Raw genomic sequence first — 72,089 nt, forward strand, 5'->3', positions numbered from 1 at the left:
TGGCCATGATTTTTAGAGTCTCTCTTATGTGCAATCTGGTTGTTTGCACCTAAATTCCCACCCTGCATCAACCTGATTACACTCTCCATGTTACACGGGCTCAGTGTGCACACCGAGCCACATCAACGCTGTAAATCTAATCTTTAAATCAAAACAATTTTCAACAGAGGAGGTAGATGGGTATTTTTTTCTCCCATCTGCACACCTCTGATAACACCATAGCATAATTCTGCATTTTATGTATCCGAATGCACCCCCGCGTGCTCTTAATCGCCCTCATGCTGGCATTAAACATGCTTCCACAAAGCCGATGTTCTTCACCCCTCACCATACTGCGACGACTATAACCTGCAGGGACAGAACACCCCTACACACACACACACACACACACACACGTTAACTCTACTCTTATGACGTTGATCAGTGATTTACCGACATGGTAAGAAAGCTGTGTGGTGCCCACGTTGTCAGAATCAAGCTGTCGTCTGTTTTTGAACACATGGCAGAACCAGAGCTGCAACTGGAAGCAAAATGCTGGAGCTGTTTCTGTAAGCAGGCGATCAATCACACAGATGCAGAGGGATTTTTATGTCAGCACAAAACAAATGGCAGGTTGTTTCCAGAGCAGAGGTTGATATGGGAGTAAATGTTTCAGATGTAGGCTGTGCAACAACATCATCCATAGATTTTTACACAAAATTGAAGTCGATTTATTTGACTTGAAGGCAGAACTTTGTCAACGTCCTGCAGCCCTCCCTGGAATATGAAGCTTGTAAAATCCAGCTTTTCTATTTATATTTGATCAGCTTGCTAAAGCTTTTAAACCCCATTAAATCAGCATATTTTACTTACACAAAACGTCTCAGTCCAACTTTAAATTTGGCCTTTGAAGTCAATAAAAGATAAAATATTTATTTTGAGACATTTTTCATGGTATTTTCTATGTGCTGAGGATAATCACATTACCAACCCATTCTCTTTGTTTTTAACTTCATCCGTCAGAGCGACTGCCAGCATAGAGTATGCCCCCACATACTCTACGCTGTGACGCAGAGTTCATAAATAAATCACGCAGCCAAATCTTTGACGTAACAGAACAAACCTCATCCTTCCAGATAGAACAAGCCTCATCTCCTGTCCTGGCTGTTCACTAAGCACACAGCTTCAGTGGTGACTGTGTTTGTTCAAGTGGCTTTGGGAGGTGATGGGGCACCAACTGCCTCTGAACGGCATCCGCATAAAAGCAAGAAAAAATGTGTTCATTGTAAAAAAAAAAAAAAAGAAAAGACGTGCTGTATCTTACTCATGCATGTACCTTTTTGTATATTTTGACTGAAGAAAGCCATGACTGAGCATGCCTTTCCTTTAAGGGTTGCGGTTAACCGTCAAACAAAGATAACTCTCAGAGACAGCGCCCCTACAGGGTCCAAACCCAGACTGCGTAGTGGTGGGCATGTCACACCAGCTATGTCACAAACAGCAGGAACGGTGCCGAGTCGTCCTTCTCCATCTACTCGCGTTCACCGTGGGCGGATAAGCCAGACCTTTATGTGTCTGCCTCATTTGCTGCTTCTTCTAGCCAAAACATAATTTTTTTTTCCTCAACAGTCAGATTACTTCAGTGGAAAAAAAACAAGTTTGGACTTTACTAGACTGGAACAGCTTGAGATTTAATTGTATTCAAGTTAGTGTTCCTGATTTTGTTTTTATAATCATCTAAATTCTGTGGTGTCTGTTGTCTTACTTAGCCGTCTTTGGTGGAAAGTAAAGAAACAAAACCTCCAGATGATTTAAAAATGTATCAATTTCCGACTGCCATGATTTGGACTGATCTGAACTGAAGCAAGCCCAGAGAGCAACAGCGAGATATGACACATACGATGAAGGTTGTTTTTTCTGCAGGTTGACAGGCAGCCACAGCAGCAGATGGGCTTGGACTTGACATCAGCAGGGACATCCTGACAGCAGAACACTGTCTACTGTCTTCTGGGGCTCTCTCTCCTCTCCTCACCCCAGCTGAATGGCAATCAGTAAAGCAAGGCGCTCTCCTGAACATTCCCACTGACAACGACTATCTGATTTATCTCTTGCTGTCTTATGTGGAGGGAAATACTGTAAATTAGACAAGATTACTGCTCTGCTGTACAATTTACATGGCTGTAAAGAGAGAAATATAATAGAAATACACTGTTACACAGAAAGCATTGCATTGTCCCTTTCTCACAAGCATCTCTATACCACAGCTTAACTCCACTCTACACAGTTTGGGTGGCTTTCCATTACAGTAACAACTGTAGTGGGTGGGGTTGTCATATAATTGGGTGATCCTACAGTCAGCATCTTGAGCTGTTCATACAGACACAAAGCAACAACACAGGACATGGAAGCTATGTTGAACATTCTGCAAAGTCTGTTATTGTTCTTAAAAACTCCTAATACTCTCAGTCACTGTTGTGAGACTTTACAAATGACCCACGTGTGAGTCTGTGTTGTACTTTTGATAACCTGTTTTCAGCGACCTTGTAGCTCAGAAAATGAAGTCTCAACAGCCAGTCCCTTTCTCAAACATGCATTCATATTCCAAATGCGTTAGGAGTATGCGAAGTTGTCACCAAAGGGTAAATCTGAGGAGAGCTGGTGTTTAATGGGAGTGAATCCAAAGCTTCTCTACAATACGAGCGAAAACGCTGTCCTTTGGAATCAACTGCAAGATATGCAAACAACCTCCAGATGAATCCAGGACCCGTCACAGCGACAGACCTTGTGCATGGATGAATCTAATTATGGCCTGTACATTGACACGGACAAGCATTTACTCAGATCACTCCCTTTGTTGTGCATGATGTGTGAATCTTGTATGTAAATGTAACTCTCAGCACTTCCAAATAAAGCTTCCATCTTGTCAGAGTGTCTGTGATGAGGGTGGGGAGGTGATAGAAACAGACAAAAGAAGTCTGGGACTGTGGGGGAATTTGTTCCCTTGCATATGGACAAAAACACAATTTTTAACAGTTTCGTCAGGTTTATAAACTGCATATACACAAATTGCTGGACAAACATTCAAACGTGCCAATAGAGATTTAATTAACGCCGAATGTTAATCGAGCTGCTGGATGAAGGATTTCAGCTGCATTTTACCCGTGTTTCAGTCCCCAACTCTGCTTGACCCCCCGTAGATATTCCGTTTCACAATTTGTCATGCTGCAGCGCGAGGCTGAACGTTGGTGCCTGTGAGCTGAGCCTCTCAGAGGGCTGAGATAAAACCAAGCTGACGTGTGGGTTCAGCTGCGTCACACTGTCCTCTGACTGAAAGAGTCTCAGAAAAAAAGGAGAGCAAATGAAGGGAAGACGTGTTCCTCCAGTTGTGGCCTCCTTTTTGTAGCTCCCTCCTCCCTGCTTCTCCTAGCACACAGATGCTGCCTTTTCGCTTTGAACAGCTGCTTCAAACAAAGCTATTATTGCCGTTGTCGTATCCAATGCAGGTGTATGAAAACACAGCTGAATTCTGGACTGAAAACAGGTTGATTTGGTAAGTAAGTTAAGGAGTTAATCTTCGAACATCTCAACACTGAAGTTGAGTCTTCAGACAAACTGAAAGGCAGTTCCTCACACAAGAACTATAATCTTTTTTAAAGACCCAGAAGACTCACAGGTTCGTCTCCCTGAGAATGCTGCTCCATCACTGGAGGAGAGAGATGAATCCATCTTCAGGCTTTCCTTACCATGATGCCCATCCCCCTCTAGCTCCCTCTCAACTGAGGATCTCCTTGGTAAATAATTGAGGTACATCCCCCCTCTGCTTTAGTGGAGCTTCTCAACTTGATGATTTTTCTGCTCGTGCAGCCAAAATTTGGTTCTATTTTGTTGAGACTTTGAATAAATTTAAAGGGACATTATTAATTTTAAGGTTACACACTGATTGGGTTTTATGTAAAGACAGTGCAGTGTGGTTGCAGACTTCTGCACAAATTTGTGGTTGTTGTTTTTGAGATCTCTCATTTCTGCAACCGAGAACCGACCAAATAATATAATCAGCACTATATGCCTTAATTATAATCTTCAGCTTTCAAATGTACAAATTTTATATCCAAACACTTGATTTAACAGATTCCTTTATTCCGCAGAACTAATCTATATCTGAACATCATATTCAAAGTGCTACTCCATTCATGACATAAAAACGCAAGTCTTGATATGTCATCATTTTTCAAGCTGCAGTGAAGGAAAATGGCATTAATCAGGAGGCGTTTGCTGACCCCTGCTGTCGAGAAGCATAATCTCACTCTTAAGCCTCTGTTCAAAACCTGAATTGTGAAAATTATAACTAAAATTTCAAGGGAAATTTAAAAAAAATCAGATCATTGCATGGATCATTAGTTCTGATGTTTCCTAGCTGGAAAAAAAAAATAACCTTCTGTACAATAATGCAACCACTTCCATTTTTTAAATAATTATTTTTTAATATAAATAAAGCTTGAAACATAATTTGACATAAAAACCTCCAGAAAAACAGGAGCAGCATCCCACGTTTCACTCATTTACACCAATCAAAACTTTGATGTAAGCACTTGAAGGCAGAAAGTATCAAACAGTAAATGCCCGAGAATAAAAAAAAATAATTTTCAAACTTGATCCTCCCTAATGAAAAAATAAAACCCGCATTCCACAATGCCAAAAATAAAAATCCCAGCCTTCTTCTTATGTATACAAGTCAGCTTTTTTGCACCAACTCAACTAAGGCTTCATTTAGTGAAATCTTAAAACAAAGTTAAGTACATTCACGATGCTTTACCGTCTCTGTAATTCTTAACAGTCGATACAATCTTTTTCTCTTTTTTTAATGTGCAATGCAGCATGCAACAGTGGCACTGGTAGAAATAAAAGGCGTTTCAACTTAAAAACAGGTCCAGTGATAAGAGTTTAAAATAATAATTTTAAAAAAAGTAGCACTTTTCCATCACCGTGTGCTCTTAATCCTCTTTCTGCACCATTCTCTTTGCTGCTGCAGCTATTTAACTGCCTCATGTATCAGGCTCAGTCATCTCCTGCTCTAAGCGATGACCTGAGCTGAAAGCTTCCGGGTTAGGATTCTGCATCTCTGGGATGATCCCCACGCGCTCTGTGGTGTCGTTGAGGGCAGCAGCATCCTCTGCATCCTCTCTGGGACTGCCGCTAAGATTTGCAACACTCTCTTGCAGTGCTTGATGAGTGTCTTCTTCTTCCTCCCTCTCTTGAGATAAAAGCTTTTGGTCAAACCTGGAATCATCTAGAAAGGATAATCATATAAGTAGTCAAACTGTCGAAAAAGTTTAGTACATCAACTAAAACATCAATTTTCGTCCGTCTGTTGTTGAGAAAGACTAAGCATAAGTATTAATAATCGGGAGTCCTTACATTAAATGTAAATATTATGTTTATTTTCTGTGCTAGAATAGAAAATAATGGACCTAGACCGAAGGATTTAATGACTTGAGAGCTGGAAGCTGCTTAAACTGAGTTCATAGTTTTTTTTTTCAACCAAGACTGCATATTAAACATGTAATTGTTCCATCTAGTGGCACAATGTGATTGAGAGTGAAGTGCTTACCCAAGCTGCATTGGTCACGCGTGTCATCTCCATAATTAGCAACCATAGAGCTGTGGCCTTCGTCATTGGTGGAAACAGCTTCGGATAAATCTGAGATTATGGCTCCAGGAGAGATGGAGGCATCTGAAAACAGCACAAAGCAAAAGCAAAAGCAAATTATTTGGTGTGAAAGTACAGAAAATATTGACTTGTTCAGCATTTCTAGTGGTAAACGTAAATGGTTTGAAGAAAAATTATTTGCCACATTTTGTCATCTTAAAACGACCTACTGTAATATATTTTATAGGGGTTTCATGTGATAGACCAACACAAAGTAGTGTGTAATTGTAAAGTGGAAAAAAAAAAGATTTTCAATTAGAAAAAATGTGGTTAGTATTCAACTTAACTCTCTTAGATAAAAATAAGTAAGATCCAATACAACAAATTTCCCTCACAAAGAAGTCCACCATGCAGCATTCTCTCTCCCACCTGTTGAGCTGCAATATGTAAATTTTTCATTTAAATACATGAAAAGCTGGTAGAGACAAATCCCAGCTGTAATTAAGAATAATTTCATTTTTTAATTAAATATGTTAGCCGATATTAATGGCTATTGTATATATATACAGTACAGACCAAAAGTTTGGACGCACCTTCTCATTGAATTCAATGAGAAGGTGCGTCCAAACTTTTGGTCTGAACTGTATATATATATATATATATATATATATTTCTTTTCATATTTGCAGTATCTATTTTAAGAGCGGGAAGGTGGGGAGTTGCCCATGTGGTATTTGTTTGGAAATGTGACAGTGATAGTGACGCAGCACAGGATTGTGGGTGTTTAACTCAAAGCTGAAATGCAATATGGTCACTTTTGCAGTGTTGAAGGTGGATATGTAGATATGTAATATTGATACATATCAGTTATCGGCCATAACGGATGTCAATATTGGCCCAGATTGTCTTATCATTTTATCTCTGGAAAAAATGTAACAGATTTGAATAGTTTTTCTAGGGAAGGTAGCTACCAATGTCTGCAGACTCCTGTGGAAGTGAGATTTTGCTCCAATCGAGCATAACTCCCTCAGTGTCAGTTAAACCTGTTTCATTAGTTGGGCTATTTTCACTCAGTAAAGGCACCTGAGGAGACAGAAACGCAAACATTAAAAGTCACATCAAATGGAAAACAAAGCTATAACAGGTAAGAACAACCTGTACCTCACTCTGACCAGATGAAATCTCCACTTCTCTGGTGCTTGTATCTGCTGGTTGAGGAACATTTCTGTTCTGGACATTTGGGTGAACTGGATGAGACGGGATTCTGTGCAGGTAGCCGTAGCCAATCCCACAGCCCAAGCTGAAATAAATTTAAAAAATGGAAAGACAAGTCATGCATGTGCTTCTATACATAAATAAGAAAGTCCAGCCAAAATATATTCACATCTATTAAAAAAAAACTACTTAGACTGCAATTTACATTAACAAAACTATTTATTCTTACTGTAAGAGATAAGAACAAGAAGCAAACAGCAATGAGAAGCTTTTTTTTTTCTTCTTGGGCTGAGAAAGATTTCTTGCTGCCTCTCTGGTCTGTAATGTAATTCATTTTTAACTGATCAAATTTAGATCTGGACTCCACCAAAGATGCTCAAAAACGTTTACCATCAATGTTGCTGCTTGATCACGTACACAACTTAGATCACAGATGGATGTTTAGCTACAAGGTTTGGAGCTGCTGAGAGCTATGAATTTCTACATGCATGGCGTCCATATTTTGTCACCTTTTTCTAATGTGAAGAGGGTAACAGACCTATAATGAATAAATATATCAGTTTATGACGCAAAACATGAAATATCTTGAATTTGTTTCCTCGCTTAGGCTAAAATTATCGAGATTATGCTTCTACCTTTATATACTTATACATTCATGTTCAATAAATATGCATGTCAATGAGGCTTGTTTTTGTTTCAATGGAATAATGAAATATGAATCTGGCTAATCTTAAATGCTGCATTTTCATTAACTGTAAGTGGAAAATAATAATTAATTAACAGAAACAAAGACTTCAAAATGGCAGTTTGTTTGTAATTAATGAATGTGTTTTAGTCAGTGAATAGAGTTACTAAAATAATTCAGTAACACTAATTTATTGAATAGATTTATCTACACTATAAATATAAATAGCCTATTTCTTTAGGTTGTTTCAATACAGAAGAGTTCTATTAGTCAGCAAACATTCTTAATTGATACAAATCTGGTTAATTTATTAAAGCTGATCACCCACCTTCCCTCTCCTCCCCAGGCTCCATTAGGGGTCACTACAATCTCCCTGCACTGTTCGGTCTGCGTGTTATAAACTAAGAGCTTCAAAGGCTTCCCCTCATTGGCTTCAATTAAGGAGAAGAAATCTTCAGACTGTAAAGGTACATGAAAAACAATTGTGCAACTTGAATTTTTTTCATTTTTTTAGCTTTTCTGATGTTTTTTCTTCTTTTCTTAAAAGTAGAACACATAAAAACCTACATCTTGTAACACTTGGTCAGCCCCGACAATAAAGTCGTCATGTGGAATAAGGCCAGCGAGCGCTGCAGGGGAATTCTCCTCCACATCCTGAAAGCAAAAAGAGATTCAATGCATCAAATCATTTTAAACAAAATGTTTCTGTCTTTGTATCGTTCACAGGACGGCCAGAATTGAAGACACGAATCTCGCAAAACGAGGAGTAGCCCCGACTTACCAACACGTGCCACACATTCTCGTTGACTCCTTCAAAGCTGCAGAAGCGAACGCTGGCGCCCAGCAACCCCTGACCACCCCACATGTTACTGGGTGTCACCTCCAGCTCCCTCACCCGCTGGGTTTTGGAGTTGTACACTTCAAGCCTGACTGTCTTCTCCATATTGGCCTTCAGCAGATCTCTCAGCAAGTCGTTCTCCTTATTCTGGGGGAAACAAAGGCACCACCTAAGTTAGTGCTAAAGGTAAAACGTTACAGCTGTACAAAGAAAAACTGGACCCAATTTATATGTAACACGAATAATACATTTCTCAATAAGTTATGGAGTTACTGATGAGTTAAGGGATGGACCTAAAACAGGCCAATTCTCAAAGAAAACCTGTTGGAAACTAAAATATTTAAGACTGAGTTGGAGGTTCCAGGAATTCAATAATACCAAAACATTCAGAACTAGTGTAATTTGTTTAGCTTAGCTTTAAAGTTAGCTCTAAAGATGATGTTCACCGACGCTCTCTATCCAATTTCAATTACTTTCAGCTATCTACAAAGAACAGGACAAAGATTTTAGTCTATTGATGTGCAAGTCTGGTAGATGATGCTACTCAAAAAGTATGTATCATTGTAGTTTCACAATGAATTTACTCCCGGGGGGCTGTATACAATCACCCACCTTTATTTCTAAACCAATAATAATGTGTAATTATTTCCACATCACACATTATGCAATACTTTCTCTGTCACTCATCTTAAAATACACTGGAGTTTGTGGATGAACTGTATGGGAAGTTGGATGGATACTTTAAGACAGTTGGATAGTAAATAAAGTCTCATTAATAATTTTTGTCCCCCATTTCTATCCAGTACCAATCTAATTCTATCATTATCCAGGCTTTGTAGAATGGTTCTGTTAATATAATATGACATTTACTCACAAGTCTGGTGTTCCCTATCGAGAGAATGAAGTCAAAGAAAGGCTCCAGACCAGCCTTCAGAGCAGGCGAGTCTTCTTGAACCTGAAAGGTAAAACAACTCATTTGTCGTCCTCCTGTGTCTGTTTCAGATATTGCATGTGTCAGAAAAAGAAAGTCTTTGCTGGAAGCAACAAACACATATTGCTGGCGCTTCTCGGCTGTTTGCCCCTTGACTTACTTTATTATTTATGCCAGGTCATTTTTCGGAAGTTTGGCACAGAAAACACTGAAATTATACCAGGGCAAAATAACAGCTTTGGGTTGGTGCCAAATGCCACCTCATCACAATGACAGTGTTGGGCGGCGGGTGCCAACAACTAACTTAAAGAAACATCTTCAGTTTTTTTTAAGATAAATAAAAAATGTCATTACAATTAAGAATATTCAGAACGTTCTTAACGCTAAACTGAACTGTAAACCCATTAGCAGCTAAATTTGCAGTAATGACATTAATAACCTTGCGCTACACCTTACAAAAACGTACTCCGTGAACATGATAGCCACTGTTACTTCCACCGTCCGACAGGAGGGAGCTCTGCGGGAGCCCCATTGTCTTCAGCGGGTACAGTTCGTGTTAAGTGTCAATGAGGTAGAGTTGTGGTAGAGACCATTATAGGAAGGCGTACAGTACACCAGGATGCAGCTAGCTAACACTAGCATGAGAGGCAGTTTAACAGCAGGTGCAACACAGAGTCAGGCAAAGCTAAAAAGGAAAGGATAGCAGATAAATCGAACTAATCTGTGCTCGTCTACAGTGTGTACAAAGAGAGGGGAACATCTGTATTTGATTAGCCGTGTCTTGAAAGGTTGCTAAAGAACGGACAACAGTGATTTCATTCATTAAAATGGTTACTGTGAAATTAGAAATGTAGTGGTGTTAAATATTGTTGACCTTACAATCTGGAGAACATTTTCTTTACTTTAGCTGCTGCTAAAGTAAACTCTTATCTTGTTGGACCTTGTTTTTGTTTGACTCACCTGTCTCACAGAGGGTTTAGCAGAATTTCTTGTAATGTGACTGGATGACATCAAGTGACTTCATCTGGTCTTTTCCCAGCATATCAGAACATGATAAAAAGAAATAAGTTCTTGTGTAAGTAATGTTACTTCTAAGTATAAAAATGCGTTAACATGCATGAACATATGTTTTAATTTGGAGCTAAATTTTGGTACTGAACAACACAAATATAAAATGTCTTATTTTGTTAACCATTACAGTTACTGTATGTTGATCCCCCAGTTTGTGTGAGGAACTCACCACCCTGGCTGCTGATTGGCCAGGTATCTCAACATTTGTGTAACTCAGACAAATCTTTTGAAGGTCTTCCCTTGTGAAACTGATATAAATACTTAAAGGCAAACTGCATTGAGTATTCAATACTCCAAAATGATTTGGCTGGTGGTTCTCCTGTCCTGGTTTGGTATGCATAGACAACATTCACTTTTGTTTTTAAACTGTGAACATTAACGTTGTCACTATGTCCTGCATTTATGATCTTGTGTTTTCCAAAAGGGCTGATTTGTGCGAACGAACCTTTAAACTATAAAGTAAACAATGGAAGGGTGATAGGAGGCAGTGATGCTAAACCAAACACCTGGAAATGGCAGGTAAAGTATTAATTACGCTTCTGCTGTAAAATTAAAATCAAATACCACATTTGATTTTATGTGATGTTCACTCTTTGGATTCTCTCAGATTTCTCTGCAGCTTGATTTATACAATGAAGGATACTTCAGCCACATCTGCGGAGGCTCCATTGTTGATAGTTTCTACGTCATGACAGCAGCTCACTGCATCATAAGGTGGGAGTTTCTTACACTGGGCATCTGTAGGTCTACCATTTCTTCTTTTTTGCTTGATAAATAAGCGCATCTGATCATAGTGTGTTTTTTTCTCTCTGTCTCCGTCAGCTCGGAGGTCAGTCAGTACCGCGTGGTGGCTGGTGAGTACACTCTGTTTGAATATGAAGGCAGTGAGCAGTTCACCTCTGTGGAAAAAATCATCATCCATCCTGACTGGAATGGCGATCTGGCCAACGGGTAAAGGAACAGCTAGCAACATTTAATCTCTTAGTTTAACCTCAAACCTGCACACATAAATGTGAGCTGTGCTGCAATAATGAAAAAATGTAGTACATGAAATGAGTGACTTCTAAATGGTATGCTATATATTTTTTTCTAAAATGGTAAATGGCTTATACAAGCTTATGGTGGTAACCTACATTGTAGTCACAGCTGCCTTGGGGCAGACTGACAGAAGCAAGGCTGCCATACACTCATTACCACCTGTTGCTCTGGCCACCACCAGCAGGCAAGGCAGGTGAAGTGTTTGTTCAATGACACAATGACAAAGAGTGAGTGGGGATTCAAACCAGCAACCCACCGGTTACAGGACAAACTCCCACCTCCTGTCATCCCAAATGGATTTTGGCATAATGGCATTTTTTCCACACTTATTCATTTTTGTAACTTAATAAAACACTAACACTGTGCAACATAAAATATAATTGAAATAATATTAAATGTATTGAATACAAAGCACTTTTAGGTAATTTTCCATTTGAACAGCCAACAGAAACTACAACTGTTGAAAAACCTTCATTTGCGACATTTAATTTCACTCTGGGGTTAAGAATGTATATTTGAATTGAATCTAAATTAAATTGATCAAATTAAAATTAAATAAAAAACAAACAATCCAACAAGATAAAACAGGAATTAGTATATTTTATATTTGCTGTAGTTGCTGCTGATGTCTCTTTTTTTCTCTCTCTATATATATACTGTATATATATTATTGCATTGGTAAGGCTAGTTATTTTTTCTATTTCCCTCAGCAATGACATTGCTCTGTTGAAGCTGGTTAATCATATCTATGACAACGGTTATGTGGAAATCACAAACCTTCCCTATCCGGACCAGACGCTGCCTCATGGCTTCACCTGTTACATCACAGGCTGGGGATTAATGGACTGTGAGTAATAATCATGTACAAATTACAAATGCACAAACAGCCCATAAAAATAGAAAAAAATATGTAAAAAAAAAAATGTATTTTATGCTTACTAACTCAGATAATGGAAGTGTCCCTGACAAACTGCAGGTGGCTCCTTTGGATGTAGTGGAGCATGCAGTCTGCTCCCAGCCAGAGTGGTGGGGCAGCATTGCTCTTAAAACGATGGTGTGTGCTGGAGGCGATGGTGTCATATCTGGTTGCCAGGTTTGTAGGCAAAGACGTGGTTTGTAAGATATTTATAGTATATATATAAACCTGAAAATGAAAATGTTTTGTAAATGATTTTCTTCATGAACTAATAGTTTTACTATAGGGGGGAACAGCAAGATCATCAATAAAACTAACAATTTTGTAAGGGCTAATGTCTAACATCTGGCACTGTGGTTTTCCAAATTGGAGGTGGAGCCCCACAGTGATGGTCGTGAAACATGATATAAGATAAGAGATAAGATAAGATAAGATTTATTTGTCATTGTCATCAACAGATTACGAGATTGAGATTTGCTCGACTCGAGTTAAGATGCAGGTTATGTGTATATGCATAATATACAAAGATAAGAAAATAAATAGTGCAAAATGAGAAATAAATAGACATCAGAAGATGGTTGCAGCGCCTGGAGGTGTCGCAACAGAATTTACATTTTTAACAAAGTGGTGTCAAGAGCAGAAGTTCTTATGCCTTTGAATTTAGTGCCATGATTGCCATCGGGTAAAAACAGTTTTTTAGGCGATTTGTCCTGGTTTTTATTGCTCTGTATCTCTTGCCTGATGGCAGCAGCTGGAAGAGACCATGGCCAGGGTGTGAAGAGTCATTTAAAATGTCCAAAACTTTCTTGTGGAGCCTGGAAGTGTAAATCTGTTCCATAGTGAGGCATATGAGGCAACCCAAGGCAAAAGCAAATTTTGTGTCACCGTAGGTGTCAAACAGCAAATCAAAAGTCCAAACTGATGTCAGTATGACATGAAAGTGCACCTAGTTCATTTTTAATCTTAAAAATTTTGCTATAAAATTGAATTGAATAGAGATTATTGTTATCCTATTGTGGAACTGTTCCCACTACTTTGACATGGATTTTAGGTCAACAACCAGATCAAAATAATATTCAAAGCTAATTTGCATGATGTGATTAAATATAATATTGGTTGTAGGTCTCATGTCTAGCTGAACATTATGCCTCTATTTCCTTTTCTAAACAGCAATGCTCATATATGTCCACTATTCGTGTTTGGGGCAAAAAGTTTCTGGAAATATTTTTGTGGGGCTAGAAGCTATAACGTTTTGGAATCACCGATCTGTGCAGAGTTGTGCACTTTGTGACTAAAAGTGTATAGAGTTACTGTATGTAGTGCATATGAATGATGATAATTTCCCAGGGCGACTCTGGAGGTCCCCTGAACTGCTTAACCGATGGAGTTTGGAGAGTCCATGGTGTGGTCAGTTACGGTCCAGCGGGCTTGTGCAACCAAAAGTTCAAACCAACAGTCTTCACCAGAGTTTCCTCCTTCCTTCACTGGATTTATTCGGTAAACAACATGAAGCCACCAGAATGAAATGATATTTACCCAAATTGATGAATGCTGTCTATTTGACTTTTTTCTTTGTTTTTGTTTTTTCAGGTGATAGATCAAGCTTTTTAGATAGAAATGTGTGGACTTCTAACATGCATGTGGCATTAGTAAAATAAAAATCCTCTTATGTCTCAGTCCTTCACTTCAAATTCTTGAAAACTCCAAAGTGTGTCATGTTTTCACCACACAGCACAACATTCCTCTTGCTGCAAGAGCCTGACACTCCTTTTACGGTCTCAGAAATGCATTCCTTATTGAACTTATTGCATGTCCTGTTGCTGTTTTTGGCACACACCCAGAATGCTGTATAAATGTTCATTGGTTCAGGACCAACAAGGTTATTATGATCCTGATCTCCTGACCTCCCAAGCTGCAGCCTGAGATGATGGAAAATTCCAAAGGATGTTTTTAAACCAAAGATCACAGGAAACCGACAATTTTCACTTAAATGGCATGTAGGTGAAATGTTTTTTCTTGAGTTGTCAGGATCAAGGAAAGCTAAAAGATTTGTGCAATTTTCGCCTAGGATCCAAGCGATACTAATTGTGACCAAATGTGAGCTAAAAGCAGTCACATACTCCCCCCGCCTGGAATTTCTGGCCATATGTTTGCGGTACTCTGGGAGACTACAGCATGACATCATATTGGGTGTTTTTCCATTTTCTTCAGACATGGAGATCTTTCACAACAGATTTTAGGCTATTGTGTGAAAAATATTTTTTTTTTAAGGAAGGTGAAATAAATTCTGAAAATGTTTAAAATGGCTTGTGCACAAAATGGCTTCTTGACCTCATAAACGATCTGCATTATTAACTTTTATAGGTCAGGTTGACGTTCGCAGTGAAACTTGACATTTTACATCTGTTACATATTAACTTAGTATATATTTTTTTGGTTGTGGCCCCCTCGGGATTGTCTTTTTCAGCTTTGGACATCAAGAGAAGGAAAGTTTTGCCCATCCTTTTTTGCAAAATTGCTAAGCCTCAGTCTCATTAGGTGTTTGATAATATCAGGTTTTAATTTTTTACCACAACTTTTCTCTTCTTGTAAACCTGGACCATGCAGAAGAAGCTCTGGTTGTATGTTTGGGATTGTTGTCCTGTTTAAAAGTAAACTTCCTCTCCAGCCACAAGTCTTTTGCCTCCTCCAAGAGGTTTTTTTTCATTCTTATTTATACTGAGATTAATTTATTTAGGGGTATTAAAGTAATGGGGACTTTTTATATATGCACACGTTTTTTTGCTAACATGTATCTTCTTTTCACTTCCTTAATGCACTACTTTTTGTGGGTGTGTCTCATTAAATAATCAGAAAAGACATGAAAGGTTGTAGCTGCAAAGTGAAAATATAAAAGTTAAAGAAGCTAAAATAAATGTATCAAACACATGACAAATCACACAAACAGCTAGGCATTTACAAAAGAATGCTTTTTTTTATTATCATTTGGAGGGACAAGCTGTCAAAATGGCTTAGATGAAAGAAAATGATTTTGAACAGCAGATTAATGTGTGAATATGTAAAAAATAAAGCAGCTTTGTTTGCTCTGCAGGACCTTTTCAAGCAGAAATATGCACAACACAAAAAGGCAAAGAAAAAGTAAGACACATTCTTTTGAAATAATAATAAACTGTACTGTAATATATTACACTGATAAACACTCACTGATGTCATTTCTTCATGAGATTGAATGTTTTTTTACAAGAGAAATTATGTTTGCTGGCAAAGAACGGTGCCAATCTTTGTGGCATACGAACATATACAGGATGAAATTATTACAAAAAAAAAGGCAAAAAGCGAATAATACATTTCCGATGTGCATTCTGCACTTTAAAAAAAAATACAATTATTCAGAAGAAGTTTTAACAAATAGGACCTGCATGCATAATTTCTAAAGGGTCCAGAAAAGGCTGTTGAAACAACCGTGGAAAGGGTGAGGATATGTACATCAGCTCTCTAGTGTCCCTCAGCTCAAAAAAAGTCTTGTTTGATACTCAATGAGGCAACTCTTCAAATTTCAGGGCTCGGGATTAAAAACCGTATAATATATGCAGTTTTTAATCCACTAAAATACAAAAAAAAAAAAAAAAAAAAAAAAAAAAACCTTCGCATTTGTGTAATTTCTAACATATTTTAACCCAAGTCACAGACTTCCAGAAATACTCAGAGTACAATCAAATAGATTTTTTGCAATTTACGTTTTAGTGGCTTTTCTCTAAGATATTCAACCATTTGGCTGCCTATTAAAAATACTTCAGAATGCACTAACCTTCATAAGCATACATTTTCTCTATAATTCATATATTACAAAGGTCGTCTCAGATCGAAAATTATTAATTTTGCTTTCTTAATAAAATATTCAATTTGTCAGTGATTAGAATTCTTTCATCCTACATATATTAGAAAATATTAGTGTAATTTTTCTATGGTTATGTTATAGGCAGCAATACAAATAGAACCATAATTTTCTTTATTTGTTTCAGTGATTAGGGAGATTCCACAGTTTTCAGTCCCAAAAGCTTAAACGGAAGCACTGCGCGCACACCTCTGGTCGGCATGGCTCCCCTGATAAACAGGCACATCCAGTAAACTTCACGACAGCCCACGTTATTGCCAAAATGTCTTTAAATTAAATAACTCATAAAATAAAAGACAGAATAACTTAAAACAAAGTGTTAAGAGAATAGATATTAAATACTTTCGGATGGACTTGTGGTCCCATCAGTGGCGGTTCTTGAATGAATGACATTCTGTGCAAGCTCTTCTTTCTGCCAACCAATCAAAAATCCACAAATCCAGCTGGGGTTGGATCAAATGCAATGCAGTTCTTCATAAAGCACGTAAACTAGTCACCCTAAAGACAGCAGGAAGAAGGGGGCACTCTCCCACGACTGCACATGCATAAAAACAATATAAAACTTGTTCAGGGCAGAAATGTAATATTTTCTAACAGTTTCTTGAGTGCTCCCCTTTGTAATGTCGCCCTGGGCAATTGCCTATATGAAACATCAAAAACCGCCACTGGGTTCCGTTTCCCATAGCAATACCTTAATGTGATAATGACAAAAAAAAAAAAAAGAGAAGGAAGATTGCACTTTAAGGTAAACAAACCACAGTGCTTTGTGAATGGAGGCTTCATCTGAAATAAATAAAACCATAAAGGAAATAATTTAAAACAAAATAAAATAGACACAGCTTCCTTTTTGTTTAAGAATATGAGCAACAATACCAGCCCATAAATAAGAAACTCCATAATTTAGCATCAAACTGTTGAATCCATCCCAAATAACCAAAACAATGCCTATGCATACATAGTTATTTTCACAGATAAAGTGCTGATCGAGGAGCTCTGAGAGGATTTTTTTTTTTTCTTGTACCTTAAAAAGACCTTTTGGGATGAAGACTTCAGCTTTTCTTCGCTCAAGTCATCTCCAGAAAGGAGGGGGGGGGGGGGGGGGGGGGGTGCAAACAGAACTACTGTACATCTCAATCTGACTCGGGTTTCGTATGAAGGCAATCACAGCAATGGTCACCACACATTGCCTCCAAAAGCTAGAAAGCTAGAAAAAACTTTAATTCCCTGAGGTGAACATTCAGCTGTGTTGAGATTTACACCCAACCTGGAAACAGTTTTAAGGGTGATTCCTGCTCAGCGAGCGGTTGGTGGTCTTAATTTGGTTAAAAGAGCTTTCTTAGGATTCTCTGGTTTCTATTGGCCTGGTCAAATTGATCTCTGTCCACTTTTAACCCCTAGCTGCCATCTCACACAGCAATCATCCCAAACTGCTTTGCTAACATTTTGAAGGCAAGTCTGGAATCTGAATATTTAATAGGCAAAAAAGAGGGAAATCACAGCTTCCTCATAACACATTGACATCTTATGTGCATTTTTCAGTCCTCTTCTAAAGCCCCCCCCTATCCCCACCTCTCTCTCTTGTGGGTTTTTCCTTTCTTACATAGTTCACATATTTTGTCAAACTTTCACAGACTCCATCACAGACAGTTTCATGGCTTCCTCCATCAGCTGATTGTCCGTAAATGTAGCAGGGGGCTCTGGGACGGATTCTGAGAGGCCAATCAGAGATTCCAGCAGGCAGGTCCCCGTGTCGCTCGCTGCGGGAAAACTGGGGTAGCTAGGCAGCTGAAACTGGAAATAGTTGTCCATGTGCTCGTACTCCTTCAGGGAATTATAAAGCGAGCTGGGCCCCAAGCACGGGAAGCCATCAAAGAACTCCAGGTCTGACTCCGAGGAGAGGCTCAGGTCCATGTCGTAGCTTGCCGAGCGATCAATGCTGGGAGAAGGCGTGTGCGGGATGCTGCAGCTGTGGAAAATGCCGTTTCCCTGGTTGGCGTTTTCATCCAAGAGTTCTGAAATGGCCGTTGCTCGATTGTCTGTGTGACTGTCTGTGGATTCCAACAGCGCAGCATCTATGTTGTCATTTTCATCAGCAAAGTCCACAATGCTAAAGCTACTGAACGCCTCTGTTGTTGGCTGTTGCTTCTGTTGATTTGGGCAACGAGTGTTTTTACTGTCCTTATCCTCGTTATCCCCGCTATTTGTATCGTTGAAACTCAATATCCGGCTCAGACCTTTCTCGTCGACCTCCAGCTGGCTGTGATGCTTGCACTGGCTCTCGCCTGCCTCAGAGTCCTCACTCTGACCAGATGAGTCTGATGAGTCCGTCATGTCACTGCTGCAGCTGTTCTCTCCGCCTGCCATCAGCTCTGAGCTGAAAGGGAAGGAGGGCACCGCTGGTAGCTGGGTGTTTGCATCTGTAGTGTTTTCCTCCTCCTCTTCCTCTGTGCTGGACTGCTCCTCCAGCCTCTTCTCCAGCTCCAGCTTCATTATAGTGTGGATGTAATGCGTCTGTACACGGTTAGAGTTGAACTCAATTCGGCCCTCTGTGTTGCCACAGCCGTCTTTGGTGCAGCCACATGGGAAAGAAGAGTGATCCATCTACAAGAGCAGAAAGAAGCTGTGAAATATTTGCAACAAAAACGTTCATTTGAATTCTCTTTGGTGGCAGTTATCAGCAGGAAATTTTAGGTAATCTTTTATTCTTTTGTTGTTTTTACCTGACATTTGATGCCCGCAAGGCTGCAGCTGCACGTTTCAGGCTCGCAGAAACCCTGGCAGTCACAACCGCAGTTCTCCCTGGAGAGCCTGAGCTCGTGCAGCTGTCTCTTCTCCTCCTTGTCGATCTTCTTCACACCAGCTGCTTTGAGCAGTGCATAACGTTTCTTAGATGGGAATGGCTGGAGGAAAGAGCCCTCGTCCAGGTTGGCACTGCTGATGTCTATGTCTTGCTCGGGGATGTCGTCTAATGTAAGCCGATCTGCCTCCTCGCATTCCTGGGTTCCGTTTTTTGTCAGCTGTAGCAGACAAAAGGAATCATGTGTATTTGCTACCACAGACAGGAGGCTGAGCCCAGTTAGTAGAGTTTAGCCAGAGGCATTTCTCACCTTCATTTTCATAGCTTCCAGCTTCTCTTCCCGAAGCCTATTGAGGAATTTTTCCCTGCGCAGGACCCGTTGTTCCGCAGCAAATTCTGCAAGAGTGTATGAACGCCGCACGCTGTGGCGCTGCATCATGCCAAGGCTGCAGCCTCCTCGACTGGGAACACTGGTGAAGCCCTGGCACCGTGGGAAGAAGAACACAGTCACCTGGTCGAATGTGACGTTGCCCCGACGTGCTCTTTTGGATTTCTTCAGAATGGATGTTGCTATGGAAGGACAAAAAGAAGAAGATTAGAACACATAAAGGGTGATCCTACATCATTTTCTACCACTAGATGGCATACTGCTCCACATCTTTGTGCTGATGCTGCTGGACAAATTGTAAAAGGATACCTCTGTGATTCATTGACCTGGCCTTATCATGTACCCAATTAAATGATACTGCCAAGAGCAGTCTGACATGCGTACATCCTGTAAAGTGAAACCCAAACTGCTGAGAATTAATCTAGCTGTACACTAGCGTGCGACCAAAGGACGCCCAGCTCAGGAATTTCCCTTTTGTTAGTGGTGAACGCAGTGGAGGAAGCACCAAGGATCACTACATGATCAGTAAAATCCCTGGGGCTTCCAGGTGGGATGGAAACCTTCTCACCTGAATCATGATCCACACATTTAAAGGTCATTAATAAGCTATACCTAGAAATAAACCACAGTGGGGGGATGAGTGCAGAGCTGAACTTTAGTGTAAATTCTACTTACTCCATCAAGGAATTTTCAACTTTTAAGTTTCCTTTAAAGTTAAGCAACCTTTCCCACTGCTTAAACTCCAGCAGCCATTTTTAATAAGAGTAGCCTATGTGTTTAAAGAAACGTCTGGTAATCCCCTGCCCATCTGGTCCCCATTACCTTTGTTTTATGGAAGGGAACTCCACACAGAGTCCCTGTACAAAATCAAAGAAATGTACAAAAACCAGTAGCTTTTCTGTGACTTTTTTATTACAGTTAAAGTGGAAAGTTTGGATGTTTTTTAAGTGATGTTCTTAAAAGATATTAATCCATTATAGTTCCCTTGTATCTAGTAGAGAGTTGCTGTATCAAAGTGAATTTGTAGAAAAGTGGAAGGTAACGCTAACAGCTAGTTGGTTAGGTTGCACAGTTTTGGATTACCTATGGAAAGTTTTGCACTTTATGACTACATGTTAACCTTTTACTACCACGGAATTTTGTTCCCACCGTAATTCTGTTTACATTAGGTAAAGGACATATTACTGACGACTTCAAAGCACATTAAATTATCCCAATAATGTGAAAAGTTTATGCGAAAAGTGTTCTTTTGCCTCAGTATGGGCAACCAATAAACACAACAGCCTTACTGATTCGTCTGATGTGCTGCCAGCGGTAATACAGATCAACTCGAGTGCCAGGTTCAGCTTCATATCCATCCATCCCACAAGAGACAAACAGCACCCAATCTGTAGCTTCCAGATTAACTATCTTTGCGCAATGATATCTAGCAAACAACTTTCTGTCCAACACAAACACCAAATCATAATAGTCCACTCAATCAGATCTTCCAAGTAGGCTTGCATGTCTGCTTCCTCCACCGCCCCCATACCTTTTTTCTATCCCTTCACCCAGTTTCTTCCAGCACCTGTGTTGGGTGCACGCCCAGGCTTCAGACAAGGCGCTGTGTGTTCCCAGCCTTGGCAACCTGCCATGCTTCTCTTCCTGGCTTCCTGCCCCACCATCCTGGAAACCTTGCAACCTTCTCCCCAATACACAACACAATCCCCTCTCTCCAAACTCACCACCAGTCCCCCTAAAGACTCAGCCAGGTCCAGACAGACGTAAACACCCTGAAGCTGCTCGACCTAAATCTCTGAAAGGAAAAGTGAAGCAATAGGTCTATCTGCAAGGTTCTGGGAGAAAGGTGGAAATAAAACCGAGGTGAGCCGCCCCCGTGCTTAATGTGATTAACCGTTTTGCAGCTTTAGGGCATAAAAATCATCAGAGGTGTTCATTGTAAAAGTCTGGACCCATTTCTGCAAAGTGTTTCATCGGATGCCAGTGGCATAAATTGCTAAAGCCGTCTTGTATAATGTTTGGGTTGCAATCAGAGTTTAAGCGGATGCTGAAGACAAGCTGAGAGAATGCTTGAGAGAGAACACTCACTGTTGAAATTTGTTACTGGGGAGCACGGGTTGCTGGGATTGGAATCCAGGGTGTCCGAGTAACAGCTCTCCCCCTCCGAGTCCCAGCCCGAGCAGGCGGAAGAGAGGGAAGAGGGCGAGGGAGACGAGTAGCATGGGTCCTCGTCCACCTCCTCAAACTTCCTCTTCAGAAGCCCAGTCATGGCGCCTAGTGTGAAGAATCTGTGTGAATAGGCAGAAAGACAAGGGTTATTAGCACATTATCCACACCACTTAATACAAAGCAACACAGGTTTCATCTTAAGAACAGGATGTACTGCAAGTATCTGTTATGCTTTTGTGCGCACACAAGACTTTTGCACAGCTAGAGCAGCAAAACTGAGTTCTGGGCACTGCCATCTGACAGTGTCCAGGGATTCAAGCCTCATGCTGCAAATAATGGGAGTTAGCCATGGTGCAGGAAGCAATCAATCAGTCCTTATTTGCCTAAGTCAACAATTACTGGACCCTTCACCCTCTTACAAATCCCATCAGCTCAGCATTGATTATACAGACAGGCCACACAAAGGTGACCCAATCATCCAACCACAGATATTCTCTTCAAGCAGGTCAAGGCTAAGAGCAATTCGCCACTCATCTTCTTTGTCTTCATGTAGAATTTTTACATGCACAATGATGCATGGAGGAATTTTGGGGGTTTTTTCGGATTGTTGGTATGCAACTCATGCGTTTCTTCATGGCTCCCATGAGAGAGTCTGCCGGCTCAGCGATAAGAACAATAAATCCTTTAAAAATAAAAAGGGAGGAGAAAAAAAGGAGAAGAAAGAACACCATTTATCCACTAATCTTCCATAATATTGCCTCACACTGGTCAAACCTGGTTGATGTGTTTAATTCTGAACTTGAACTGGCTAATAAGTGTCTCAGAACTCGAGCAGTTGTAGGAAAATATTGAAGCACATTAAAAACTTGCATTATTTGCCGAGATGGCAGGGTACAACTTGGACATTTTATATTCATGCGACAAAAAGATGTCCCCGCGGTTCTCTGCCAATTCTGAAAAGGCAGTGGTGGACGCTGTATAGTACAGGTCATCATTTTCACAATCTGGGACTGAGCCTAAACTAGGAGGGGAGGAGAGAGGAAGGAAGAGAGGGGAGTGGGAAGACACCACTGGGCTCTGTTCCAGTGCGGACACTCCCAACAACTATGTGGGATGGAGAAGGAGATAATTTCATCAAACTGTTTTCCCTACCATCACCCAAAAAATAAATTATAGCACTCTGGTTGAGAGTGTGTTAAAGCACTGGGTTTCAGCTACAAGAGTGCCATGTGGAGGACAGTGAAGGGAGTGAAAGAGTAATTGAAGGGTCCCTACTTCTGTATCTAACTCAAACTGATACAGGAACACCATCAGACTCCTCACACCCTGTCTGTCACTTTTTTTTGTCAGAAGGCATGCAGTAGCAAAAACCTCAACAGTACAAGACTGCTAAAACAGCTTTCTGCAACAAGATGCTGCAATGCTGAATACCTGTTAATATTATACCATACTTCATATGACTGCTGTCATTTCATGTTGGTTTGACTATTGTCACACTAATCTTTGAAATGATCAGAAACAATATTTCTTTATGATTATCAATTGTATCAAATTTTCTGCCTCTCCACTCACTGCAGATCTTCTTCCAGCTGCTCCAATTTAAGCTAACTTTGTGGATGTGCCTCAATTTTTGGGTTATTTTCAGCTCTGTTTGCTCAAATGTTTTCACAGTAATACCTATAATTTAGCAACAAAAACTCAATTAAAAGGTAAGGTTGTGATAATTATAGAGAAGGGATCCTTTGCATTTGCAAGTGAGCTAAATTTAAGTCTTACTAGGCCAATTATTGTAGGCTCAGCAACACAAATGGCAGACCCGTCATGTCAACAAACTACTGCAAGTTGTCGCTCTTTGAAGGTGCCAAAAAAAGGCGAGACAGTCGGTTTACAGGAACTTCCACTCCATGTGCCTGTCCTATCTTGTATGAACACTGTACGAGAGTCAATGCTCCAAGAAGGGACAGAAAAAAAACTAAGCAGGTAGAGGAGAAAAGAGTATTTTATCAGCATACTGCAGAGAAGAATAGGCAAAATCAGTGGTCAGTGATGACAAAGATAAAGATGCTAGAGTCAAGGGCAAAAGGTATACACTTTTGTAGTAGTAAGGGGGAGATGCTATTATTGTCTTTGCTGTGGTTGTCCAAAGTACACACATGATGAATGATTCACCTTGCAATAGGTCAAGCCGGCTTGAAACAACTACAAAAAAAAAAAAAGGCTTCCACCAAACAGTAGCTAGTGAGAACACAAGCCACTAATTTCCCCCTCTGCGAACGTGTTGGAGCACAAAATAATCTCCAAATGCCTCGTATCCAAAACACAGGGGGCTGGGGAGAGGGAGTGGATCTGCCTTGAAACAATTTCCAAACACCTGGATGCAGGATCTGTTGCTTATGTGTTCACTTTATCATACAACATGTGTGTTCCAAATGTTGCGCGGTATCAGCTCACCTCACATTTTACCATCAGTTCCACCCCCCAATTTTCTGCAAAAAAAAAATGAAAACAAAGCTATGAGGCATCCTCCAGGGAGCACATAGCGCCAGCTAAGCAAAGTCTTTTTAATTAAAAGCTGCAGTGAGACAGAAGGGGGGGAGGAGAGGGAACAAGGTGGGTGGATGAGGAAAAGGGGGGCAGTGGTGTCAGAACTGGGTCATTGTCTCTTGACTGCAGTCTACCTGACACATTGATTTGTTAATCCTGTTCAACGGGCAGAAACAATTGCGAGAGGTTAATCCCAGCAAGGGACGGCTTGTAGTCAATCTGGAGCTTCTCAGCCGCTGCAGCCACAGAGCGAGGCCAAGGGAGCACGGATGGAGCAGGAGACCAGGAGTAAAAGAAAAAAAAAAACCCAAATCTGTCTTGTAATGAGTATTTTGCAAGAGGGTGGAGGGCGAGGAAGGAAAAGAACAAAGATACAAAAAAAGAGGGGAATCGAGAAAAGGCAGTGCCTTTGAATGCCTACCGCTCTAAATGGAGAATGGATGGGATCGGACAGCTGAGCCAGAGAGAAGAAGCGCAGCATGTTTTCAGCAAGCACTAAATTATGCATTGCTGTCATTCCATCAAGCCACACGCGGGCAGACAGATAAAGGACGCATCCGCCAAGGTGCTCCCCCAGCCAAGTTGTCGCAGAGTTGGGGAGATAAATCTCTGGCGAGGAGATTTGTCACCAGAAGTACTACACAGCTCAAGTCAGACGCAGAACTATGTCAGTGAGACGAGATTATCTCGATACACGCACAGCTGTGTGCTGTTCGTTTGACTTTAGAATCCCTTTACCTTATCTGGAAACATAAGTTATTGTCCCCCTAAAGGATTTGTAAGTAATTTCAGTGGATGACATCTGGAGGGAAACAAAAGGTTCCAATGATGAGCACAACGCATATCTATGCTTTTCATTCAAGCAAATTCCATACAAATTTGAAAATGGCATTTAATGACTTCAATTCTAGTTCAAATTTCAGAAAAGCTACTTCAAAAACAACCACCTTAATCTTGGCATTTGTGCGCAAGAAAAACTTAGAGTTAAAACACATTTCTCCATGTTTAAGTTCCATACTTTTCCAGACTCAAATTACCCAGAACCTCGGTCCAAAGTATACTGAACTTTGTATCTTCAGGAGACATTTCAATCGAGATGGATGGATAGAGACACTGAATAAAATCTGGAAATACAAATGTTTTCCACTCCCTTATGTCTTTTCCCATATTTATGCAGACAGAAAATCCTGAATCAAATTCCAGACCTTTCCAGTATTTCTACGTGTCACAGGAAGTACTAGAAGCCTGTTGAATCCCCCCGTTACCCTGCAGCCCAACAGGAGAAGTCACAGTTGACTTTGCCCCTTGCACTGTCTGTCCAGCCCCCTTTGCAGCTGATAACAACATGGGTGGGAGCGACAAGTTGTGCTAATCTTGGCCCGCTGAGAGCATTTACATGGCACACTGACAACCTCGCAGCGTCTGAACGACTGACTGAGTGCTCATAAAATGTGATAATGATGAGCCCGGGAGTCCTTCCTGCGTGTGCGGGAGTTGTGTCTGGGCAGGTCAGCCCCCTTCTCCCACAGGGCTTCAGGGTACAACACCTCTCAGGTAACGGATCAGAGCTGCAGAAATGAAGGTGGCCCCGACTCCTGTTCCTGCCCAGCTGGGTAAATTCTGGCTCATTATTTAAAGCCCAAGCTGTCAGTCATTAGTGCTCCACCTGCTGGAGCAAAGCAGAAAAAGCACATCTGCTGTTTTTTTTCCCCTCTTCCTCCTCTTTGAGCCTGTTGTTCTCACTGAGGGCTCGCTGTGTGACTGTGCCACAGAAACATTCTGTTCCTCTGCTTCGCCCCGTGCACATAGCGATTCCAAAAAGGAGAGGTGGTGGGAAGAAGGGGGAAGGATTGTACAAAACAAATAAATAATGTCATGTCTCCAATCCGCAGGAATTCCACTCTGGCAGCCCAGCTCCAGCTGTAACAGTGGGAGAAGAACACAGGCTCTATCTAACCCAGATGTGCCTTCTGCTGCTAAACGATGGAAAGTCCTGCTCACTGAGAAACATGAGCTTTTTGCTTTTCAAAAGCCACACCTGTCAGGTTATGTGCTTGCAAATGTACCTCACACATGCCCTCAAGTTTGGTGCAAATTTAAAAGGAATGGTCCAGTGATGCACACAAAGTATAAAACCATGACCTGAAACACACGACGCACACAATAAACTTGTGTTAGTAAACATTACGGCTGGCCAGCAACTTTTGGCAGATTATGACATAGATGCTGAGGTATGTGAACATTCAATTTAAAACTGATCTATTAAAAAAAGAGGCAGTGTCCATTAATGAGCACATAAACAAGTTAAATGTAAAGGTATCCGAATTAGGACTTCAGATAGTTGTAATTTGTAGTCTTTGTGCCGGATATAAGCAGACATCCAATGACCAGTTTCAGAACTTTAACTGATACAAATCTGTTTTCTGAAGTTTTCCATTTGATTGGTTTCCTTTATGATTCACCTCTTGCAAACTGAATGAGTAGTTCCACGGTTTTCTCACACAGATCAGCTAAATATGCTTTGCTGCAGTTGTACAAAATAAAAGTAAGCCTCTTTGAAGGAGAAATTTGATTAAAGCATACAAATAAGGACGAAGAATGGGGGAAAAAATGCTCAAAGGAAAAAAGTCACATCTAATGTGATTTTACCATTCTGACTAGTAGCTTTAAAATCTAGGGAAGGCTGTTAAGGCACATGCAGACTTGGGAAAATTTCTATTGCTCTGGGTGTGTATGTGTGCAGGGAGGAAGGGAGGAGGAGGTTGTGGGTTCAGGGGTCATGCTCCAGTCTGGGACACTTGCCGTATGGAATGCTGGGAGAGGACAAAGCCAGATGGGAGCTCTCTCTGTCTCTCTCTCTCTCCCCACTGCTGCTGTGTTCAAGACTGTCAGCCGACTCCCCTCGCTCCTACCCCATCCCGTCCTCTTCCCTCCTTCTCCTGTCTGCGCTCCCAGTACAAAAGCGTGGGGGCCCAGCCTCGCCTGAACTCAGCTTTCTTCTGCTGCTTCTCTCTCCCAGCTGGCATGGAGTGATACCAAAAGTGTGCAAGAGCTTCCTGAGGTTGTGAAACAAACAGAGAGCGGTGCACAGGAAGCGGCCATCCAGATTGTCTGATGCGCCTGACAGCTGCAGCCACCGCAAGGTTAACTGAATACAAGATAACAAGATGGACATGAGGCAGTTAGACGGTGGATGATATTTGCCTTGGTAGATTCAGGGATGCCATCAAGGGTATCCAGGGGAACCAACAGTCACCTCTATAAATTTGTTGACCTCTTTTCACCTCTTCCAATTTACATAATTTTTGTGCAAGACGGAAAAAAAGAAAGACCATTGATAAGGATTTTTTTTATTGAGAATTTCAAAGTCAGTCTTGATATGTTACATTATTACAAGAATGGGTGTGAACTCCTAATGGGGCTAAATTGATGATCCAATGCGACCCAATTATGACTTTCACAATAATGCCAACTGATACTCTTCAAAATCATAGATCTAGTGTTATACATGTTAGACTATTGCTAGAATAGGTTTCAGGTTTTAGTGGATCTTAACCTTAAAAAAATAACAATTAGGGAAACCACAGCAATTAAAAGCTCATCGACACTAAACTTTGTGAAGCATGTTGTAAAACAACAAGAAATTAGCTTAGAGTATTAATTCTAGCTTCCACTATAACATATTAAATAAAACAAATGCCGGAAGTTCTGTTATGGCTTAGTTTTGGTCACCTTTCCAATTTAGATTAATAGTGCCCCCCTTCTGGCCACTCTGTGTAAAATTCTCTGGCTGCAAATGAGACCCATATGGAATAGAAATTGTTTGAAAAAGTGGGCCCATATGGATCTGATGTGTTGTGCTGCATGAACTGAGACATATGAGGTGGCCAACTGGTGTTGCCTGCGAGAGTTGTGTTAAATCAACCCGAGTGGGTTACATAGGAGAATCCCGCTGTGAACCTGGGACCACTGAGTGCCCGTTCAGTTTGAGTTAAAATCCATGTAGTCTACATATACTGGCAGAATACTTTCCCTCAAAGACACAGAGCTTTTGTTTCACCACTGCAATGCTGTTTTGTTAATTTAAAAAACTATGTATATTTTATTGTTCCACAAGATGAGACAAGGAGTTATTTAACACTAATGTGCATTAATATGAAAAGCATGTACCAATCAGTGCTGAACAGCAAGGACTAGAAGCCTTTTCTGTAAACAAAGGATCATTCAGACCAAGTCAAAAAAACATGATTCCAAAAATGATCCGGGTGAGGTCGCACTAGAGACGATTTAAACTATCTCTGATATACATGTGGCTCAGATAGCTTTCGGGAGAACAATAAAAGATATTAAAAAAAAAACAAAAAAAAAAACACATCCAGCACATGTAAGCTGATCATCTGCAAATTAACTCATACATTCAGAAATAACTGCTTGTTCTCATGCACAACTATTAGTTCAAACAAGAAAGTGCTCATTGAACGTCCACCTGCCACAGATCATTCACTTTAAAAGAAATAATATCCTAATCAAATTCATCAAAAATCAATTATCAAATCCACTCTGCACATGCGCAAACAGAGTCACCCTCCTTCACCCCCAACCACCACCCCTCCCTGACCCGATCATTCCTCGTGATTAATGCTAATTCTAATGACAGCAGCCCTGTCAGCTGGGCGCTCACATGTAGTGCCTTCAGGAGTCGCTCTCGTTACAAGAAGCGCACCAGCACCACCGAGGTGAACAACTCCACACACACACACACACACACACTACACAGAGACTCAATACACAAAGCCAACCTCATCAACAGTTCATATAAATGAAGCCACGAGCACAAAATACGCTATATAGTTGCGTTCAACCACTAAATGAGAGCTGTGGAATTTATACGAACCAGAATAAGAGCATAAAGGAAGCAAATGAATGAATCCGATTGGCTGGAATCGCGACTCGGTCAACTTATTATTTTTAAAATCTTTGCCGCTACCTTTGTTTGTTAATTTTTGCGTCGATAAAAAAAAAAATATGTTGCTAGATTAAAACTCACTTTAACAGATTAAGTGTCCAAGCGCGTCACAACAATAAATTGCCAACTTGAGCGACAGTCGTTCTTTTAAGAAATGCAGCAAAGACAAAAAAAAAAACCTTAAAATTAACCAGTCACAATGGTTCCCTTGCGCAAACCATGTGGAAATACTTGAAACCGATCAAACAACTAAAAACATTCAAACAGAACAAATAGATAAATTACGCCGCTCAGTAGCGATACTCACCAATTTAAGTATCCGATCACCATTGGGAATCAAAGGACTGGATAATCAATCGATGGGAGAGTAATCCGAATGAGCACAAGAAATAAAATATGTGAATTTAAAAAAAAAAAAAGGAGGAGGAAAAAAAATAACAGTGCGCGAATCCCCGCATATATGTATGTATAGATTTGTGTGTATGTATAGACAGCTCTCGCTGCTATTGTCTCCTGGGCTCCGCACCAGCCGAAGCGCTTCCCTTGTCTGAAGCAGACTGCCGAGAAGCGCAGCCTTTTTCGTCAGTGGAAAACTCCCTCCTGGCGTCTGGTCTGACGCAGGCGGTGACACAGGGAGACTGCCCACGCTGCTTCCTGCCTGGCTGCATGTCCTCCCGTGTTACTGTACCCCGATTACCTACTTGAGAAAATAAAAGAGCCATGTATGTTGCTTCATTTACACAAACCACACCAGAGGCTTGTTTTTCTTTCTTTTTTTTTTTTGTGGGGGGGGGGGGGGGGGGGGGGGGTAGAATATCTTAACAGGCAGGCAGCAGTGTGTGGCTGATTTGCAGTTAAACATTGAGTATGAAGCCGTGACTCTAGTGGTGAGTTTGTACAATCATTTACAGATTTACATCTAAATTATCTTTAAAGAGTGATGGGATTACTCAGCAGAATACTATCAACTCCATTTGATACGTGAGTTGCTAAAGTATTATTGGTGTGGCCAATGGTTGCATTTCAGGGAAAACACTGACTAAGCTGTCTGAGAGTATGACTCACGTTCTTTTTAGACGGAGCGCACAACTGAAGACTTTTTTTTTTTTCAGAGGAAACGCAATCGTTTACCATAACAAACAGGAATTATTGTGAACATTATAGGGGAAACAAAGTGCGTTAACAAGAATTGACATGGAAAAAAAGTGAAGAAATTTACACTGAAAACAAGACGTACTTTGCAAAAATAAAATTTGGATTTAGGCAACAAGTGTTAAAATGCACATTTGAAACAAAAAATTTTTTTTAAAAATTACTTGACAGGTAATGTTTTAGGTCTTGAACTAAAAAGATTTTCCAACTGATGGTCAAAATATGGATCAGTTTTACAATACTTTCCATTATATCTTTGCTAAATATCTTATGAAAAGTATTAGAAAAAGCATGTGCATGTGACCAAAAGTAAAACTTAAAATTAGAAGCAAGAAGGTTTTTGTTTTATTTCCTAGAAAGTCATATATTTGGACATATGAGGTCTGGACATCTAACAGTTCCACTATGATTCTAAAGCTGAGGAGCATAAAAACGACATGCTGACAACATAGTTTTGTTCCATTTATCCTCCCTAGGTCCCAAAACATAACAACAAAATGTGAGTAAATCAGTCTTTTAACTTTACTTTCAATTGATCACTGTCTGGTGACTTTTAATTAGCTACCCTTGACTTTCTTTGCTCTCTGGAGTATAAATGTAATGTGACAATGAAGTGTATTTCTCAAAGCCACTCTTTAAATCAAGTAAGACAAGAAAAGAAGATGTCATTCCCCATAATATTTCCATGCTTTTCTGTACATATCTCCCATGAGTGACCAACAGGAAAACCATTAAAACTGTAAACACACTCTAATAAATAACCAATATGGTTAAATCTGCATCATCCTTTGCTTTTTTTTTTTTTTTTTTTATCTTTGAGCATATTTCCTGTTGTCAGATTGGTTAAGTGATTTTTTTTTGTTCCACAGGTTATGTTATAATCAGATCAGAGTGTGAGAAGTTGAAATTGAACTCAGCTTTCCAAAAAAGGTGGTTAATCATAGTTAATTCATGGCTTAACAAAAGGAAACTGTCCCACAAGAACTATATTTTAATTGTTTGTATAATTATCTAAAACATGTAAGGGTGACAAAAAAAAGCAACATCTGGGAAAAAAAATCTGCAACTTCTTTACAGCATTGCAAACATAAAAGCAATTTAAAATACTAAAAACATAGACTTAAAAAAAAAAATCTAGGAATTGTTTCAAAGACAGGAAACAAACATGCACATACCATATAAGGGACTGACAAACAAGCAGCCAGTCTTCTGTAACGTCATAAAGTGATGACGATACAGTAAGCCAGCATTTGTGCTTTCGTTCTTGCTCGTCCTTCCTCATTTTTCAGAAGGGCGTCAAACGTGTTAACAAGTAATCCAGACATGTACACGTGCACAGGTGCAGCAGCAAGACATTTATTCTTTCCTCATATTTTATGCTGTGCAACTTTGCAGATTGAGAAAAAAATTGAACAAGTAGGCCAAACAATAACTGCAGAATTTCTTTGTGAAATACTTTACATTTATTGGAGCTTTTGGGATCCCAACATGATGTTATATGCTATTTCATATGTAGTGTTATTTTAAAAAGAAGTTTCTGCAAATTATTGGTAGGTCTGTCTATGGATAGACTAACTAAAGTCTCAGAACAAATTTGCAGGCTGTATCATCTTGATTTAGAAGGTTTTATGTTACATTGCTTTTATTTTACTTACTGTACTTACCTATGCTTGCAGGGTAGTTGTGGGCGGGGCTGGTGCCTATTATTGGGTGAGAGGCAGAGTACACCCAGGACAGGTCAGAAGTTTATCACAGGGCAACACAGGAACATGCCAAGACAAACACCAATGAGTACACATGCTCACAATTAAGGACAATTTAGATAGACCAGTTCACCTCACAGTCATGTTTTTGGATTGTGGGGGGAAGCTGGAGTACCCGGAGAGAACCCACACAAGCAAAAACTCCCTGTTTTAAAGAGGCAGGCCAGGATTCAAACACAGGGATGTTTTTGTTGCAAGATAACAGTGCTACTAGCCCGATTTTGCAACTAGATAAATAGATAAAGTGAGCGAAAGAGAGAGAGAGAGAGAGAGAGAGAGAGAGAGAGAGAAAAAAAATTTCCACACAGTCTAGTTAGTTGGGTTTCTGAGCATTAGCTGATTTTCAGAGAAGTTTTCTTGGAAGAGCTGCTGTAGGTCATTGAACTTGACATGTTAGCTAAAAAAATCAAAATCTTTCCTGAGTGTGATTTAACAAAATTTTTCTTCAAATCCTGAGTATGTCTGAATCTACTATTTCCACTTACAGTTCTAAAGCCATTGTTTTGGACAACTGGACAACCTTAATTTACAGTTGTGTTGTTCAAAAACGTTCATTATTGCACACATAACACTATTAATGCACAATAGTGATTTATTTGTTAAACACTCTCCGTAACAAATGAATACATACAGACAGCAGTGTACTAGACTGTAAAGTACATCAGTAGTTCCACATCAGCTCACATATTTGGCATTCCACAGTGTTGTAACTTACCGACGTGATCCATTTGCAACACTTTGCCCATGGACCTGCGTTACTTTCTCAGCTGGACCTAAAAACACCTAGCAATCTAGGTACCAAAATCAATAGAGGGGCTTTTGCTCAGATATGTGGGGAGATGTCTCCCAAAGCTGTGTTCTTAGCCTCCTGCTAATTTCTCCCTACTAATAAGGGAGCCTTTTTCTCAACAACTTGTTGAGCCTGAGGGTCTCCTTGTTTAGGGCGTCACCCTCGAAGGCAAAATAAGCACCAAAGCTGAGTAGGAGCAGAAACAGCCCCCGACGGGGACCGACAGTGTTTGAAGTGCCTTTTCAAATTAATAAGTGGCACAGTATTATCACATAAGAGGATGCAAACATGTTTTACTGGATGCCAGCTGGTTTCTTTGGTAGTTTCACTGGAAACATAAATAAGCCTTTATACAGATTTCTGTGGTAATTGATGGGTCAGATAACAGAGATCACGGCTCGTCTGGAAATTTATTTGTTAAATAAATGTGTGTAAAAGTGACCTATGTACAATGCTAAAAAAAGGCGTAATATTAACTTTATTATAAATATATGTGACATATTAAATACAAATAGATAAGCTGTGTTTTTTTAAAAGGCTGAAAAAAGTCAGAATGATGGAAATTATCTTTCAAATTTTATCAGCTGGTGATAGTTATAATACCATGAGAAAAATAAATAAACCCTCAGAACTTCTGTAGTTTTTTCTCAACTCAACAATTTTACTATGATTTTATGTGAAAGACCAACAGAAGGAGACTTTTAGTGCTTTAACTACCTCAAATCCTTAGGGCATTTAAAAACATGTATTGTATCTAATGATACTCCATGTGATTTCTGTTTACTTGGCTCAGACTCCACGTGCTGATAATGATACTTGTCTGAGAGGCTGTTTTGTGTTTTCACGTGTCCAAGGTGTGCCACAGAGAGTAGATAAGGGTGTGTGACGGAGTCTGTGTGTCCAGACAGACTCCACCCCAGCCTCGCTTTCCTGTCGCCCGGCAACCCTTTAAGACACAACAATGAACCATCCACAGCCCGAAGGAAGAAGCCGACGGTCACATGAACAGCGGCAGTCACAGTCGCTGCTGAGGAATTTTGCTCTCCTTACCAAAAAAAGAAAAAAAAGTACCCTAATAATCAGCAATGTTAACAATTAGTTCTCTGTCCCGGAGACCTTGGAGACATTCTTACTCACTTGGCCTCTTCTGCGGTTCACTTCAGTGCAACGCCTAATTATAGCAGCAGAGTTGGCAAACACCGGATCACCGGCACAAGTTCGACAATGTTGTTTCAACAGGCTCGCGTTATGTAACCGTCAGATCTGGGCAGCATTAAAGAACTCATGAGTTTCTGGGACCGTGATGAAGCATCTTTCATAAACTTCTCTTGAGATAAACAGGAAATGTCTTGACCATAGGACTCCTGCCTTTCATGCTGCCCCTTTGAAGTCCCTTTGTCAGGCCTATCAATTGCTCTTTTTGACAAACAAGGAAAAGTTGTTGGGAATGTTGAGTCTCACACATGTTTACCTCTCTCTTCTGAGAGAAAAAAAAAAAAAAAAACGGAGCCAAGCGAGTGTGCATGCCTGATGGGGGGATGGTGGTGCCAAAGGCGCTGTGAATCAGGCCTGAATACATTACGGCCACTCTCTTTAAAAGTGTGCCAAAGAGTTCATAAGACGCCCCTCAAAGAGTGCAATAATGGGCTTCAATGCTTTCCATCTGCAGAGGGAGAAAGAACTGTGACTGCACGTGCTGCGCATAGTGGCCTCAACAGCCAAGCGGTTTATGGCCATCGGAGGCATCATAAAACTGATTGTTGGGATAAGATGTGGACATAAGATGAAGAAGCTAAAATTCATAACTTGATGTAAACAAATCAGAGAAAGCCACTAAACAAACAGGGTGCTCTGCCTTGAGAATGTATTCTTGAACGTTTTCACATTTTGTGTCAAACAAAGTTAGAGCTGAGTGTGGGAATCAACATCACAACCCAATTAAGTGTGTTCTAGTTGCATGTCAAAAAATTAAATTTGGAACAGGAAGCGACATGTTCACTAGTACCACATGTGCCAGTGGCTTAATGTGATACAAGTAATCAGAAGGGATAATAAATTGTTTAAACCTGATACTTTTAATACCTTTTATATACCTGGTAACAATAGATTACAGGGATGTGGGTCACATCAGCATCAGAATCAGAATTATTGGCCAACATTGTGTGCACAAGCTGAATTTGACATAAGTTTGCAAGTATTCACTTTGCACAGACATTAAGTGTAATAATAAAAAATTTAGAGAGTTAAACAGTTTGTACATGCCATTTATTAATCCAAAAAATAAAAAAAAAAGATAGATTGCTGAAGCTATTAGAAAATCCTTTTAAGATACATAAAAGCCTGTGATTGTAATGTGAGAAAATGAGAGAAAGTGCAATGGGTATAAATACATTTGTTCCCCAGAGGATGGCCAGCCCAGATGAGGCAGTCCTACGATGTTTTCAGTGGTGTTGTGGTGGTGGTCAGGCGGAGCAGACGGTCACAACAGGGCCCGGGGGGGGGGGGGGGGGGTCAGCTTGCTGATTGATGGCTCCAGCTGTCCCTGAGGAGAGGAGCGCAGGCAGACAGCTGGTCACCTGTAGCCCCAGACATGAGCACGATGGAGGCCCATGGCATTGTGTTTCACTGCAGAGGCCAACTAGTGCAATGCAGAGTTCAGGCCGCTGTTTGTCACAGTCATGAAAACAAGCCAGAGGAAAACAAGCTAGAGGCTAATTTATTGGATTTCAAACTGGAAAGGCATCCCAACACTTTAGTCTTTTGTTAACAAGATTGCTTGCATCCTAAGGAGAAGACACGCATCTAATCACCCACTTGTGCCTCTAAGTCCTCCAATTTTGCCTGAAATTATGAGGTGGAATTTAGGAGTAATTGCAGAAGTTACAAGAAAGGCATGAAATAAAACACAAAGATGAGCTCGCTTAGGAACAGGGATTAATCCAGAGGCAAGAAAAAACGGAAAAAAAAAAAAAGCACCCTCCCCCCTCTCTGAAACCAGCAGCCAATCAGCATGTGGAGGAGCTGGTTTACTTAGAGACCAAAGAATCTGTGTGGTGATATGACATCATCAGCTGCCCAATAAAAGGACAGGTCACTTTTCCTTCCCTTCGTCTTTCCCCCACCTGTGACAATGAGCAGAAATCCCAAAACATGTTACATACATTTTTTTTTTACTTTTTATTTGTATTAATACAAATATAGGATTATTGTAGGAGTACATTCCAATGTTACTGTCAATAATTGTCTTTTAGTTAAAACCTCATTCATTGGGTCTCTGTTGTTCAGCACTGAGACAGGCACGATTCGCATATTAAGCATCTTCCCTCCACTGTCTTCTCTTTGTCTTGTCGCCGTGACAAAAAATGTTCTGTCTTGAATGCTTCCATTCATCCACTGACAAACAAGCACTATGTTTGGGTTCCCTCACCACATACTATATGGCTTCTCTCTACTGGGCTACGTGTGTTTAGCTTCAGGGTCTAAAAAATGCTGCCAGTTTCTTTTTATTTTTCAACTTGGCAACATCACATGAGTGTCTGACTAATGCACTATGGATTGTCTCTGAGGATACTTGTTCTATGTTTTATTCATTGGCGTGGTGTGCTATAGACTACCCCTGACAAAATCCTATTGATTTTCTGATAGACAATTAAAAGAAGGGCCATACTCAGGACATTGGCAGTTTGGAGTGCCTTTATATCTGGTTCATAACTGTTTAAATTAAACAATAGGGAAGCAATAAATAGCGGGTCTCGGTAGTTACTAATCTGCTTCTTGTCCCTGTATCGTTTTCACCTACATAGCACGACATTTATGGCGGCTGTTCTAATATTAACTTGCTTTTATTAGGACTGAGTATTTTTCAAGGTCTTTATTTTGATTGCTATCCTTGCTACTGTATGTGGTGTCAAGTTAAATGCCTTTTTAAGCTTTTCTCCTTCAGTATATGTGGACAAGTTTAGAGAACTTGCTGATTTCTGCTTCCTAACTCATGAATATCTCTAAAGTGAATGACATGTTATCTTGGCGCTCAGTTCGATAGGTGTCTTAGAAACATGGGCTTCTATGTCACATCATTCGAATAGCCCAAATATTTAGGAAGTGAAATTATTAATACAAGACACTTTCTAGACAACTTAAAAATAATAATAATTTAACATTGAAATCTTCCATACCCTACTGATTACATGTTTTCAAAAATCTCCTATTTAAGAACACATTTATTTTTAGGACTTTTTACACACGCATATGAAATAATATTTTGTCATCACCAGGAATCCCAACGAACGTAGAAGGTGCTATATTTTATTTTTATTTTATCAATCCTGCCAGAATAGAATTGACAGAAGAAGGAGTTGTGAACGATGACATTGAGTTTCTGTGCTGTTTTAGAATTGTAATCTGAATTGAATGAATTCTTCTCATAAAATGCATATACATATCTGCATGTAGCCTAAATGTCAAAGCTGTGTAGGCGGATATAGAAAAGATGTTGTAAAATGTTGATTTATGCAGAAAAAAAAATCTCTGTTGTTACAAAATGTAGCATAAATGAATTGTTATTCTACTCGAGCCGAACAAACGCATAAATTACTATGAGTCTTTATGGTGTTCGAGCAGATCATTTTGGAAGAATGTGTCTCTGTATTTGTTGAGATCATTATAATTTCAGCTGAAGGAGAGTGGAGCGCACTTGCAGCTGAAGGTCATTTACAGAAAGCCTGAAGCCCATTCCACACAAGAAATGTAGTAGTTTTATCCACTTTAAGCCACTCATCCCATTTTTAGGAAGTAATTATGAACAATTAGCCTAAAATAGGAAACAAAATGAAGGACGAGGACCAAACCTTATAGAATACACCTAAGAACGAAGGACAAAACCCTTTTAAACACCTAATACAAGAAATAGATGATTCACTTTCTAACCTATCTGTGACAAATTTTCATCTAATTGCTACTGAAGTTTGTTGAGCTTTCCCAAAATTCAATATTTGATAGTTTTCACAGATTCAACAAAACAGATGTGGTTGAACAGAATTTTTTCCTTACTTAATTTATCCACTTTATGCCAAGTTTTCAGCTGATTATTCTTAGGAATCCAGAATGGTATTTAATGTATGCAAAACGATGTTATCTTTGACATTATTGTTTGATCGATTAAGCAAAATGGGAACATGCTATGTGTCTGTATAGCCGTAACAAAGCACCTAAGACACTACGAAATGGGTTCTTTACTAAGATATCCCTTATGTGCCAACACAAGACTTATTCCTCCCTTGGGTTTAAGTCCCTTCTCCTCACTTGAATAATTCATACATCATTGTTGAGTGGCTTCACAAATCGGAAAATCAATTTCTTTGAAAAAAAGGGAACAGAGGATAGATTGGAAACACATTAAAACTCAGAGGAAAACTCTAGGAGGCATTCAGAAAGTTGTGAGAATGACCAGTCAGAGATGATCAGGTGGCCCCAAGGCAAAATATAAAACTGGAAAAATCCCTCAAGAGATTTTGATAGTGTTTGCTACATGGTACATGTTACCTTTTCAATCTTTCTGTTTCATGTGTGGTTTAGATGCAATGTATCTTCTTAGCTCCCCATACAAAATCTGAAAAGAATCTTTGGAATGACAAAACTATGAAAAGGTGAAAGTTTTAACTTATTGGATATCTTTATTATGAAAATCTGACTTATTTTTTCTTTAGCACTTCAGTACCATTGACTTGAGTACTACTATAATGCCCTTTTTGAAGCCAATACTAAAGCTTTATTTTGAAAGGCTATTTTAATTGTTTTTCCATTTACCTTCTTTATGAGTGGTTTTGTTATGAATGTGATGTAGAACTTAATTTAATCCATCCTATGATAGATTTAGACTTTTTTTGAACAGTATCTGTAACATTCATTTCAAATTACAGATTAGTTACTATTTTGATCATTGGTTCAAAACCAGAAAATGTCATCAATTATGTTCATAACATGTTAAACATGTTAAATAGTAAAGCATCCAAAATAGTCTCTTTCTATTCTATTGCTCTGCTTATAATTTAATTTATAAACAGACTGAGTGTTTTATGTATCAGTAAGCTTTATTTTGAAAGTCCAAATTAATGCACTTGTTGATTGCATGTGTCCAACAAATAGCAGTTTAAAACCCATTATTGAGACTGACTATTGAAGAGATTTTGTTTGCTTTATTCTAAAAGCAAAAATAAATGTCTTTAGCATTGCTGGTCACAGACTACATCTTTCGTCCCATAAAAGAGTGAGTCTTTTATTTTGAAGAGAATCTGGGAGCTTCAGCATTTTAAACTTGTCATGTTATTACCGCATTGATTACATGCAGTGTTTCTGGTTGCCCCGGTGATACCCACTTTTTCTGGAAAGGAGGTATGAGACAGAGAGAAAGGTGCAAATAGTTCAGGTATATGTGAGTAAATGGAAAACCTCAAAATAATCTGTAGAAACTCCGGTTTAGAAGATCAGAGGAATTTTCCCAACAAAGGATTACTTGTTCCTTTTCCTTTGCAATACTTTCCACACTCACTTTAGTCTGATATATAATGTTTCTGTTGCTACTGAAAGGTCTAATCATAACTGACAGCCCCTTTCAATCACATGCCTCAGCAGTATCTTGGGTGATGAGTCACAGGACTGAGTTAAACCTCCTTTTCACATGAGCCCTTCAAACAACCCACTTCATCACTGAGAAGCTGTGATTGTTGTAGACCTCTAAGCTGTCATCGCACGCTCCTAAATGGTTGTGAAACCACTGTCAGTCTGTGCTTTGAGCAGCAGCGTTGTTGGAACACATGCCTTCCAGAATTTACTACTCTTGATGGTGCTCTGCATTGCCCAGGAAATCAATATATGGCAGCTTTGTGCTTTATGACTGCACAACAGTTCTACAAGACATAGTGCAGGAAAGAGCACTGAGATATTAGGTGAGATGAGAGTCAAACAACAAAAGCGAAACCCTACCTCGGCCTATTTTCCTTTTGACTGCAGCACTTCCTCATTGCTGTGTTTACATGCAGCTCACGTGTTTTCAAAGAAAGACAGAGGAAAAAAAAAATTCTTCTGAAACAGATACCAAAATATTAAGAATGATTGAAATCATGAACAGAGATGAATAGGTTTTATAATTTTGATAAAATCCTAATTCAGTTGCAGTTGTCATTGAGTCTCAAATGATCATTTTTAGAATTTTTGAGGTATTAAGCTTCTTCTGCTTTGTCATTATTGCAGCTTATTTCTATGTGCCGGAAAAACAAAACCAATTTCTGAACAACTGGAGATGAGATTCTACCCTACTGTAGTGGAAACCCCTTTTCGTCACACTCTTGATGTCACAAGGAGAGGGAAATCACACGCTGCCGTGTTTCCCGTTACAAACTTAGCACTTCCGACTTCCGTCTTTCAGTTTTTCATTGTGTGTGTTGAAATTTTAAAAGCGCACAGCCTGCTGCAAAGCGGCAATGCTGAGAAAAAGAAAGCTATCTTACTGGATTTACAGAAGTTGATATCCTCGGTGTATTTGGAGGAAACTTTGGCCTTACGCTCACAGTTAATCCCTTGATAAAGCTTCCAACAGGAACTCCCTCAGTAGATAAAATGTAATAAACCAAATTGTTAATAGTTTTGCTTGCAGAAAAGTATCTGGAAACTCTTTTGGATTTACCTTGCACAATATATTAAATCAAAATGTGAACGCATGCAATATATCAGTTGCAAAGGACAGATTTTTTTGTGGCATTTGGTGTGTTGTCATATTTCAAGTGCCATGCATTCACACTCTGCGTGCCAATAACTTATTTGGCCAGTTGCATGGTTGCTGATCGCCCACACTTGATATAGATTTTAGTCATTGAGATTCAAAAAATTCATAGAGTGGTGGGAACATGATGTTGATGACCGAACTCAAAAGCATTTAAAGTTTCACTATGGTTAACACTGTATTTAATCCTTGAGCCATGCAATAAGATGTTTCTTTAAGAATTGATTAGAAGTGCCCTGAACTTCTGGTGAAATCTCCACAATATTAAAGATTTTATAACTTCAGAATGTTGTGCAGAGGAGTTTTCTCTGAATGCCTGTCAATAAATTCTTATACAGATGACCTTATTTTAGTCGTTTAGAAATTCAAAAAGCTTTGAGATATTTGAAATAACTCCCTGGTTGATGTAAATTTAGACTGAAGTATTAAATTCAATTCTGAAATCTCTACTTGTATGTTTGAATCCAAGGTTTCAGACCCAGGTTTCATCATAGGTTTGAAACCTAGGATGTGAAAACAACCCCTGTCATAAGATAACATTGTCCACAGTGATTATTGTTGACATGTAGCCCCTCTCTAGCCTAAAGAATGTCCTTTGAAAAAGAACATACTTTTATTATGGTAAAATGATATGTCCTGCACTTTTCCCGAATGTACTCTATACGAAAATTTTTGTGTTCTATCTATTTGGTTTTGGATCACATTGGGGACTCTCTTCCATAGTTTAATTATTGGCTGTAAAGATGTTGGTAGTAAGAGACCTGTAACTATTGAACAAAATTAAATTTTTCACCAATTTACTTAATATTTTTGAAAATGTAAGTAGTAAGTCAGTTGGGAAACTCCCTATTTCACCAGTAAATAGTGTGTAAAGTAGGATTGACTTTAGCAACATTGTTTTGAAGATTTGTTTGATTTTGTTTATTTTTCTGGCAAATAACTCAGATTGGATTAATTGGTAGTTCCTAAAGGGTTTTTTTTCTTCTAATCTTATTATTCCCAGTGAAATACAATCATTTTAGTATTGATTCTTAATAAATATTCATCTTAGAGGAGAATATACAGAATTTTCTGTGCATTTTGTGGTTGTAACAGACTTTCTATAGAATGGTATATAATTCACCCATCAGCCTGATATTTATGTACATATTTTGACATGCCACATCAATGGTACAACAACTTTTATGTGTGATATTAATTAATCAGATTAATTTGCAAACTCTAACAATGCATCTAGATTTAATCTAAAAACTGCATTTAAACATATAGCTGTCCTACTAATCCACTCGGACCTGAATCTAAATCTCCAAATTCTGACTAACCTTACTCTGTAACTCTTTCTGTAACTGAAGAGTTACAGAAATCTGATTCAATACTGGCCACACCTGAGCCACTGGTTTAAATGTGCAGTCTTGAATCCAAAGTCAGCTGCTAATAACAACTCAACACAACTCAACTTAATAAATTTCAGACTTTCCCCACACACACATGTAATAAACTCTTTTTTGAAACCTGTTTTTGACTGTGTTGTACCTTAAAGTGTGACCATGCCATGTGTTCACATGGGCAATCAAATTGGCTCTAACTTGTTAAAATTTCATCTTTTTTTGTGCAGCAGTAGTTGCTGTCATTAAAATATAATAACATAGCTTTTGAGGAGGGACTTAAATGTATTTTTCATGGAAGCAGGACAATGGGTTAGTGGTAATGTGGGAACTGCAGGGGACGCGTAGGCGTCCCCTGCAGTCTGAGGCTCAGGGAATCAGCATCACAGCAAGTTGTTGTTACCACAGCTACAGGGACATGCAGGCCAACTGCAGGTGCCCAAACAACAATGGGGGAGGCCCATTTGAGCCTCTGGGAAAAGGGAGAAAATGAAAATTAGCAGCATAATGACACGGGTAAACTAAGCTCTGAGACATTTAGTGCCTTGTTTGTTTGCTGGTGGTTCTTTTAATGAATTATAGGAAGACATTACTTTCAGTAGTGAAACAAAAAGCATTAAGAGTTTTATGATGACCAATTACAGAAAAAAAGTGAAGACAGTAAAGCTGAAATTGTTTATTGTGTAACTTAATTTTTCTTTTTCTCTTCCCTTCATCGTGACACATAACCTAGAGACACACTTCCCCCCTCTGAGAACAACTACCGGACTAGCCGGTACTGAATGGCCTCAGAATGTGAGAAAGGGACAAGTAGCAGTGTTTGCTGAGCACTACTGTCCACACATCCGTTCCCACAATGGCCCCATTGAGGGTGGGCCCAGGTTAAAGCCTATTTAAAAGGCTTGTTTAACACCGAGAAGAGGGGGCCACATACCCAAACCGCAGGGAAGAAGAGGCCGGGAGGGTGGGGGATTGAGGCTCGTCATCGTCCACTCCCTCATTTTCTCCAGTGCTTTTCTTTTTCTCTCTCTTTTTTTCTCTCTGTGTTTCCTCCGTGTCTTCATAAAAACATGCTTTGCTCATGGTGTCTGGGTGAACCACATGTGAAGGTAACAGAGTGTTCTGAGCAGAGGACAGGGGCCAAAAAAAACCAGGGGTGAAAAATAGGTGGGAGTATAAGTAAGACTGAATAGTTTTTGGAGGGAAAAAAAAATAAAAGAAGCATGGATGGGCAGAGGAAAGGAAAGAGAGTATAGGACAGCAATGGAAATTTCCCCCCACCCTCCGCACCCTCCCTCCTTCCCGCCTTTCTCATGTGAAGGACAAGCCTTGCGGGGCTGAGGTCTAGCCCAGTGATTGTGTACGGAGCCTCGCGGTGCCTCACACAGGAACCCCATTAATCACTGAAGCAGGTCTCTCACTCCTGGACACAAAGACCCCACACGCCGACTCCTCTGCGCACACTCGCGCATGCAAACATGCGGGCACGATGACTACTTGCATATCTGCTTTGGTAACACGAGAGAAAGAACAACAAGGGTAAAAGAAATCGAAGGAGACTCCGAAATGTAGTCACAGAAGTACACATAATTATCTCTAAAATGCTTTGGCAGCACTCAGTAGAGAGAACTGAGAAAGGAATGCCAAACAGTTTGGAGTCAGACCAAGACGGCAGACTTGAATTGCTTAGCATTTAGTCATGGAGGAAACTAGTTTCTTCAAAAACAGTTGATGCCTCATATTAAGGCATTTAAAATGTACTAATATCACTGTGCTAGGAAAACATATGAATTTTAAAGGCATGGATCAGATTTAAATAAGAATCATATTGATGTATACAAAAAAGACAGTGGCCAGGTACCAAGGCATGTTATCCATCCATAGCCTATACCTGATTGTCATTACAGGGTTGCAGAAGGAATGGTGCCCATCTCCAGATGTCATTGCACAAGAGGCAGAGTGTATTGCTGACAGATCGCCAGTTCATCACAGGGCAAAACAGACAGACACATATGGCTATTTGAGAGTAATAAAGTGAGTTTTTGGACTGTGGGAGAAAGAAGGAGTACCCAGAAAGTCTCCGGATCATGATTTCAATGATTGATTCCAATCCTGGTTTGTCAGTTCATCTTTGATGATGAGTTCCATGTATTTGTAGTGAGCCAAAGATTAGATTGATGGAAAGTAGACCTTCTGAGCTCAGACTTTCTATATGATTCAAACTGGAACTCTAGGTGTGTCAATTTGCTTTTTATAATTGTTGCTTTTCATTGTTAAAAAAAAAAGTTAGATCATGTTGAACAATTTTGTTTTAAATCTTTGGAGTAATATCATGACTCTTTACAAAAGCTCCTCATACCAGGAGAATGATACTGTCATACCAGCCAATGCATAGTGCAAAGACCTGAAGAAAATACGCATATTTTCCCACAAGTCAAAAAGACGATGTTTTCCAGGTCATTTGGTAGAGAAATTCCTGCAGCATGTCTATTTTCATCGGCTGCCCCACAGCTTCATATGTGCAGAGTCCATCTCCAGCAGGAGCCGAGGAAAGGACACATCTGAGGTCACCTCCGATACTAAGGCTCCAGGCTCCTCTTAGCAGAAACATGCAACAAAACATATCCACAAAATATGTTGCTGTGCAGTAGAAAAAATGAACTCCCACATCTCAATCATCTAGTATGCTTCAAGCTTTGATGGCTGCAAAGATTTGCTGCATTAAAACTGCATAGATCCTTATTCTCACCTGTGCATCTGCAAGCATAAAAAAACAAACAACAAAAAAACACAAGAACAAGAAACTGGATTGATTGATAGCACAATTTGTGGGGTGGGAAAGGAGGAGCAGTAAAATGCAGAGTTGTCTGGCATACGAAGAGACAATCATCGGTGTGGAAATGTGTGCGTATGCGTGTGTGTGTGTTCGTTTGTCAGACCTAATCCCAACCCCAGCCACTGTAATTTACTGCCCCATCGGTAACCAGCCATGGACGGGGAATCAGATGGGGAAGAGCAAGAAGGAGAAGGCAAGAGCTAGAGGCAGTCTGAGGGTCAATGGCTGTATCGAGCACATAAACCCCCCATGTAATGAGCAATATTTGTGTACCAGGAGGAAGGTCATCTGGGTGAAATAGCAAGGGAGTTGTACAGCACATGGAAGCATGGGAGGGAATCCGTTCACCAGGAGCTCAAATGCAGTGAAACAATTTATTGACATGTTAATTATGCTTAATTTATTGACAGAATGTTTTAATTGTTTGTCTGATTTGTACTGCAGCAAATCTGGGATCTTAATGAGACTAATCTAGATAAGCAAAGATGAAACTGGAAACAGAAGTCTAGGAGGACTGTTTGTTTCTTCTTGAAAGCAGCCGTTAGCTGTCATGAGCAGTAGAGAGAATCATTATCCTAATTATGTTGCAACATAATCAATGCATATTAGGTGATGAAGCAGATTATTCTTATCTCAAATCATGTGCACAACAAGAAGAAAAATGCAAATGAAGGTTGACGCACTGAGCTGACTGCCCCCAGCGCTTATAAGTACTTCTGCCTGGTGTGTGAGGTTACTTAGATTAAAAGAATGCAAACACACACACACACACACGCAACAAAGTGAATCCTGTCAGTGCTCAGCGTCTGTAAACAAATTTTTTGTCTTTAGAAGGAGTCAGAGTGTGTTTTTAGTTCATGGAAAAGCTGAGGCTTTCTGTGGAGATTAGGACTGCGGATACCGATGATGTGTTTGAGATTTGATGTGGATTGTGGCCACTTTAATCATCTCAGCCCTTCTGTGACATCACACTCTTCCAGCAGACCCTACATATGTAATATGTGGATTCTTCCAGCCTTCGTCCTCTCTATATTCATCCCCTGGTGACAAGATCCCCAGCTGGGATTGCCCCAACAAAAGTGATGGGGCTCAGCGATGCTGAATGACGGACTGTGTTTCATTATGATTAAGTGCTGCGAGACGAGCTCATCATTGTGTGATGTATCACACCTGCAGGTACTGTTAATCATCTAAGCAACACACAGTTTCTATCTGTCGTCAACAGCTGGTCTGCACACATAGTCATGAATCCATCAGTAACGGCATCAGCATTGTGGGGTCTTTTCATGTTAATGACAGTAGCTCCACTGATGAGGGGGGATTATGCAGCAGGACTGGGTGTAATTGCAAGCAAGTTGAGAGTAGACTGAGATATAATGTGCTAATGGCAACTTGATAATTCAGTTGACCCAACAATATGTCTCTTTAAAGTGTCTTGCAAAATTATATACACCTCTTTTTCACATTTTTGTTACTATGCGAAAACAAAATTAGATCTATTGAATTGTGGATTTATGTTAAAGGACAATATAGGGTATGTTAGCAAAGTGGATGAAAAAAAGAAGAAGAATATATATATAGTAAATCGGATGAATTCAATGCATTTTACACTCGAGCGACAATCACCCATTCACACTCTCAAACACACACATTTATACATTTATATGCAGCACATCAGCATGAGGAAGCTGGAATTGAACCTACAACCTTCCACTTGAAAGACAACTTCACTACCCACCAAGTCTTTCAGTTTTCAGGGACTTTCATGTCTATATCAAACCGTAGCTCTGGCGGTATGTGTAGGGTCATTGTCCTACTGGATGGTGAACCTTAACCCCAGTCTTAGGCTTTAGCATTCACTAACAGATTTTCTTTTGGGATTGCCCTCTATTTACCTTAGATCATCTTCTGATAAACCCCGGCCCTGCTTCTTTGTCTTTCCTAAAGAAAATCCCCAGAGCATAATACTGCCATCCCCATGTTACACTGTGAGAAATATTTTCCATAAACTTTAGATATGGCCTCATGTGATTATACTTCATGTTTTGTCTGTCCCCAACTTGGCTTGGGGAAAACCTTATATGACCTACATGGCTTTCTCTCAACAATGACTATATTTTTACCACTCATATAAAAAGGCAAAATTAGAGAAGTGTGTTACTTCCAATTGCCCTATTACAAACCTACATCAATTCAAGCTGTAGATCTGGATTTATGACAGACAATTAGGGAAGTCTGCAAATGTTATGTGTTCATATATGACATAAGAATCAGAATTCGCATACATTTCATCAAGTGGATGTAAAATTTGTTTTCTAGAAGAAAGAAGCCCCTAACCCCTGTCCAATCTGCTAAATTCAACAACAGTGGCTTTAGACAAGAGGGGGTATTGCAGAATAACATGTTTCCTTTCTGTCTGATTAATGCATCAGTGACAGATGCTGAGGGGATTACCTCCAGATTAGTATCCTTTCGACAGAGCCTGTTTTCCTCCGCCACGTTGCCTTTCCAATGGTCCTTTTTAAGAAACAAACAGAATCGGCTTGTTTTTCCTCTCGCACGATTATTGTTGCTTTTTAGCTCAGTAGTTCAAAAGATTTTTTTCACTGTCATAAATTGACCACTGGTCCACACTTGTTGACTACAAATTGAAACAACAAATTTGCTGAGACAAGCTTTGAAGTAAAACAAAAGACTTGTTTCCCTTCTGGTTTGGATGTTCCTGGATTCTTGCTTTAGAGGCTGAGTCATCATTTCACCTTAAACAGCCAGCATCATTAGTCTTTCACAGCAGATCACAGCAGGAGCCATGAAGTTGTATTTTTAATGCTGAAAGTGGTAACGGCATAAACTGCTTTTGGGCTAATGGTCATGCCTGTTTTTGCCAAATCTGATCAAGCTGTCAGTGACAAGTTCTTTCCTTCATTCAAGTTCTTTCCTTCATTGTTGAGACCAATACTCAAGACCTAATGAAGTGAATGTTAGCCATTTAAAGGAACCAGGGTGTGTCTCTTCCCCTCTAACCTAAGTAACACCACTTTTCCCAGTTCTGCCTGAAATTGCATTCACAAGCAGATGTCTCTGGCAGGGCCTGCCAGATAATGACAAAGGATTTAATCGGCTGATTCTCACACCGCCTGCCCAGCGTGTTTGTCTACCCTCTTTAGCCTCAATTTATGGGCTCTGCAGAGCTGAGATAGATTGACTGCTGGAGTATAAGCCTTTGAGGAATAAAGAACAGCGCTAATCTGTGAAGAATAATTCAAATATGAGGCAGTGATTTGGGATTAATGGAAATGCAAATTTGCTAAAATGTGATGGAATGATCTTTTTTTTTATATATTTAAGTTCATAATCTGTCAATCTGTTTTCCTGAAACAAGGACTGCACATTTTGCAGCACCTACAGTGCATGTTTTAATCGTCATGATTTGGTCTTAAAGATAGCTATTGTAGAACGACACAAAAATATATTGAATTGAATCATTTGCAAACACTGTTAATGGGTTTGGAAGAGTGAGATACAGTTCATATAACCAGTACATAACCAGCCAATATGATTAAAAAAACACAATTATATACAGCTTCCATTTGTTAGAAAACTATTTTAATAGGTTTTATAAGTTAAAATGACTTTTAATATTTTGCAAATGCAATTTTATTTGGCTTAGTAGACACCACAATATGGTTCAGTAGCTTTAGAAAATATGATCAGTGGTTGTTTTTGGGGTTTCTGAAGAAAGCTAGAAAACTAAATGAAAAAAGAGCTTTTATATAATCTATCTGTTCCCCACATTAGTCGCTGTAGCAACAGAAACACTGGGCCCCTTTGGCTGAGGAATGTACATATGATACGTAATTGTGGCTTCAAGAACTGTAACATGGCTAGATAACTCTTTGTAGACTTCACTGGCTAGATGACAAGATTGATACCACTGGATACTGATACCAGCAGAGGGAATTTCGTAACAATTGCCAAGAGAATTGAAACGGAAAACAGTGGGATCAACAGAGAAGTTCAAAAGCGAGTGCAGAGCGTCAAGAGTCATTTCCTGGATCTGACCCTTGTGGCTTTTAAGATCCATCTGTTCCGTTATAAGATTACAGATAGCTTTGGTTGATTCTGCTTGGGAAAAAAATTGTATGAGCGTGATTACTTGGTCCAATAAACTTGGATAAGGTTGGAACCAAAACCAACAACAGGTATTTACCATTGACAAATGAACAAAAAAAAAACCCATATCTTTATTTCAATATTTATGTTTTAAAACAAAGGAAAACTACATTTATCAAGTATTTTCAGGAAACCTATTTGTACACAGTTTTGTGAAAATAATAATTTGTGTTTACCTAATTCTTTACTAAACCAATGATGAAGTGTCATCAAAGCTTTATCCTCAGGCAGCTTTTCATTTTCTGAATGAAACATCTATTGGCAGATTAAGTAGCTCTTAAATCCAGATGAGTTAAGCATACGATTTTTGCTTTGTTACCAATGTTCTTATAATGATGCTGCTGACATCTTTTGACACTACTCAACAATGTTTTTTGCCTTAAAGCTGTCCAGATGTAGACTGAAAGTCAAGCACATGTATTTCTCTGTAAAACAATATATCCTAGTCTGTCTTTTCTGTTTGTTTGGCTTGTTAGCCAAATGGATAAAATTTACTCTTATAGCAAGCCGTCTCTCACATTCCTTCTGCATGACTTGTACCAGGTGTTAGTTTACAAAATGATTGTTACTTGTACTCGTTATGCTTGTATATGCAAGTCAGACATTTTAGATTTTGAACTCATGTACTGAGAAAGATCAAAGTTTTCTTTTAATTCCTACTTCTAGAAAGTTGGAGTTGTCAACTTCTCACAAAAAATGGAAAAAATTAAACTTTGTCCTTCAGTATCTTATGTGTCATGGATTACTTTTTTATTCTGTTTTTTTTTAACAAACTTAAAAATTTAAGTGCTGCTGTATTGCTGTTAAAATGCCAGACACCATAAACCTTTTTTTGCTGCCCTCCCCCCAAATGAACAAATACTTTGAAAATAGGATCAAATCCAAAGCATACAACTAATTCTATAGATATTGTCTGCATGCAAACTCAAAAATCTGCCTTTTTGGCACTCATATTCTCAGTTCAGCAGCTGAGTTTTGGCTGCAACTCAATAACAGTAAGCCTACACAAATGTCATACAAACAACCTGATATTTTGGCTGTGATCATTTGTCAGTCAAATGAAGTCAAGGGGAAACACTGATCTTGCATCTAGCACAGAGGAAATCGTTATTGCAGGAACTCTGTCCTTTTTCCCTTTTGCACCATCAAACACACTCTCAGATTTACATTAAAAATTACCTTCTTTCACTATGTTAATAAAGGAAGCAAATATTATGTGACAAACGTCTAGACAAACAGGATTATGCTTTTGTTAAAAATAAACACGCAGTCTTCAGAAGAAGAAAACAGCACGGAAAGAACTAAAATATACAGAACAAAGCTCATCATACATGATAACCTGCAATTTGAAGTCAAAACATTGATTTTTTTTAGGGGGTTTATTTCTAAAATGAAAGCAATTTTTCTCTAAACACAAGGACGCTTTGAGCACGCACTGCTTGTTTTTTTTTTTTTTTGAAGTGGATGATTTGTGTACCAATCCTGGCAGACTATCATTGTGTGCTTTTTAATGGAGAGTCCTGGAGTTTTGCGGATCACCCAAAATAACACAGTGTGTTTGTCATTTCGGGATAATATAGCTGACTGGCAATGAAGAACAGGACAGCGAAGCAACAATTAGAGAGCTGTTCTCTCCGGCTCGTGAACAGAACACGAGGGGAGGTTGCTGTTTTCATTTGGCAAGCGCTGCTCAGCCGCAGTGTAATAATCAACCACCGAACTGTAAAGCAACAAGCACCAGAAGGTTGAAATCACATGTTTAGAGTGTTTATTCCAGGATGGAACATTTGGATTGGAATCGGAGATTTGCATTTATGACAAGTATTTATGGTCTTAACTGTGTTGACGTAGATTTCCATTTATGATGAGAGGCGACACTTTCCGCCAGAGTGTGTGCGATGAGGAAAGAATCCTGACAATGCTTTTCTTTGTTTGCAGTAAACTACAGCACTCACCTGTGACTGCAGTGGCATTGGCTGCTGTCCAGAGCTGTGTGGAGGCTTGTGTGTACTTGTGTGTGCATGTGGGTCTTTCTGCATTTGTGACTGCGAATGAGAGGCAGAGAGCGGGCCAGTCAGGCGCCTGTGTATGGGTTTGCCTGTTTCCACACAGTCTGGGCCCCAGAGGAGGATTTGCAGACCAGATAGGATTAGGCTCCTTCTCTTGACACAACAGTGATGAGGATAAGGAGTCTGCAGAGCTCAGGAGCACTCCAAAGCCCCATTAATACAGCCGCACAAACCACATAGATGAGTACCTTAAACAGCTGAGCCCAGTCTCTCCATCTTCAGCTGGTAATGATCTGATGGTACACCATCGGTCAAATTTATCCGGACGCAGAAATCCAGGATGGAAATTATACAGAATGCATTATCAGAGGTGCCTTTGCGTCACATCACGGCCAGTTTTCATCACACACATCTCAGTGATTTGAAGATGAAAAGCTTTCTGGTTCATACACTACTGTGAAAAAGTATTGACCTCCCCACCCCAATTCAAAACATCTTTTTTTCTTAGCTTTTATTTATTCCACTGAACTGATAAAGTTTGTTAAACAAATATTGATATCTAAGATAATCAGAATAATTACAATGAGCTTGACTCAAAGGCAAGAAAGAGACACAGAGGTCTATCTCACACTGACCAAAAAACTTAATGAAGGTATTTTCCAATGAAAGACAAAGTATGAAATAATAATATTAACTGTGCATTAGAAGTTGTCTTACTTTGAAACATTCATGCTTGGTAGATGCCAAAAGAAATCAAAAACAGAAGATGTCTGAAAGAGGGCAAATCACAACTCTGTGTATTCCTATTTAATAGAAAATCATTTGTCATGGCTAGCATGTGATTATGGGACTAAATGACTATAATGTTTGGTTCATTTAATCAACATGTAGCTTCTGCAGCTTCCTCAGACACAACATACAGTATGACCTGTTATTTTATCACTGAGTCTGGCACTCGTGCATGAACCTGACTCCAACACCTGCATGCCTGTCAGTCACTGTAGTTATTATGCATCTCAAGCGCACAGCTTCCACATCCAACAACAACTTATTTTTCAAAAGAAAGCTACATTATCGGTGAGCTGTCTAAATAAGCCCTTTTCACAGGAACACTTCCTGGAGCAGGTTACATAAGTGTGGGGTCTTCTGTGGCCTTTGAGGGTTCAAAGAGCGCTAATCTCATTAAGGCAAGCCACTTATTGCTGAGTTCAGTCTGACTGCAAACTGATCTCAGATCAGACCTTTCATTCAGGCAAGACACAATGTAATTGTCATGTTGTTTCACTTTGATGTATACCCCTCCACTCAACTGTTCTGGTAATCCTCAAAGGAATCAGCTATTATTCACTTCACCAGTACTCTAAGAAAAAAAATGCTTTTCATAAGAGACTGTCATTAAGCTGTGGTTCATCTTGTCCTGCTCCTCTAAGCATTAGTCTCATCTTTCTAATCTTATTCTTATGTGTTTATTGCGTATCTCCTTTATTTGCTTCCTCCTGCCGAGCTTATAGATCTCCCCGCAATCTCACAGCCTCATCTTAATCAGCAGCTGATTGGAATACAACATTGGACTGGAAGTTACATAACAAAACATATCATTGCTTGTTCACAGGTTTAACGGTACTTACACACAACAAACACCATACCATTCCAATTTTAGCTTTTAAAGCTGTGAAAGTGTCATGTCTATGGGTGATAATAATAAAAAAAAGGTTTATGCAAAGATTCAGGCATAGCACGTGGTTCTCTTTGGTAAAAAGGCTGGACCTCTTGACACAAAGTGATGATGTGTTGACACGTTCCAGTTCAACCCTGGTCAAATCGAGTTTATGTCAAGTTGAAAAAGTGTTGAACTTCTGACCCTTATTTGGCTGGACGTATCTGCAGTGAGAATAAAAAAAAAATCCCCCTAATGATCCCATTAGCCCAAGCATAAATTGTAGGTTAATTGGTTGTAAAAACTCAGCCTGAAAAGCACAGTGAATCAGTGGTTAGCACAGCTTTGCAGCCAGGGCTGAACTCTTTCTGAATGGATATTGGATGTTTTCCCTGTGTCTGCGTGGGTTTCCTCTGGGTACACTCACCTGACATGGAGAAGGCAGAGGGTTTGAATATCGGATGTCTCTTTTTATGAATTTTGCATATTCATCCCTTTATGTGTTTGCTTTGTTTTTATTTTTATTTTACTACATCAGCCTACTTTGCAACAAAGTTAGCCTAATTGGGTGACTACCGGCTCTTAAACTAAACAACCCAAAAAAGTTAAAAACTGAGCCATTACATCCTTACACAATGAGTGGTAGCAATATTTACTGAGGTCACAAAACGTTCATTTTCGGCAATAAAACTATAACTGTTGACTCTGTTGGAGCAACTGCATTGTGTGACTTGTGTAGAGTCTCTACAAAGTACATGGATGCATGGATTTCTGCTTCTTATCAGTTTTGGGGCAAGGCAAGAGGACAGGCAGCTCAAAAAATAAATAAAACTCACCTTTTTTAGCCCCAAAACTTGTCAATATTTCATGCTGTCTATGATAGCAGAAAGTTTAAAGTCAACGCAGCAGGAAGACTTTAGCAATTAGTGGTACATGTTTTTCTAGCGGTCTCTATAACTAACAGCTTCACTGGAAAATAGGTTAACTCAGTTATATGCTACACCATATAAGTTTTACAACAACACTATGTTAGCTCGCAGCATCACCAGCATGTCCAACTGCTTTCAAATATATTGCTGTAGAAATGGTCAAAACAAAAAGATGTCAGTCAATTACACCTAGTCTGTACTGGCAGCTCTAAATAACTTCTTTTATTTAGAGCTTGTTTGAACCTGCAGTTTCATGCATGTCAGCTTGAAGCAGCATTTATTTTGTGAACAAACAAATCTAAATAAAGAAATGTATGTAATTTGGATATTGACTGAATTATTTGTTGTTATTGTCTTTAGTTTAATGGATGTTAAATATTAGTAACTTGTCCAGGTCCTTCAACTGCCTGACATCAGTCTTTACTAAATCCATTTGTATGACGCCTAATCCAAAATTTCATACCATGAAATTACCTTTTGGTTGCAGAATGCTGATGTGCAGTATTTTACTCGATTTAGCCAGGAGGCTGACATGCAGCCAGTTAGACAGCACTCTGTCGAGATAACTGTAACTCTCCCAGGATGTTTTGCCATTTGAGATTAGGAAAAAAACAGCCAACTCTTAGGGAAGAAAAGGACATTAACAACCAGGGATGTGCTCAGGACTTAATTTCAACACCTCCTAAGTCTCTATCAGCATGTTTAGAGCTGATAAGGAGGCCCAACTCAGAATCCAGAAGAAGCACAGAGAGTTAGAGGGTGTTGCTCTGAAGAAAAACAAAAAGCGGCAGGTCATAAAGAACCCTGTTTCCGACACCACAGACTGTGTCTCCCTTTTTACTGAGTCTCTAATACAGAGGTGGAGCTGTGTCTTTGCGAGTGGGGTTACATCACGGTCATGGACGTTTTCAGATAGAAGAACATCAAGTCAAAACAATGACTTGCACAAAAGTCCAAAGCTGAGAGCTCATTAAATCTCACAGCTGTGGGGAGATAAGGGGGAGGGGGACTGTAAATTATCACAAAAGGGAGGTAACTTTCCCTGTCTGTTCTCTGTGTGCAGATCTGTAGATGGTAGAGAAGAGAGAGGGAGGGAGAGGAGCAGCTCTATTTAGCATGAGAAGCTTCCTGTGCGTGGGCCTCATGGCGCCGAGCGGGGGACAGGATCCACAGTCCAACTCGCTGTCTCCACAGAACACCCTTTTGCTACAAAACACACACCCTCTGGCTCGAATTCTGATCTCAATTTCCTGCCTGTAATTCTGGCTGCTGGTCAGAGAAAAGCAACTTCCTAAGAGCAGAGATAACCAAACAATGTTGTGCTCCATAGATCACATGGGAAAATTTCCCATGGTTTTGAAATGAAATTGATTTTCCATTTCTGTTTGAGAATTTGCAAGTTTCACAATTCTTTTTCTTCTCTAAGTCTTCTCTGAGTAGCTCGCAGGCTCACATTGCAGCATAGAGTGAATCCAAGTGGACATAATAACTGTACAAAATTCCAGATTCTTAAAAACTCTTTCCTGTCATGATCTGTGTTTTTCTGTGTGTTTATTTTGAGTTCCTGTGTATCTGTGTCTCCATGTTGTCCTGTCTCCCTTTGATTAGTCCCCAGGTGTTTCTTGTTCCCTGTGTATTTAGAGTCACCTGTGTGTCTGTGTCTTTGTGGGGTCCTTGTCGTGTGTTCTAAGCAGTTGTGTGTTATCATTTGTCCTTTGTATTTCCTGTTGCTACCAGTGCTGAGCCTCTGCCTTCCGCTCTGCTGTGCTGCCAGGATTTTGGACTGTTTGTTGGATTTGTTTGCACCTCGTTTTTCATTATTAAATAACCATAATCATCTCATCCTGGGTCTGCTGCGTCTGCCTCACCATCTACACCGCACTTTATGACATTTCCCTTTATTGTGTCTAATCATTTTTTTATTATTATTATTTTTAGTAAGTGTCCATCAGCATTCCACATCTTGCCGTTTTTAACATTTGTCCAGTTTACCTTTCAAAGGTTTTCCAAATCTATCTTGTACACTGCCCATTTTATGTCATAATAAATCAGAAGCTGATCAGAATCAGTTCTGTAATCTAGTTTAGCCATTCCAGAACTTTGTTTTTCTTTTGATTAAAAATAAAATAAAAGCCTCTTCATCTTCAGCTTTCTGGCGGAAAAGTGAAGGTTTTGGACACTTATTCAAACTTTGAAGACCAGTGAGGTTGATCGTCAAAGATCTTGACAAAAACCTACTCAGCATGATGCTGCCACCACTGTGGGCTTGGTGTTCTTTTGGAGATGTGTGATTCCTTTTCTGTACAAATTTTGTTTCAGTTCATAGCACATGTTCCAAAATGTTTGGTTTTTTTTCTCTAAAAATAAAATGGGAGAGACCCAGGCCTGGGAGTGTACTTTGTTAAAATGTCTTGCAACCTCCTGAGACTACATGAGATTGATGTCACATGAACATAAGTAGCACTTTGCATCTCTGTCTGGTCTTTTCAGAATTTTTGGAGAAATATAAAGTTTTTGTACTGTCCTTATACGCTTGTATGTACTCCATATTTGACTGGCAACAGCTTTCGCTGCAGCATGGTGTGAGAACACTGTGTACATAATCATTAGTAAAGTTGTGTTTTTGAGAATTAATTTTATTGTGGAACAGCTAAAGAGCTCTCAGTGAATCCAAAATATTAATAAGAGTCAGACCTGAATAGTCCAAAATGTACAAGGTAAATGTGACAAGATATGACATTCTTAGGAGAATATCTGCAAGCAGAATTAATTTGATGAAAATTAAAATGTTCCCATCTGTGTTTATTTTAAAACAGACAACTGAATATTCACAAATAAAAATGGCAATTTTTTCAATGACAGTCGCAAGCTTCCTGTTTGTTGAGTTTGTCGGTTTGTAGTTCTGTTGATGATCAACGTTTTGAGGAGCAGCAGCCGCAGCTTCCCAGACTGCTCAGAGTGTTTTACAGCACCTCATTGTAAAAACACAGATTAAGAGGAGCATGCAAGTTCTTTTAAAGCTTCCGGTCAGATAATTAACGGTGACATGTCTATTCTTTCATCTTCAAGGTCTTTTGGTATCCAGTGTGTAATATAGCAGAGAATTGTCATGCATACAAAATTTTTGTATTAGTTTTATATCTCTGGAGGAATTATGTTCCACTCTTTGGAGAATTGTTGTAAGTCAGCCATATTGGAGAGTTTTTGAGCAATAATGCTCTGTTCAAGGTCATGCCACACCAATCAGAATTAGGTCTAGACTTTTCATTTTTTTTGTGGACTTATTGGTGTGCTATTGACAATTGTGCTGCTGCATAACCCAAGTATGCTTGAGCTTAATGTCACAAACTAAAACCTGAACATTCTCCTTTAGGATTTTCCTGTTGGCAAAATTCACTTTCTTTAGATTCCGTCTTCAGACTGCATCTTGTCAGAAGGGCTCTATTTTACTGATTTCTCCATTCCATTCCATTCTCCAACATTTTGATAGAATTTGGGCATGGGTGTGGTGAGGAAAGTTAAACTCACCTGTCTAAAAATATTAATAATACTTTCATTGCTTAGGAAAGGGTTTAACTCATTAATTCTCCCATTAATGGGTGAATTAATGGGTTAATTAATTAACCCATAAAATCATCGTTTGAAAATAGCTTTTTTGTTAACTTAGGTTTATTTCGATTTCATTTGTTGATAATTGTTCAGAATGTTCATAATTGTTCATAATTATGAGTTACTAACAGAAATCCAACAGATATACGTCCGGTTATTAAAAAATAAAACACACTATTTCACAGTATTTTAAGGTGGGGTTCATACTTTAGGCATTCAAAAGCAAAGTTAACATTTTCTCTTTAAATAATGTTTTTTATGTTCTACAGTAGTATGCTAATTTTTTTTTGCATTTAGAAGGGAAAACGACATATAAATCTTCTTTGAAAGTGTGAAAGAAAGTGTGATCCACTTAATCCGGAGGGATGATGTGAATTCTTCTGTGAGAAATGTGTTAGTGACATTTCATTACACATAAAGACGAGAGCAAGTGTTTCACACAATGTGTAAATCATGTAATGTAATACACAGCACCAAGCATTTATTAATGACAGGCAACAAATTGCAAATCTCTAATTAGCTTAAGATCTTAACAATAATAGACATCTTATTGAAGAGAGTCTTATAATTAAAGCCTGCGTCCACATCTTTTAATACATATTTTTATGTCCTCTGTGCCGCTGTATGGTGGCCATGGCTGCCAAAAACAATTCCCTAATTCACAGGCATCACATGGCTCAGAGGATGTTCCTAATTACAGAGCATGTGCAAACCAAGCTGACCCATGTTACCCCTGAAGGGATAAGAGCGCATTGGCATTAGACAGGACGGAGTTTTACTGTTCTTACCAGGGTTGAGAAGAAAGAAAAACAGAGCTAAAGGAAGTTCTACATTAGTCCCATTCTGATTACTGTACAATTACTGAGGGTCGTACAGTAGTGGGGAGAGCAGGATGGGAAGAGCTGCAAATAGTTTTAGAAACTCATAAAAAACATCTTTAAGAACAAGTTTGATTACTGGATTTGCGCGGTTTACGTTTTTGAAAAAAAAAAATCTAATTATCAACAATGTTCTCTAATTTGAATAAGAGTAACAAAACTTTTGGCATTATATTTTAAGACTATGGATATTCTATAAGATGCATGAGTCATAAATAAATTTGTGAAATTTATGGAAAAACAATCAGATTTCCAGTCTTGATTGCAAAATTTCATCCATCAATCCACATTATTATAAAAACTGTGAATATTTGAGAAAGGAAAATAACAGGTTTTGCCGTAACTGATATGTAGGAACCCTGTTATGTACTCTTAGCTTTGCTTTTACAGATAAATAGGGAGCGGTACTGATAAAGGCTTTTTCAAGGCAAATTATTTATCATGCCCTGAAAACAACCTGACAGTTTGTTTTTATTTATCTTTTTTTGTGTCAAGGCTTTCTGCACATCCTGCAAACATTCTATTAATTTTCCTCCATTTGAAATACAAACACAGGCATGACTGAAATGTGTTAGTTCAAATAAACAGATCAAAAACATGATTAGTTTATTTAGGTTGCTGTGGAAAGAAGTCTGAGGTGAGACAACCACACAAAAACAGACTTGTGCAATCCCTTATCAGCAAGATTTTAGAGTAAAACAAATCCACAGAAAACTTAAAGCGCTTTGAAAGTAATGGGTCGAACTTATTTCCAAATATTATGTTCCTCCGATAATAAAGACGCCATTTATTTCAGCCAAATGAACAGTTTCGCAGCCAAGAACAAGGACAGCGTAGCATATTGATTCCTGCAAATGCTTATCAATCTTCTCTTAAAATGTAGGTCAAAAAGGCTGCAGACTCGCTCAAGTGCAGCTCCAGTCAGATATTTAGGTCACACCCCAATTACAGAGAGGCAGAGAGAGAGAAGCTTTTGCAGGAGAGATATATATTTATGGAATGAAGCCATTCCTTTTGAATATTATTTTGTAGTTATTTTGAGGCCGAGCCCTGGCAGGGGCTTAAAGCAACAAGCAGTGGCGGCAGAGAGATGACAGCTCGGGTGATTGAGTTTGAAAGTGGACATGTCTAGCCTCTATGCTAATGCTCTGGCTCCGAGACAGTCTTCTGGCTGGCAGAGAGCGTTTGGGAACAAGCGACATGAAAGCGAAGTTGTCAATTTATACCTCGTGCTGCTTCGTGGGCTCTATTGTTCTCTTTCGCGAGACAATTTCTCTCGTGCATTTGCATATCGTCACCGCCGCTAAGACCTGATTCACATCAAAACAAATCTTTGAATCCGTCTCACAACCCGAAACTCACTGTGAGGTTTTGCAATGAGCAAAAAAAATAATAATAATAATAATAATAATGCTGGCGAACCTATTTCGTCTTTCTGAGGGAAGTCCTGGGAGAGTAAGCAGGCTGAATGTAAAGTCAATACCGTCTTACACAAGCTCTGCATGTGGTCTGCGGCGGATCAGTCCTGGGAGCCGCTCTCAGCCAGGGGGTTTCAGATGGGAGGGCTCATTTCAAATTCTGGAATTCACTAAAGAATTTAGAATAAGATGCCATCAGTGTGTGTCCTTTTAATAAGACAAACTCTGCCATTTTAATCAGGGGAAAAAACATTATTGAGCCAAAAATGTCAAATTATTCAATAGGATAACTAATTCAAAATGCTAGGAGTAGTGTGACAGATTTAATTGTATTATAACAAAATAAGTTTGCCCTCTGTTTTGGGGGTGTTTCGGAGTTTTATCCTTTTTACAGCTGGTTTGGTTGTGGTAAAATATGAACTAGTTTACATAAACCATTAAATGCAAGATCTATACATGCCAGCTTGCAATATCAAAGTGGTATTCCTCAAATGTTGAAACTGACATTTACACATTTAGCTGAGTTTGTTAAGTAGCAGCTTCTCTACAATTGGAGAAATTAAAGTCAGCAGGACAATGCAACTTATGATTTTCCTGTGTTAAGAACAGGCATTTTAATATGAAGCTTGGAACATTTTAACTTCAGCCCTTGACGAAAAGCAGTTGTTTTTCTTCTAGTCCAGCAAAACATCACTGCCGAGATGGAGCCGGCCTCTTTGGTGTCTCATCAGTGGAAACATTCCTAAGCAAGCATTTTCCCCCAGCTTTGCAAAAACCTGTTTGGTGGAAATCTACACTGCTAGTAAATCTCTTTAAGCACATGGCAGGTGTACGCACTGCACAAAGTATCTTCTAGAAACTTTGTGCAGCTTCACAGAGAGGTTTTAATTTGCTTCATCTTCACCTGAATTTTCACAAGTGTTGAAACATAAAACAACTTTTTTTGAAATGCTAAAGTTGAGTTCTTTTCAGAACTTGTTTCAGAAACAAGCTCAGGGGAAATCCCTCAGTCTTAATGATCAACTTTGTTTCGGTTCAGCTATTACTGTCCTAGTCAGAGTTTCAGAAATGAAACTAAACAGCTCTTTCAGCGTTTCAGATCTTGCTGCCATCCAACTTGTGTTGCAAATCTTCACAACTGAGCTTCCAGAAAAAAAAACATTTTATGTATTTGCTATAAAACATGTGTTTGGGTGTATAACTTCACCATCAACAAAATAAATCAGGATCCAACCTGAAAAACAAACTTTCTTATCAATAAAAAAGCAGACTTGTCTGAGCTGGTCAGAGAGGACTGATCAACCTGTTGAGATATTGCATGTAAATATAATTTTTTAGGAATATTCATCTATTTTTGTGTAAAGTTTCTTGAAGATTAAAGGTGTTTTCCATCATACACCCATCAATCTCTAGACACCCAAAACCCAGAAACCCAAAACGACCGGTCCCACCTTCCAGGGTTTTGTCCAGACCCCCGAATTTTGTCTCAAGACAAGACACAAAGGTTGGGCAACTGCCAGAGTAAAAATGCAGATTTATGCTACACAGATTACGTCAGATGAAATAAGTCACTATTTTCCATGCTGTTGCTTTGTGTCTGGTGTTGAAAGATAACGGCTCAAGCTGGTTCACAAGCCGGGTTTCCGTTTCCTCTTTCCCAATTACTCTTGGATTAAAGTAAATAATAAAACTACGCCACACAATTCCTTTCTAGATTGATAATCTCTCTACATTTTAGATTTTGTCTTTGAAAAAGCCTCTCCTTTCATTTTTAATTGAAAGGAGAGGAATTATTGTTGTTGCAGTAGTTAGCAAAATTGTTTTGGTAGCCTTTTTATTTGTTTGCATTTGATAGTCCTGAGAGAAAGAAGACACATTTAGTGGCTTTTCCAATACTATCTCTTAAATCTTCTCTAAATTATTGCTTTTGTTTTGACTGTGATACTAGAGTTACATAAAGCTTTTATCTAAGCCCGCTGGCCAGAAGAAACAGTTGAAGAAGTTTGACAAAACAAACAACAGAAGCATAACAACGGCACTAACATGACAAAAATTACAAATAAAACAGGCAAGAAAAATCCTTCAAAATTCAAAATAATGTAATATGGATTTTGTGTTGTGTTTCTTATTTGCATGACATTGTACAGTATATGTAATTGACTTACGATTGCATGGCTTACATCATCTTGACACACTCACAAGCTTGAGCGTATACTTTGGGATCTGATTTTTACTAAATGGAATGTATGATGTCAGCGTGCAAATGAAGGACAACACTATCCACTGCCAGACCAAGCCCTCAACGTTAGTGAGAACTCAACAACATGACAAGGTGGGGTTTTCCCGGCAAAGACTACCGTGTTCATTTTGTTCCCAATTCTGCTGATGGCATGGAAACTTCAAGGAAGTCAGGAAATAAAGAGAGATAGAGAGGCAGAAGGGATCTGTTTTGTTTTTCCTCTTCCTGCTACCTGGCAACTTGGCAAAGTTTCAGGGAAAAGAAACTAGAAGTCTGCAGAGCAGGAAGCAACACCCCATTCCCAACAACGTACAGTATATCCTGATTGTTTCTACTGGCACTTGGTCAGATAGTTTTTGTGATTGTAGGCAATTTTAGATCAGATTTATTATGTCATATGGCAACAATGAATTGCAATAAATCAATGGACTTTTTTTATCCAGTTTCTATTAAGAAGGCACATGTGTTTTCCATATAACAGAGTTTTTTTTATCAGGAGGAGAAAACATTCAAATTGGGCCGTTCAGACATCCGTGAAAATATCAGAATTGGGTCACAAATACCTGGTGTGTACAATTATACTTACACAAATCATTTAAATACTAAAATGTCATGGATAATTTCACTTAATTTTAGATTTTTTTGGGCAAGTTTGCTAGGAAAGATGAGGGATGACATCCTAGGCAGGTTTATAGTCCATCACAGGGCAACATGTAGGTGCACGGGATGAACAACCATACACACAATAAATATGGTTGGAAGCCAGAGTACCCAGAGAGAACCCATACATGCACAGGGAAAACATGCAAACTGTGCACAAAGACCCCAGGCCATCATGCAGCGGTTGATAGTTATTAGCAGACTTTGCCAGCAGCCATTTTATCTAAATGATTGTCTTATTCTGTTTGTAACAGTAATAGCATTAATAACCTAGCAATAAAAAAAAATAAATAAATAACATATTTAGTACTCTGGGATCTAAAGATCCCACTCTTCTTTATTTGCAACCCCTTTTTGGGGACCATTGTGGTAAAGGAAGGCAGTAAATATTAAGTAATCATGTTCTCTCACTGGTCTTGAACAGCATTAATATATTCATGCTGTCAACCACCAAAGGTGACTCTTTTGCTTTTTTCTCCTTTCCTGTCGGCACACCAAGCTGACATTTACCATCTTGATATTACAAAATGCTTAATGTGCCATCTAAAGGCCCTTAAACATAGTCTCTATATGTCTGTGAAGCACCACAGAGGGAAGGAAACTCTATCATTACAAATGTAAACATGACATCTAAAGCACTCAATTACAGAGGAGGGAAGGGGAATGCCTTGGCTTATTCGTAGCTCCATTGTGCTGAGAAAACAAAAAAAACCGTTTCTTATCGTCCATTTCAACGCTCATTCTGCAATAAAATAGCGTGACATTCAAGATAAGTCATAATCAGTAGCTTAATGATTAGAACTGGTGATTACTCAAATGTTAGAGTGGCAATTCATGCAGAGGATGGCACATCCATCGTGCTGCACAACTTCCGTGTGTCAAACAACTTCTTTATGATGAGAATGGTTCCCCATTCATTTTGCACACAGACACAGAGCCCTCCTCATGTTCCTTTGATGCCTCGCTATTCAGACACATCAAAGGGAGGAGATCCGCGAACATCCATGCATTAGGGGCAAACAAGCTCCTCCGCAGACACAGTGAATGCGTCTCCAGGTTAGTTATTTTAATGAACACTTCAGCACCGTCGCCTTTTTGTCTGCTTTCAATATCGCACTCGGGTCAAAAGAAGTTGTGTGCTGTGTCGCTGCACTCTAATTAACCAACATTTTATTTTCTTCATACACATCTAAAATGATTAAGATTGCATGGTTTTGGTAGAACAACTCAGTGTCAGCAAATACTGTTTGGTGTTTGCTCCAGGCTATATTTATCTGGCTCTTTTGTGCCTCTTGTCAGTCATGCATTGAGCTAAAGAGGAAAAAACACAGGGAAAGCATGGAGTTGAGCAGTGAGTTAGCAGCTTGTGACAGGTGTACGTGATGTCCAAAGAAAATGAATAGAATGTTTCATGTTCTCTTGGTGAGTCTCCAGACCGTGCTTCTGATTCTTACAGACAGAACCAAATTTGCATGTGCCTGCATTGAACCAATGTCATTTACTGTTCCTAAACCGTCGCAGGTTACACTTAAGTGGGCACAGCCACTTCCCTTCTCACAGCTGCACTACTGAGACTCCAGCACTTGTACGACATTCCTCATTGAGCTTAACCCCGGGTCGGGAAGTTTTAAGAATTTTTATTGTGCTGTTTTTTGAACAATAGGGACTCGTGCAAAGGAATGTACGGAACTTTTAAGGGTGACTTAACCCAAATTAAAGAGAAAATATTTTTCACATACTTTTATCAGTGAAGAAAGATCTTTAAAAGAGAATGTCTCAATATTTTTTGACTGAAATGTCACAACTTGACCCTGTTTATGAACAGATAGATATTTAAAAGCTTAATCAGCTCTTAATTAAAAAGGCTTCTCCCAATTGTGCTAAAATCCCAGCTTAAATTAAATGGGCTCACATCCAATTTTCATTCATCACAGTGCTTTAATTATTCACTTAAGTACTAAACTTAGTTTAAATAAACCTTTATAGTTTACCACATCATTTAAAAAAATGGAGAACAAGAACTATACCATCTGTCCACTTTTACATGACTTTTTATGCCTGAACATCCGCAGCTCAGGTGGATACCGGCACACATTTCAGATTCTGTTGTGAAAACATGTGAAAGTCTCAAATCTTCTAGCTCTCTCTCACAAACTACTACGTGTAGCTTCAGCACAGTAGATGCGAAGAAAATGCATAGTTTTTGATTGGACATCACAAAATGATGTCCAATCTGAAAGACCTTCTTCCACCATAAAACCCTTCACAGGCTATTACACACACATCACACTTCAATTTCATGACTGGACAGGCATATAGAAGCTCAATTTGGCTTTTTTTCTATAAAAAGAAAAAATATGGTGGTTCTGCAGCACATGCTCATTTTCTTTTCATCTAATGCCTGTGGCCTCGAACCCCTAAAGAAGAATGAAATGCATTCTTCTCAACCTCAACACAGTAAAACCCCCGACTTCTAAATTCCCCATGAGTCTAATTTGGATGGGTTCAAGTCTTACTCTTCGAAGAACGTCGATTAATAACTCTCTCCCACTACTCCCGCACCCCCATTGTTTTTGAGCCTCAGCAGGTTTTTGGCTCTTGCTGAAAGGCGCGAGGGCAGAAGGAGCCCCACTTGGCAAGACGGGAAGATGATTCCCAAGCAGCCTGTCAACTTCACTCCCTAATGCTCTTTCGCCTGCCCCACTGACTGAGATTTTAATAAATGATGACATGTGATATAAATAAACCACAAGGCAGTGCTCCTGCCAAAAGGCAGTGAGAGATACCAAGGTACCACACAAGAGGTGATAAATAAGTCAACAAGGCCTCATTTGCTCCACTTGGGTTTTTTTGTCATTATGGTGTTGCTTTGAATAGATATGAGATGTATTTAGTAAGTTGGTGTACTTGCTTAAATTCCTGAAGGAACAGAACAAATCCAAGTTGTGTTCCACTTCTGCAGAACTGCTAGTTATAACTTAAAGCACTTCACTCTGTTTATGTTAATGTTTTATGCTTATTAGGGCTCTGATTATTCATTTTGGTTTGACTGTTTCACAGATTAGACCTGCATCATGTTTCACAAACCTGCAGAGTTACAGTGCATACCATGGCCAAACAGTAAGAGATTATTTCCATTGAAGATTTCAGAGAAAAAAATACTACTTAATTTTGAGTTAGTTTTATATTATATAAAACAACTCCAATTAACGGGTTTTAGGGCTAGTGGGTTGTGGAAATAGTAAAAAATCTGATTTATTTTGGTTAATATTTAAATCATAATAATGTAAAACAATAAATCATTGAGTTTGGGGGAAAACCAAAACATCTTTTGCACTTGGATATTACTGAATTGTCTTGAATCGAACATTTTCCTCATACCTTTTTGAAGAAACTTCTCTTGAAAAAGGACATTTATTAAAATATGGTTGATTACATAAGAACATCAGAAATTGAACTAAGGATCAAAATAAAAAGTATAATAAATGATAAACATATTGTAAATGAAAAAAGGCAATCATCACAAGTAACATCTAGCTTGCTGACTGATACCGAGTGTGCACATGCAACCATAAAATTTGACCTTTGCACAGACATGTCCGGCAGAGGTCCACTTAGAGCCCTCCCCAAGTACATGCAGATCTCCTCCCAGTGAAGTAAAAACATCAAATTTATAATCTGCAGACATTGTGCAGGCTAGATTGCTTGCATTCAATGTGAGGTATGCTGATTTCAGTCATTACAGACTTGACTTTGACTTAGAAAAAAAAAACTTTTGAAGTTCTTTGCAGCATCTCTTAATAGATAATAGACAACTTACTTCCAAACGGCATGCATCGAAACTTTCCTGTAAGTTCAAAAACCAAATGTTGAACTGTTACCCTTTAAGTCCATAATGTTGTCAAAATAGAACAATGAGCAACTTAAGTCCACGGTGTTATTTCCAGGTTTTCATCATATCTTTTGCAGCGAGCAGTTGAAACGTTTTGTTTCATCAATAAATGATTGATTTACATCTCAGGATGTATTAGGACAGACCTGGCCTCTCTGTCTTTAGACAAGCAGTGGGAGAACAGGAGTGTTGTGCAACCGAGCTGCAGACTTTACTCCAGCTCTGCCACTGCCACTTCTGTTCCAGTTATGGTCTGCAATCACAGACAAACCTTGTCCTAGATTCTGCAAGCTGGAGGAAACTGAACTTTAAAACTAGGTGAATTTGTACTTTGCAGTGAGTTTTTCACTGAACAATCAGGTGGACATCAACATGCTACCAGCACTTTGAGCCATGTTTGTGTTTTTTTTTGTTTTGTTTTGTTTTTGCAAAACAAACATCATTTATCAGTCATTTATGAAGTTTGAATCTGAGTCTCACATGGAGGAAATTTACAGGAAAATATGATCAAGGTAAAATTTGACAAGACTAGTCACTTCTGTTTGGGAAAAAAATGCCTAAAGGTGAAATATGTGTTGTTTATCGAGGTTTAGCTTCAGTAAATTAGGCTGGTATGATGAAATGGGTGACGAAAGGCTGGGGTGGAAAGCTGAAATGTAGGGGGGGGCGGAGGGGTTTAAAATGTCCTCCATTTCATCAAAGTGATTATTGGGGGTACTTGGTAGCTTTCATATTAAAATGATTAAGGTCGATTTGAAAACTAAGAGCTGGTGAGGCTCCAGTCGGTGGGAGGCCTGAAATCAAAGGCTCTGGTGGGCAGGAAAATAGTGGGGCTTAAATACCTTCCAAAGAGCAGGATACGTGGAGCTTATTTTCTCCGGGCGTTGCTTCTGCTCACTTTCAGGTGCCCTCTATTGTCATGTTTCCTCTTTGTGGACAGAGATCCATACAAAAGAGAAATAAAGGCAAAGCAGTCATGCTCAAAACCATAAAAACCTATAATCAACTCAAAATATTATGAGAAATATCAAATAACACCAAGGACTTTGTTTTGTGAAAAAATGTTTTCTGAGTTTAAAGGAACATTGTCAGCTCCTGGTTTGCTTTATGGCATTTATTGTTCATTAGCAACAGGTAGCTGTGTGATATAAAAACTTAATTTTAGGGAGAATGAAGAGTAGCTCCCTGTGTTGCAATTTAAAATAATTGTTGAAAAGGACAAAAAATCTAAGGCAAAAAATACACAGTTTAAAGACATAAAAACTGTTAATCAGAGAATCTCATCGCTACATTTCTTACTTGTAAGCTAATTTAGATTAACATGAGTAGCATAATAGAAACGATAAGCTGTGTTACACAGTACTGGATTCACAAGACTAGCATTTCATAAAAAGTTTCTTTAACACAGGGGTCAAGGTATATTTGGTAATAATTTAATCATCAACTCTGGATTAATTTTAACAAGAAATCTGGCATTTTAATTTCACAAACTCTGTACCAAATCATGTTACATCCCTAGCAAATATATGAACAGACAAAGATAAGTCTTTAATCATACTGCAATAGTAAGCTGTTAATATCAATTAATGCAATGTTTTATAGAAAACATTATAGAACCAAAACTTTTAAATGCAATGCAAATGAAGCAGGGAAAAGCTTTTTAGGAGTATTTAATACAGAAAACCAGCACTGAGCTGCAGCTTCTAAGCCAATTAAAAGGCTTCTCTCTTTCTTCTTTTACTGTTCCTCCTTTAAGGACATGCTGTGCACACACAGAAAACACAGCAGTCAGCACATTGTAAATTGTTAGGCTCAGTAAATGGTACACAGGAGTAAATATTGATTGATTGATTGGTGTCTGAATGTGACTCTGCTTGGTTGAATGTTATTGGTAGCTAACAAATGTCTACTGAGGCTCTACGTCAAAAGAAAAACCTTAGTAAGGTCAAGATGATGTCTACATCATAAAGAGTGATTTAACGTAATACAAATTAGAACAGATACAATATTGGTGAGATGAGACTGAAAGAGCATAACAGATATTATGTGGGCTGTAATAAAAGGGCTGGCCATTTCTTAGAATGTTTTTAAAATCTTTCATTACATTTTGGCTGGGCGTTCGCTGCCTGAGAACAATTTAACATTATAACATCAGTTGATCTGCTAGTGCCTGCTGAGAAACAGTAAAAGGCATAAACCTTGCTGCTGAATTAGGTTATGTATTTGTTTGCTCTCTGTATGTAATTTTACACTTGTAACACACAATTAAAAAAAAGTGTATTTCTACAAAACTGTAAGGGACTGTTTATGTTTCAGTTTTACTCTATTTTTTGGTTTTCAGAATTAAAAATGTGTACAGTGTTAAATATGCAAGGTTTTATTTCAGATGTATATCAAAACACAATTGTACACAATTGCACAAATGTTTAACTTGAAATGTTTCAAGTTAAACATTTCAAGTTTAACTTGAAATGTTCCACTTTGCTACGAATCCCTTGTTTTTGAAAACTCCACTTATGCTCATTAGGGAGTTCTTCATTTTCATTGCCTTTGCTTTTTTAAAAAATAAATTATTTTATTTTTTGTAGGTCTCACCACCTGTAGTTGATTTTTATCAGAAAGTGAAATCCATTAGTTGATTTACTTTGATAATTTTGAAAGCCTTCAGATGCTACTCCCCTACTCAGCTCCTTCAGACTAGCCAGCATGGCTTAGCAAACAACTGGTGGAACTGGGCATCTGCTGAGCTTATTATATGAGATACTTCTCAGTGAAGCACTTAGCTTCACTGAGAAGACATTGTTAAAGGGTTAATAGAGGAGCGATGTTGTGAGGACTTTCTGAAGGCGGATTGTCAGTAAGAGCAGGAGTTTTTTTTAAAGAGATAGAGACCCAATTTCAAGACGTTAAATTATGAAGTCAAATTTCTTAGAAATCATATATAACAGGATTTTTATACCAACTGAAGGTAACAGTTACCTGATTGTGCTACAAAATGGCACTATGAGCCTGGAAAATACATAATACTGCCCCTTTAAGGCTTCTGACACCATAGTTTCTGAAATAACTCATGCAGTTATGTTTCTTTCCCCAACACAGGCAGGTATGGGATCACAATGGAGAGCTGAAATTCATCCCAAGAAAAAAAAAGACATATCACTTTTCTTCACCACCATGCTTTCCTAGTTTTAGGAAAACTAGTGTCTTCTGAGACTAAGAGGGATCCTCTGTATTTGCCAAGTAAGACACTATGGTTAGCTTATACACTGACCCTGGGTTGTTGTTGAAAATCCCAACAACCACCCACATAGACACAAATTGTAGTTAGAATGTCTCGAAGAGGGAGTCTAGACATTTGCCACCAGGTCACCAGATTAGATGAAATGGGACAGTAACTGTTGAAGCTTGAGGGGTTAAATACAGGATGTCAAAAAGCTTTGGGAACCAGAGGGCTCTGTGCTGTCCTCACTTCATTCACACAGAGATTCTCCCAGGGGACAGAGAGGCAGTCAATCACTCCTGGCAACTAGGGCATCTTATCCCCGGATCACCCTGTGTGGTTGGATGAGCTCAGAACCACAGGGTGGAAACATGGGGAGGGGGCCCCATCCTGAAACCAGGCTTCTTTTACGAACAGATGGCCACTTTGTCATTTCAGAAATGTCTGCAATCAGTTTTTAACAAAGGAGTATACAAACGTGTATGTATTATCATAAGATCTTGAAAGGATTAAATCACGAGCATAGAGCTATTTATCTATATAGTTTATATTGTTTATAGCAGATAAGTCAATTTAATACCCTTTTCTGAAACAAAACGAGGCTTTAAAGTCAAACCTGCTAGAGGAAGGTATTACCACATATAGATGACATGTCATCCTAAACTGCCTTGAATCATCTCTCTACAGTACATGTGCAGTAGACAGGTAACAGCTTATTTTGTTTTTACTAAAAATAACATTTTAAGAGGAATATGCCAAAGGGATATGTGGACGTGAATTTACAGTCTATCAGCTGGAAGCACTTTTTACTTTCAGGGCTATAAAATGATTAAAATCATGGATTTAAGGGAAACAACAATCCAAAGATGAATAAATGGGGGACATAATGCAATTTATACCAAACAAGAACAGAGTCAACAGCCAGACCACTGAGTCAACTGTATTTATTATTTTGAGTATAATGCTTTCTTTACTCGCTATTAAACTGTCTGAGCCAAACGAGGAGAGGTTTAAATTAACTGTAATGTTTATTGCTTGTTTCATAATTCATCACTGTGTGATGTTTTTATAATATAAAGAACTTTTGAACTGCCTTGTTGCTGAAATGTGTTATACAGTTAAACTTGACTTAACTTCTGTTCCAGCACCATGTCTAGGGATTTCTTAAGGACAAGCATCTAATTGTTAAGGAATACTTCCCGACCAACAGACTTATAAAGTTTGAATGGTATGACAGATGGTGGAATGTTTTGCTAGCTACATTGCCGTAGTGTGACTAAACTGAGTATGTGAATAAAAGTGAAGCTTGCAGGATCACTGCATGGCTTGCTGATATGAAATAGGCTATTTTAACGACACTGGTGTTTGGGGAGATTTTGAGGGTTGTGGCTGTGATTTTCAAAGTAAGAATGCTAGTCAGAATTAGCATGGTCATGTATATCTGAATACTGTTACAATTGTGGTGAACTATAGTTTTTTTGTCGTTATTCAACAACATTGACTTGTGTAGAGAATGGTTTTAATCGCCATACGGTGCTGATTTGTTGCTCTCAGACAACAATTTTCCTGACATCCTTCTCCTCTCCAGATAAATAAATCACCCCTTTATGTAATCAAGGAAGCATTATAGCAAAAGACCATCATGGGATTACTTTGGTGTTGGGTGGGCACTGGATAGAAATATTAATGCCCAAATTTAGCATTCAAATGTAACATCATCACTTTTCATTTTATTTGCTTCTGTTTATAGCTGTCTTGCTTATGTTTTTTTCTTTAATGTTATTTTTAAATTTAAAACCTACTATTGGGAGCTACAAATCTGAATGCAGCTGAAATGGGAAAGCTGATGACTGAGATTTCAGCTTTTTGCCCCCATTTATCCAGTGTTTTCCACAAACTGTACAGCTTGATAACAAAACAAGACCATATATTCAATTTAACTAATACTACTCTACTCCCAGACCTCATCAATAAGTCAGACCTTTTGCACAAGAATTTTATGTCGGAGACTAAAATACTGTTGGCTAAAAGGGAGTCTTTTCTACCCCCACTATAAAACAATTCTTTATTTTTCGTATTCAGGGGTAACTTAGAAAAAAAGGAAATCAGAAATAGGATATTCCTAACATCACTGCTCCAGTCCTTTTCCACAGAGAGCTCAGCATTGTCTAGAGACAGTGCAAAGATCTTCTACCAGGGCTTATTAATTCACCACTCTTGTCTCCCCGAGCCGGCTATCATTACAGTCCTATATATAGAGACGCGTGGGGAATAGCAAGGGATGCTCACGCACATTAACATTAATGACTTTAGGCTCTGCTCATATGCCCTGGGTGCTTAGACACACTTACGTGTGCAACTGTGAAATAAGAAAAAAAAATGTGTTCACATCCCATGAAATAAACATTCCTTTGTTTACAAACAAAAGAACGACAGGTTTCCCTTTCACCACTTTGTCGTCTGTCGCTTTGCCTCTGATTGCTCAGGAGATTAGGCTGCAGGGCAGAAGCAGAGTCCAGGATCTTCAGTGGATTGCTTGACTGTGAACTCCTACTGAGTTTGCTAATGAACAATCATCAATGCCTCCCCCTGTGGCTGCTGTTAAGGACCGGTGCGCTGCCTA

The 72,089-nt window shown here is 39.1% G+C and overlaps 3 protein-coding genes across 5 annotated transcripts; 1 reads left to right on the forward strand and 2 right to left on the reverse strand.

Annotated features, from left to right (window-relative positions):
• Positions 1-4,165: 4,165 nt before the first annotated feature.
• On the reverse strand, positions 4,166-9,985 carry LOC102227590 (Golgi reassembly-stacking protein 1-like). 3 transcript variants are annotated; one of them, XM_023325917.1, is made up of 9 exons: positions 9,752-9,985; positions 9,239-9,319; positions 8,308-8,511; positions 8,094-8,180; positions 7,855-7,985; positions 6,788-6,926; positions 6,598-6,709; positions 5,588-5,710; positions 4,166-5,266 (listed from the first exon to the last, which is right to left on the reverse strand). In XM_023325917.1, the coding sequence occupies exons 1-9, from the start codon at positions 9,770-9,772 to the stop codon at positions 5,022-5,024; spliced, it is 1,143 nt and encodes a 380-aa protein (XP_023181685.1). In that variant the 5' UTR covers positions 9,773-9,985; the 3' UTR covers positions 4,166-5,021. The 3 variants fall into 3 exon arrangements, with proteins under 3 accessions (XP_023181685.1, XP_005797939.1, XP_023181686.1); XM_005797882.2 differs by having other exon boundaries at positions 4,167-5,266; positions 9,762-9,985; XM_023325918.1 differs by having other exon boundaries at positions 4,167-5,266; positions 9,456-9,845.
• A 608-nt stretch (positions 9,986-10,593) lies between these two features.
• LOC102227844 (chymotrypsin-like elastase family member 2A) lies at positions 10,594-13,999 on the forward strand. Its single transcript, XM_005797883.2, has 8 exons — positions 10,594-10,698; positions 10,791-10,885; positions 10,974-11,080; positions 11,189-11,317; positions 12,115-12,251; positions 12,352-12,497; positions 13,668-13,817; positions 13,911-13,999. The coding sequence occupies exons 1-8, from the start codon at positions 10,665-10,667 to the stop codon at positions 13,929-13,931; spliced, it is 819 nt and encodes a 272-aa protein (XP_005797940.1). The 5' UTR covers positions 10,594-10,664; the 3' UTR covers positions 13,932-13,999.
• A 1,275-nt stretch (positions 14,000-15,274) lies between these two features.
• Positions 15,275-29,700, reverse strand: LOC102233483 (cysteine/serine-rich nuclear protein 1-like). Its single transcript, XM_005797819.2, has 5 exons — positions 29,387-29,700; positions 21,489-21,688; positions 19,323-19,582; positions 18,936-19,232; positions 15,275-18,816 (listed from the first exon to the last, which is right to left on the reverse strand). The coding sequence occupies exons 2-5, from the start codon at positions 21,667-21,669 to the stop codon at positions 17,833-17,835; spliced, it is 1,722 nt and encodes a 573-aa protein (XP_005797876.1). The 5' UTR covers positions 21,670-21,688; positions 29,387-29,700; the 3' UTR covers positions 15,275-17,832.
• Between the last annotated feature and the right edge of the window lie 42,389 nt (positions 29,701-72,089).

Source organism: Xiphophorus maculatus, chromosome 21, assembly GCF_002775205.1.
Source record: "Xiphophorus maculatus strain JP 163 A chromosome 21, X_maculatus-5.0-male, whole genome shotgun sequence".
Classification (NCBI taxonomy): Eukaryota; Metazoa; Chordata; class Actinopteri; order Cyprinodontiformes; family Poeciliidae; genus Xiphophorus; species Xiphophorus maculatus.

What these genes read in the sequence shown, in the direction of transcription:
- LOC102227590 (XM_005797882.2), bottom strand. Translation starts at nt 9,827, where the DNA reads ATGGGGCTCCCGCAGAGCTCCCTCCTGTCGGACGGTGGAAGTAACAGT. An exon ending in GCCTGGGGAGGAGAGGGAAG is followed by an intron (nt 6,927 to 7,854) that starts GTGGGTGATCAG and finishes AATTTATTTCAG; the next exon opens with CTTGGGCTGTGGGATTGGCT. An exon ending in ACAGGAGTCTGCAGACATTG is followed by an intron (nt 5,711 to 6,597) that starts GTAGCTACCTTC and finishes TGCTGTTTTCAG; the next exon opens with ATGCCTCCATCTCTCCTGGA.
- LOC102227844 (XM_005797883.2), top strand. Translation starts at nt 10,665, where the DNA reads ATGATTTGGCTGGTGGTTCTCCTGTCCTGGTTTG. An exon ending in CAAACACCTGGAAATGGCAG is followed by an intron (nt 10,886 to 10,973) that starts GTAAAGTATTAA and finishes GGATTCTCTCAG; the next exon opens with ATTTCTCTGCAGCTTGATTT. An exon ending in TCCTTCACTGGATTTATTCG is followed by an intron (nt 13,818 to 13,910) that starts GTAAACAACATG and finishes TTGTTTTTTCAG; the next exon opens with GTGATAGATCAAGCTTTTTA.
- LOC102233483 (XM_005797819.2), bottom strand. Translation starts at nt 21,669, where the DNA reads ATGACTGGGCTTCTGAAGAGGAAGTTTGAGGAGGTGGACGAGGACCCA. An exon ending in CCCAGTAACAAATTTCAACA is followed by an intron (nt 19,583 to 21,488) that starts GTGAGTGTTCTC and finishes GTCCTTCCATAG; the next exon opens with CAACATCCATTCTGAAGAAA. An exon ending in TGGAAGCTATGAAAATGAAG is followed by an intron (nt 19,233 to 19,322) that starts GTGAGAAATGCC and finishes TGTCTGCTACAG; the next exon opens with CTGACAAAAAACGGAACCCA.